This window comes from Triticum urartu, chromosome 2A (genome assembly GCF_056163025.1).
Source record: "Triticum urartu cultivar PI428250 chromosome 2A, HENAU_Tu73, whole genome shotgun sequence".
NCBI classification, from domain to species: Eukaryota; Viridiplantae; Streptophyta; class Magnoliopsida; order Poales; family Poaceae; genus Triticum; species Triticum urartu.
In genome coordinates, this window is record NC_141874.1 from 364,602,161 (window position 1) to 364,674,249 (window position 72,089).

Here is a 72,089-nt window from a genome sequence, read left to right on the forward strand (position 1 = left end):
TCAAACTGCGGTCACACCGGTAAGTATCCCGATTATTGTCACTTCGGGGTTAACGGATCATAACACATAATAGGTAACTATAGAATTGCAAGATAGGATCAAGAACTCACATATATTCATGAAAACATAATAGGTTCAGATCTGAAATCATGGCACTCGGGCCCTAGTGACAAGAATTAAGCATAACAAAGTCATAGCAACATCAATCTCAGAACATAGTGGATACTAGGGATCAAACCTTAACAAAACTAACTCAATTACATGATAAATCTCATCCAACCCATCACCGTCCAGCAAGCCTACGATGGAATCACTCACGCACGGCGGTGAGCATCATGAAATTGGTGATGGAGGAAGGTTGATGATGACGATGGCGACGGATTCCCCTCTCCGGAGCCCCGAACGGACTCCAGATCAGCCCTCCCGAGAGAGATTAGGGCTTGATGGCGGCTCTGTATCATAAAATGCGATGAGTCCTTCTCTTTTTTTCTCCCCGAACATGAATATATAGAGTTGGAGTTGAGGTCGGAGGAGCACCAGGGGGCCCACGAGGTAGGGGGCGCGCCCCCACCCTCGTGGACAGAGTGTGGTCCCCCTGGCCTTGATTCTTTCGCTAGTATTTTTTATATATTTCAAAAATATTCTCCATTGATTTTCAGGCCATTCCAAGAACTTTTATTTCTGCACAAAAATAACACCATGGCAATTCTGCTGAAAACAGCGTCAGTCCGGGTTAGTTCCATTCAAATCATGCAAGTTAGAGTCCAAAACAAGGGTAAAAGTGTTTGGAAAAGTGGATACGTTGGAGACGTATCACTGACATTAAGGAGGCAGATCGGTCTGAACTGTTGAATCTGTTCAGCCTCCTTAGTCTTTGGCAACAAAACTATCTTGCAAAAATTAAGCCTAGATAGGTATAGTTGGTCGGCATGAAAACAATTGAACAACTCCATTAGGTCAGTCTTGATGACATCCCAGAAGTTCTGATAGAACTCTGCAGGGAAACCATCAGGGCCTAGAGCTTTGTTATGTTCCATTTGGAACACTGCAGCTCGCACCTCCTCTTCAGAGAAAGGTGCTGTCAGGATATCATTCTGCTCTTCTATGACTTGTGAATGTCATCTGTTCGGGTCTCATCTAGAGTGAAGTTCCCTTCCTCTGGAGCTCCAAACAGACACTTGTAGTATTTGGTTGTATAACGCTTGAGCTCTACCTGACCCTCGATCCGTCCCTCATCCAGTTGGAGGCTAAAAATACACTTCTTCCTGTGCCACCCATTGGCGACCATTTGGAAATATCATGTATTGTTGTCTCCCTCCAAAATGAATTGGGCACCTGATCTTTGATACCACTTGATTTCCTCTTCTCGCAATAGACGTGCAATCTGCTCATTGGATTGGTTTTTCATATGAATCTCCCGTTGAGACAAAATGCGGGTCTCTGCTATTTTGTCGAGGTCATCTATAATAGTGGAAAGGCATTGCTTTTCTTTTTTATATATACCACTTGTGTGTTTGGGCCATCCAGTTAGGAACCACCTCATGGCTCGGATTTTTTAGTTCCATCTTTGAATCGGTGTGCGACCAACAGCAGTCCTCTCCCATAAATTCTTAACTATATCCGCAAAACCATCCCGATGTAACCATCCCAATTCAAATTTGAATGGACGGCGAACAATGGGAGAGCTAGTAGAGTTAGAATCAAGAATGATGGGTGCATGGTCCGAAAGTGACTCAATACGCTATAGGGCATGCACTGTTACCATAGGGAATTTTAATTCCCATTCGGTATCCATGAGTACCCGATCGAGTTTCTCGTATGTCGGCACTGGACGGTTGTTGGCCCAAGTGAACTGTCGTCCCGACATACTAGCTTCTCGAAGATTCAAACTATCAATTAGAGCGTTGAATAAGAAAGGCCAGTGTGTGTGTCAAAACGATCATTATTTTTCTCTTCCTGGTATCTAAGGATATTGAAGTCACATCCAATAAGCATTGGATGCGGGTTATCCTTAGCCAAGTTCACCAATTCCCGAAGGAAAGAGGATTTATTCTCATCTTGGGCTGCCCCATAGACTGCGACCAGGCTCCATGTATAATTGTCAACTCTATTTCGTAGGTGGAATTTGATGTGAAATTCACCAACCGAAAAAGCTAACAAGTCCATGGTTGTGGTATGTATCCCAAGTAAGATTCCTCCGGACCTTCCACGTGGTGGTAAGCAATGCCATGTGTAGTCCAAACCACCTGATAGGTGATCAAAGACATGTGCACGAAAGTCACATTTACCAGCCCCGGAAATTGCCACAAAATCTAACCCATGGTCACGCACACAGTCACCAACGTGTTTATGTTTAGCCAAGTCTGAAAGACCTCTGCTATTCCAAAACATGCCTCTCATGTGGAGACTCGGGACAGGGTGGATACCTTCGCCTTCTTGGGCGGTTTTTGTTTCTTTTTTGAGGAGTGGGATTTTGATTTATGCGAGGACGCGGTGAAGTCACAAAACATGGACCCAAGTCGTGCGTCACCTAATCCAACCTCAGTTACCACACCAACCAAGTGGGAGAGAAGAGGACAGCCATAAGCAACCGGCGGTTCCTTCTCCTCAGTTTCGGGGTATGGTAGGGGGCTCGAACACTTTGGAGAAACCTTTAATCGGTCTATCTCCATGTGTTTAAGCACCCCCACCGAAATGCACACATCATTATCATTTTTTCCAATTTTAATTCAAACGTTATTTAAACTAGAGGAAATATGAGAATCAGAAAAGGAAAGAAATGATTATTGCAAGGTGTACCTGTAGGAGGGTCGAGGTCACGCTCCGCCTAATGCCACATCGCATTGGAGAGAGAGCACTCATCCGTGGCCGAGGACCGGTCAGCAGAGGTGAAGTGATGACCACTGCGCCGTAACGGAGTATCCGTCAGCTTGGTTGGAGTAGAATGGAGTGCCGGCTGCAGCATTGGAGAAGATGGAGGCGATCCCAATGGTGCAGCAGCTCCTGGCTCCATTAGAACGGCGACAACGGGTGAGGAGGATAGCTCCATGCTGCGCCCCATGGCTGGACCAAGTCTCACCGCAGCAACTAGATCACGGCTTGGCGCGCTCTGTAGCGAGGGCAACGACGCAGGTGATTGTAGAACCTTTGCATGAGCAGTCATGGGTTGTACTGGGCGTCCATCGCTGGTAGTTGTCAATGAGCCCAGCTCAGCGACAACGCCCCCCTATAGCGTCGGTTGCACAGAGCCATGCAACCCCACGGGTGAGTTCTTGTTGGCTGATACAGTTGCACCCATGCAAGCATGCAAGTCCGTGAGTGGAGATTCCACGGCCGCTACTCGCGTTGTCCTGAGCAAAGGCAGATCATTCTGCAGAAGAGGTTGGTGCAGCGGTGTACCAAGGTTGACGGATAGCGGAGGCGGCGCCGGCAATGACGACGACGAAGTGTAACCTGCAACAATGTCCCCAAGCATGTTCGAAGGCCCTGTAGTGTGCTGTAGTTCAGACAACGGCGCGGCGAGAGATGCAGTCAGCATAGGAACTGGAGTGCTCGAGCTCGAGTTCGGAGGAGGATTCACACTCGCAGAGTTTCCTTTCTTTGCTTTTTTGCTAACATCACCATCGTTAATTTCATCATCACGGCCATGACCTCTATCTGGGCCATCATCATGTTGCTTCCAGATTAGAGGTATGAAATCTACATCCAGAATATAGTCATCCTTTTCAACCTGGTAGCAAAAGTTATACCCATCAAGCTTGACAAATGCCTCTGCGGTTGTGGAATCTCCTCCCAAGTCATTATTATAGGTGAATATATCCAAAGAGCGCACCGCAACCTGAATGCGTATAATACCATGATGACGTAGGGCATAAAGATCAACATCTTGAGTTGCTCTAATGACCAATCCAACAACCCAAAGCCCGAGGAAATGTCGTAGTGAATGAGGAACGCCGTAAATGTGCACCCAAATAGTCTCCAAAGAAACATAAGATGGGACATCTTCACCTTTCCATTCTTTAAAAGAAATTTCAACACCATGCGACTTGACTCGAACCTCTAGGTCAGCCATTCGGCGAAGATCGTCAAAGGAGGGGAATGACACCAAAAGGCATCCTTGCCATGCAGAATAGCCTCCCACTTCCACTGAGTCTGAGTCCGAACGATCCTAGCAATCTCAGGTACAAGCACCACTGCAGGTAGCTCCCCACCGGAAACTGTGACTAAGGCAATTGGCGATGCTGATGGAGAAGCGTCGATGTCCTTGCACACGTGCTTTGGGATCTGAATGAACATGGAAGCATTAGATCCTTGTCCACAAAAAGATGTCGAGGGCCATGGCTGCTTCAGAATGGGAGAATGAAACATAGCGTGCTTGAAGTTGTTGCAGACGTAGCAAAAGTGCACCACAATACAATCTCTGGACAAGTGATCATTAGACTGGCATTTGAAACAATGCATCTTTTCTTTCTTGGTTTTAGGCACGTTGGCAGAGGCTTCTTCCTATTGAGCGGCAACCGTGCCGTCGGACTTGACCAATGGTGGCATGGCGTGGGAGACGGCCGAGTTTGCGGCAACTAGGGGCGCCTGAGGTGTTGGTGTTGTATGTGCGCCTGGCCGACGCCCACTCTTCTTCTTCTTCTTCTTTCCTCCTTGCTTCAATGGTCCGCCAGTACCAAAAGCGAAGCCTTGCCCACTCATTTGTGAGGGGGCCGAACTAAGGCCAGCGGCCTGTTTACCAGCACCAGCACTGGTGGAGCCTGATCTCTACTACGCAACTTTATTCTTGTAGACACGTGTTGGGCCTCCAAGCGCAGAGTTTTGTAGGACAGTAGAAATTTTCCCTCAAGTGGATGGCCTAAGGTTTATCAATCCGTGAGAGGTGTAGGATGAAGGTGGTCTCTCTCAAACGACCATGCAACCAAATACAAGAAATCTCTTGTGTCCCCAACACACCCAATACAATGGCAAATTGTATATGTGCACTAGTTCGGCGAAGAGATGGTGATAAAAGTGTAATATGGATGGTAGGAATATATTTTTATAATCTGAATAAATAAAAACAGCAAGGTAGCAAATAGTAAACAGGCACAAAAACGGTGTTGCAATGCTTGAAAATGAGGCCTAGGGTCCGTACTTTCACTAGTGCAACATCTCAACAATGCTAACATAGTTGGATCATATGATTATCCCTCAAAGTGCAATAAAGAATCACTCCTGAGTTCCTATTAGCGGAGAACAAAAGATAGAAAATGTTTGTAGGGTATGAAAAACCACCTCAAAGCTATTCTTTCCATTCGATCTATTCAAGAGTTCGTACTAAAATAACACAAAGCTATTCTTTTCGTTCGATCTATCCTAGAGTTCGTACTAAAATAACACCAAAGCAAATTCATATTCATCATACTCGATCCACACAAAGAACTACAAGGAGACCCCAAAGTTTCTATTGGAGAAAAGATAATAAAAATGTGCATCAACCCCTATGCATAAATTATCCCAATGTCACCTCGGGAATCCGCGAGTTGAGTGCCATAACATACATCAAGTGAATCAATATGATATCCCATTGTCACCTCAAGTATTCATACCGCAAGACATACATCATGTGTTCTCATATCTGAACATTCAATCCGACAAGACATAACTTCAAAGGGTAAAGATTCAATTCATCACAACAAGAGTATAGAGGGGAGAAACATCATATGATCCGACTATATTAACAAAGCCCATGATATAGATCACGAGAGAGAGAGAGTAAACACATAGCTACTGGTACAAACCCTCAGCCCCGAGGGTGGACTACTCCCTCCTCATTGTGGTGGCCACCAGGATGATGAAGATGGCCACGGGAGATGATTCCCCCCTCCGGCAGGGTGCCGGAACGGGGTACAAATTAGTTTTTGGTGGCTACAGAGGCCTGCGGTGATGGAACTTCTGATCTAGGTTAACTTCTGATGGTTTCTCTATTTATAGGATTTTTTGGCGTTGGTTTCACACTAAGATGGGCCTTGAGGTGAGCACAACCCACCGGGGCAAGCCAGGCCCACCAGGCGCGCCTTGATGGGTTGCACCCTCCTCGTGGCTCTTCTGGTCCTCCCACGAAGCTTCGGGGGTCTCTTTTGTTCCAAAAAGAATCGTCAAAAAGTTCCAGCTCATTTGGAGAACTTTCATTTCTGCACAAAAAACAACACCACGGTAGTTCTGCTGAAAACAGCGTCAGTCTGGGTTAGTTCCATGCAAATCATACCAAAACCATATAAAATTGTTGTAAACATGGCATGAATACTTCATAAATTATAGATACGTTGGAGACGTATCAGCATCCCCAAGCTTAATTCCTACTCGTCCTCGAGTAGGTAAATGATAAAAGAAATAATTTATGAAGTGTGAATGCTAGCAAAGTGCATAAGTTTGATCAATGAAAATTTCAATCACTTTTCCTAGCATCATAGCATCAATTCTTTCTCATAAAATTTCTCATGTTAAAGTACAACCAATTCACATGTTAAGGTTCAAACAATGAATTCTCTTGAAACTCAACAACCTATGTTCTGAGTCACCAAGCAATTGTAATTCAACTTATTCAACAGAGTTTAAGTAAGAGCTCCACATACTCAACCATCATATAGTATTGTATGATTGCTAACACTCACCGCATACACATGAGCAAAACGTTTCAACCGGACACATAGAAAGATAGGGGCTTATAATCTCGCCTCCCAACGTATTCACCTCAAAGGTGATGTCAACAATAATAACTCATGTTGCCCATATCCAACTGGATATATGTTCCTAGATCTTTCCTCACCACATGATGCTTGTCAAAAGAGAAAAATAAAAAGGAATAGAGAGAAGAACTTTGACTCTTTGCATAAAAGTAAATACATAAAAGTAAAAGATAGGCCCTTCGCAGAGGGAAATAGAGGTTACCATGCGCTTATTTGTTTGTATGCTCAACCCCTTAGTGCAAAAGAACGTCACGTTATATTGCCCCTTATGATAGCAACCTTTATTATGCAGTCTGTCACTTTTATTCTTTGCCATCACAAGTTCGTACAACGCTCAATTTTCTCTTGCACTAAATGATCTAACACTTTTAGAAGCAATTTTTATTGCCTTATTGCACCGATGACAACGTACTTGAAGGATCTTGCTCAATCCTTAGGTAGGTATGATGGACTCTTGAAAATAATATTTGGGTTTAAGGGTTTTCGGATGCACAAGTAGTATCTCTACTTGGTGCGGAATTTTTGGCTAGCAAAGATGGGGGGCAAGCACCACATGTTGAAGGATCTATGACAATATAACTTCTATGTGAATATGAACAAACACAAACCATTATGTTGTCTTCCTTGTCCAACGTCAACAATTTTGGCATATAATATTTTGATGGGGGCTCACAATCGCAAAAGATTTCCATGATAGTGTATTTGCATGTGAAAGTTCTCTTCCTTATACTAATTATTCGTGAATTGCTTATATGACCAATATTGTGATTGTCAAGCCTCAAAAGATTCACTTTCTAAACCCAATGTGAAGCTACCACTAGGCATGATATGATTCCAACTTCATGACATTCAATTTATTCAACAATTTACTTATAGGATATAAGTGAAGCACTAGAGCAATTCCGTAGAAAAGAGCTTCGTTGACGGGATGTGAATGCCGCTTAGTTAGCCTCCCTGGCAACTATTTGAGGACTCTATTTTATTTAAAAACTTTAAGATCCAAGTATTCTATTCAAGGTTGGAAAAAGTGCTAGGCAGTAGGCGGACGATGACTCTCTGCCTAGCGCCTAGCCTGCCTAGGCGTAGCCTAGGCGGGCCAAGGCGTTTTGTATGGTAGCGGGTTAGGAGGACAATTTTGTGGCTAGGAATAGCCTTAGGCATTTTCTACTACAGTAGGTTATGACAATTGAATGACAATAAGATACTCCCTCCATCCCATGATATAAGATCTTATATTCTCATGATATTAAGATCTTATATTATTGGATGGAGGGAGTACATCACAACAACGGGAAGAACTAAAAATGATCTACTCAAGGGAAGTAGCAGTAACATAGAAACATCAAATATTCAAATATAGTTGAGGCAAAAATCACGCAAGACCCAATATGGCATATAGCATTATAAATTATGAGCACAAGTTCACAAGTACTTTATTCCTAGAATCTTATTTGAAAGACTTATCCCAAGTCCCAACAGGGATAGTTCCACACAGACGCACAATTTGAGTTAATTTAGGATCAATAGGACGTGTCCACTATCAATGGGACCTATCTTGTGTGGCTCAACGCTTCGAATACAAGTAACTTCGGCATCTCCAACACGAGAAATATTCACGCCTTCTCTGAGCTAGAGCTCTAGCTCACGGGAAGTATTTTCCTTCCTCTTCTTAGATGCCTCCTCAAGAGATTTCTTGCACTTATCTTTAGCTTCCTGCGAGCTTTTCTTGCATTTAGCCACAAAATTACCAACGTGAGCCACATGCTGCTTGTGACGATAAACACCTCCAATGATCACATGGTTACAAAACAAACACTTCACTTTGTCCTTGTTGGAAACATCGGCTAGACTCCCATACTCCCATCCCACATCATCCGACTTTCTCTTACGGGCATTCTCTTCCTGCAACACTAACGTTGTGTTTGTCTCCAACATCCTACAAATGCTCAAATACACAACAACAATTGTTCAGTAATTCACATCGATAATGATAAAAATATGGGCTAGGTCTATCAAAGTGGAGAGCACAAGTAGGCATAAATCTAGATAATAATGAAAGCAAAAATGTAATATAGTTGTTTGTACGGGTGTGCGTGTGTCCACATCCAAAAACATATAGTGGAAGATAAATCATTACCCACTCAATTAGGTATATGATTTTTACAGAAGGCAGAAGCAAAGCAATATAAGTTATAATATCATAAATTCATAGTGTATGTAGATCAAATATGAAATAGGTAGGAAGCTGTCGATCGAGAAATTCCAAGCAAAACAAACTAAATAGAAAATACAAAAACTGCAATGAGGGAAACCAAAGAACATCATTTTTTGTATTACAAGATAATAAATTTGTTGCATAATTGCATTAGAAACTTATTTAGTCCTGCAAGGTTGCAATGCTCGATACAGATCCAGAAGCTAATCCATTTTTATACCGACTAAACAACCCTCTGATTAATGAACCTCGAGTCTCCACACTCCATAGTAAAGATTACCAGCAACCACATACATGTGATCCTACTTTTACACTAGGACTAGTTCTGGATGGTGTTGCATCTTGGCATCAGGCAACAGAAGAGAAAATCATGTAGCACAAACTTCACTAACATCAAGATGCTACTTATAACGGAAGTTATTTAACAAGCACTGATGCGCACAACACAGTTATTCACTTGAAGAGACGAATGATCCCAATTTTATACGAGTTTTGATGATAAATCAGGGATGTGTATCTCCAGTACTGAAGAGCTGATCGACCTGCTGCTACCCAAGATGGTTATGCGTACAATATGCAAGTTTAGGGAAATGGTGGCAACTTCTCCAGGAAGCAGAATGATTACCTTCAGAACAGCCGCCTGTAGGTAGCAGTCCTCTTTAACTTCTTCAGGCACTAGATAAGACCAGCCCTCATTAACTTGTCGTATGAGCTGTCAAGTAAAACATCACACAATTATAATTTATATGTATTGTCTATTGATGATTCCAGTTGAGCTGACCGTTAATGACCATCAGCAAATCAGTGCAAGTGTATAACCTATCAGTATAATTACGAATAATTATCTACTGGGTGTAATCCAAGAATTTTTATTCAGGGTAGAATTCCAGGAAGATATTAGAGCTGAGAAGTGATTTTTAATATGAGGATAACCACAATCTTCATTATTTGCAGTCTTGTGTTATCCCAAGTATACTATAGTGTTCGTTTCAAAAAAATAACTCTACTATTCAGTACAGAAAAGTCCACTTACAATAGTCATCTTATCAATTTCCTCTTCATAGTTCTGGAGTTAACAAATAATAGAAAAATTGCAGACCAATGAAATTACAAGCGAGGGATGGATCAAGCAACATCCAACCAGCAATCGAGAGGCAAATAATATTGTATACTTTTCAAAGATCATCTATGAAGTAAATAGATCTACAAAAACTGCAGATCGAGTGTCCTAAAAAAACTGCAAATTGAGGGATTACAAGAGGGATGGAGTAGCAACCAATAGCAATCCGATGGGAGGGGCAGTAGGAAAATCTATAGGCTACAGTAGAGGACAAGACACGGGAAGCGGAGGGACAAATGAAATCGCATCTCACTTACAGGAAACAGCAGGGAGAAGAGACCGAACCTCAAATCGTTCACACGCGGAGAGATGGCGAGGAGGAAGAAGTACGGGCGACGTGGAGGAGTTGAATCTTTACCTTCCAGTGGCCGGAGGATGAAGCGACGATGGAATAGCTCAGGCCGCCGCCGCCATTTTGTGTTTATATATATCCAAATCCTAGACAAATACAGTATCTCCTTTCCTCTCGCCGGCAAACTCCCCGCAATCTTCTCGACATCTTCCCCAATATTCTCGCACCTTCCCGTCCGTGCTTTCAGCGGCGCGAGCTCCATACCGGGCCACGCCTTGCCCTGCCTTGCGCCGCCTCCTCGCCTCTTTCTATTGCATAATCACGTCTAGGCGTACGCGTTGCTCCGCCTAAGCGATGGGGGCCGCCTAGAGTGCCGTTTAGGCCCAAGGCTACGCGATGGGCTATCGCCGAGCGCTTCAGCGTGCCTAAGCGTACGCCTAATTTTGCTTTTTCCAACACTGATTTTATTAAAACAACAAGCAAAATGAAAATAAAATGACATTCTAAGAATAACACACATCACGTGAAGAATCAAAAACTTAGGCTCAACCGATACTAACTGATAATTATTGAAGAAGAAAGATGGGATGCCTACCGGGGCATCCCCTAGCTTAGATGCTTGATACTTCTTGAAATATTATCTTGGGATGCCTTGGTCATCCCCAAGCTTGATCTTTTGTGTCTCCTTAATTCTTCTCATATCACGGTTTCCCTAAATCTCAAAAGCTTCATCCACACAAAACTCCACAAGAACTTGTGAGATATGTTAGTATAAACCAATGCAAAAACCTTATCATTCTCTACTGTAGCAAATCACTAAAATTATTATTCAACATTTCATACTAAATTCCACTGCATATTTAATACTCCTATCCTCCAATAGAATCATTAAACAAGCAAACATATGCAAACAGTGCAAACATAACAGCAATCTGCCAAAACAGTACAATCTGTAAAGAATGCAAGAGTATCAATACTTCTTAAACTCCAAAAATTATGAAAATTTTACACACTGTAGAAAATTTATCAGAGATCATTCTTCAAAATGTTTCAACATTTTATCACATTCTGAATTTTCTAGGGAATTTTTGCAACAACGATAAACTTTTTGTTTTCAAACAGCAACATGTATACTTGCAAAATAAGCATGGTAAAGGCTACCATTGCCACTTTTATAAAATAAAAGATGCAAAACATTATTCTAAATAACAAGAAGCAAATCCCAACAAAATAAAATGACGCTCCAAGCAAAACACGTATCATGTGACGAATGAAAACATGATTCCAAGTGAGGTTACCGATAATGTTGGAGCTTAGTTGCTTGGATATTCCTTAAATATTTCCTTGGGGGTGCCTTGTGTTGGAGAACGCAGTAATTTCAAAAAAATTCCTACGCACACGCAAGATCATGGTGATGCATAGCAACGAGAGGGGAGAGTATCATCTATGTACCCTCGTAGACCGTAAGCGGAAGCGTTATGACAACGCGGTTGATGTAGTCGTACGTCTTCACGATCGACCGATCCCAGCACCGAAGGTACGACACCTCCGCGATCAGCACACATTCGGCTTGGTGACGTCCCGCGTGATCCAGTAGAGCTTCGAGGGACAGCTTCGTCAGCACGACGGCGTGATGACGGTGATGATGTTGCTACCGGAACAGGGCTTTGCCTAAGCACTGCTACGATATGACCGAGGTGGATTATGGTGGAGGGGGCACCGCACACGGCTTGGAACAATCAACTTGTGTGTCCTAGGGTGCCCCCCGCCCCCCGTATATAAAGGAGCAAGGGGGAGGACGGCCGGCCCTAGTGGCGCCCAAGGAGAGGAGGAATCCTCCTCCTAGTAGGAGTAGGATTCATCCATTCCTAGTCCTACTAGGAAGGACGATGGGGGAAGGAAAGAGCGGGAGAGGGAGAGGGAAAGAGGGGGGGCGCCACCTCCTGGGCTGGTGCCCTCTCTATCCCATAAGGCCCAATACTTCCCCGGGGGGTTCCGGTAACCCCTCCGGCACACCGGTTTTCTCTGAAATCACCCAGAATACTTCCGGTGTCCGAATTGTGACGCCCGGATAATTAAGCTACAGTAACCTCACCCTAATGTGCCTTGTCATCATGTTTTAAAGCCATTTTTCCACTTGATGAAAATGGTGTCAAATTCAAATGATATAATAACAAGTCAAATTATTATTTCTTCAAACTGTCAAATAAAAATGTTCGATGAGTTGCAAATATTAACTAAGTAATTAACATGTTGGAAGCAACCTCAATTGGTTTCGTAAATTGCCCCTGGAATTAATTTAGTGGAACAACAAGATTAAATAAACACATTTAATTCAACTATAAATTTGAACAGTTCCAATTGGCCTCAAACTTTTTATGCAACCTTATAGTGTTGACTAGGAATTATGTGCAAAGTTTCATGGTTAACAAAAATCATTTGGTAGCTAAAATAAATAGAAAACTGTAGCTAAAATAAATAAAACAGAGAAGAATAAAGGAAACTGAAAAGGAAAGGAATAAAAGGAAAACCGCCGATGCACTTAGCCCAACCCTTCTACTGTACCAGGCCCAACCCTCCACCAGGGCCTTTTCCTCAACCTCTGTACAGAGGGAGGCAGAGCCATGGCCTGGAGCTGGCGCGCCCGTCCACGTCGCCGATGGGCGCGTGTCAGCCATCCGCCGGCACCCATGACCTAGTTAAGCTGGAGCCCGACCCAGCGGACGAACCCTAGCCTCCCAAATCCCCCTCTCTCGTTCGTCTCTTCATCGCCTGAAGCTCATGGTTGCCGTCACCGCGTCGATCCCGCGGCCACTGGCCTCCCCGGTGTCCAGAAGGATGTCCACGAGCTCAAGCATCGACGACTCCCTCGCCTCCTCGCTTTAAATCGAGTAGGGGTGAACCGGAAGCTCGCCATCGCCGTCTTCTTCTACCTTCGGCCGCTGCAACGCCGTCGTCGATCCGCTCGCCTCCAGTTCTCTCCGGCTACAACGAGCACGCCAAGCACCTCATGGTGAGCTGCTCCTCCATTCCCCCCTACCATCCCCCTTGATTTGTCGTCGTATCGTCGTCCCCGTGCTTCGGCCGCCATGGCCTGGGGCTGAGCTTCCGCGTGCATACTCTGCTGCTCGTGCCGCTACCGTGCTATTCCTAAGCTGCTACTGTGTGCTACTCGCCGCCTCCGTCTGTCGCCGCCGCTTCCGTCGCCGTCGCTGCTTCCGTCGCCGCCGCTGCTCCCCCCCTGCTTCCGTCGCCGCCGCTGCACTTGCCCCGCTGCTCGCCGTCCCGCACCCCGCCTCCTGCAACCGCTCCTGCCCGCGCTTGCCTCCCCCCAGGCCGCGCCCCGACTTGCTGGCTGCGCACCCGCGCGCTAGCCTCGCCCGGCCACCGCCCCCACGCGCGCGTCACACGCCCATCGACGCCCGCCGCCGCTTGCGTCCTTCGCTCCATGGCCTGACCCAGCGCGCCCGCGCCTCTGTGGCCGTGCGCTGGCTCGCCCTGTCGCACGCCTGCCGGGGCCGCTGCAGCCTGGGGCCACGCCGTGCTCCCCTCTGCGCGTTGTGCGCCGGCCGCCGACGCCTGCGTGCGTTCGTGCGTGCCCAAGCACAGCCTTGGCCTCTGTCGGCCTGGGTCACTGCCCAGTGCGGCCGGCCCCTTAAAAAAGAGTAAATAAAATAAATATTAGTGAAATAATAAATTAGTTTAGTTAATTAATTATTTAGGCTAATTAGTCTAACTACCCTATGACAGTGGCCCCCTCACTTAAATACCATGTTAAAATAAATGATAAGTCATTGTGTCAATGACATGTAGGCCCCGCTGACCCTTTTGACCAGTCAATGTTGACTGGTCAACTGCTGAGTGTGCATGCTGACTGGACCCCCTGGCCCACTGTCATACACTCTGGCTATCTTAGCACCAGGTGACAAAACTTTATTCTGCTTAATATTCGAATTAAACAATTTCAGAAATTCTTTAAAACCTTGAAAACTCATATAAAATAAACCATAACTCAGATGGGAAAACTTTGTACATGAAAGTTGCTCAGAACGACGAGACGAATTCAGATACGCACCTCGTTCGTCTGCCACACATCTCTAGCATAGCGAACACACAACTTTCCCCTTTGATTCATCTGTCCAAAAACGCAAAACACCGAGGATACTTTCCCGGATGTTTCCCCCCTTCGTCGGTATCACCTCCTACCGTGTTAGGGCATACCTAGCACCGTGTATTGCCTCATTATGTTTTGTGATGCTTTGTTTGCATTATATTTATTGTTTCTTCCCCCTCTTCTCTCGCTAGACATCGAGACCAACGCCGCTGCTACCCAGTACGACTACGGTGTTGACGACCCCTCTCTCTTGGCCCACGTCGCCATTGGGTGGTATTAGGATCTCTTATTCCTCGACCTATACTCTGGGACTCTGATCTCTCTTCTATTCGGGTTAAATGATTTTGCTAAAATCTAACTCTAGGTTCTCATTACCACTTCCTGCCGGAGACCCCTTTCATTACGGATGATCGACTGCTTCAATAGAAGATTCTGACAATACTCTCCGATATTCTCTCGAGACCTTGTGCGTGTTGCTTTTGCAATTCCCTACCACCGAAATATCCCTATGGATAAATACATACACCTGTAGTTCTTACTTTTATTCCCAATCGATCTTGTTATTACAAGGTACCCCGAGAATACTTTGTGCCTACTGCCTTGCAGTTCTTTGCCACCTGAATACCCCTACGAATAATTTCTCGCACTTATCGAGTATCCGAACATCCCCAGTTGATTCAAGTAATTCACAAAAGTCTTCAAAATACTATTTGAACTTCCGAAAATCCTGAGCAGCCTATTGCTCTTGAAATTCTTGCTTGCTTGCATTATGGTTAATCCCATAAGTATAGTAATCCTATTGGCATCCCTTGTCACTATCATTCTTGAGTCCATTGATTCAATAAGTTGTGAATGTTCACAATCATCAGTCGAATCCTAGGATTATCCTTTCGGCTCAGACGTCATTTGGATATGAGCTGGTTCTTGACCAATCAATGCCTTGATTGGTTGTGCTTCTAAGTCTATTGGACTTATTTATTTTCAATCAGAACGATTGCTTCTGATCCCTTGATTTGGAAATCTTAATTCCTTTGCCTTTGAGTTTGATTTAGTCAGTTGTTTCTATAATTAAATGCCTTTGCATTGTTTCTTCCATTTGGTGGTGTGCAAATGCTCACATCAACTCTGTTATGGATCGTCAGTTCCTTTGTTGAATTTTCATCCGACAGTGTCCTTCGTATACAAAAACCTCGAGAAGTTCTTTCCCTGATACATAATGCCTTCGGTAAATTGTATCCCCTGCTTTCTCAACAATGCTCTACTTTTGAGCTTGTATAAATTTCTCCTGAAGTTGTGGTATATGTTTCTAAGATGCCCCGATGGGTTGAACATATACCTTCCTTAATTTGTGTGAACCCAAAAGTCTTCATGGGTCATAACCTTCTGGTATTCCGCCAGTTAAACTTTCAAACTCTAAACATTCTTAACTGAGAGCAGTAAATGAAGAGTTGTGTATTGGAGAAGTGGGAGTCGACCTTGAACTTTGTGTTCATGCCCATGGACCCGATGTGTAACTTATCATGGAAGCTTCTTGAATTAATAATGGTCCCCTTGTTATAAGTTCATCTTGTATCCATGTTGGTCCTTTGTAAATGTGGTTTCGAACATGATTGATCATCTTTGATCCTTTTCTCGGACAAGTTTAAGTACTTGCCTGTTGCGGATCAATACGCCTGCCCAACCTCTATTTTGATCTACCCTTGAGTAATACCCCCTGGTATCTCGAGGATATCAACCCATTACACTACATCTTATGAATTTCTGATGAAGTAGTACCTTTCCCCGTCATGGTCACTCCACAGGTTCTGGGTTGTCGTCAACCGAGAACACCGATTTGTGAATCAAATCAACACTGTGATTCAGTACTTCCAGTACTTCGTTGTTGAGAAGTTTATTAATCCTTGAAGTCATTCCTAGCCTGTTTGGCTATATCATTGTCGTGATGATTCTAACTGTGCTACCTGGTCCTTATTCTCGGAGCACCAATTTGCGATGATAGCTAAGCTTACGTCGATTTTCCTCGTCATACCCGTTCACCTTAAACAACAAGCTTGAGTTCGAGTTTGTGTCGTAACTGTGGTTCCAATAACCTCTTGCTTCATCATTCCTTTGACTTGATGTCATTGCCGATTGATTACATCTTCATGAAATCTCTCGACAAATGTGTCATGATCATCATTAACCTTATGAGCTCTTCCAGGATATCAACCGGATTCATGAAGAGAAATACCATCCTTGGCCTCGATGAGTTGTGTTATCATCGACCACTTTATTGCCTTCCCTCCAACACAAACTTGTTCGTGTTTTGTGTTATACCTTGAGTTCCTTGCTACCCAGCATTGTTCTTCTTTACCTTGGAGTATTACCACCTTTTATGTCAAGAATGCCCTGGGAATTTCACCACCTCTTAAGAATTCTTGGTATAGTGATACTTCTCACCATCACTATTCTTCCTTGGTCCCCGTGTTGGTTCTAACCGGGATACCAACAGGTGAACGGGCTGTTTGCATTCTGCCCTTCTAGCAACCCTATTGCTTTGAAGTTAATGGTCGAACGTTCATTCTTAGACTATTGATCACTGAATCACCATTCTAACATTTGATCATGCTACCTAAGGCCATACTTTGGGCACACTTTTCAACTAATGTTTAATTGCGTATGTTTTTCCTTGAGCATACATCATTATATCATTTGATCCGACAAATGTTATCTCCTTGTTCACATATCCCTGGAAATCCATCTTTTTGGATACCTCGTTGAATTATCGCTGAGTCCATCAGCCACCTCCTCATCCTCTCCTTGGCTTAATGATGAATCCCTTCGTGTATCCAGAGTCTGACCTTTGCTAGAAGACCATGCCAATGCTATCTCGAAGCATGTCTGTGGTACTCTGATCATCGATAAGAACATTTGAAGCGCCATGCTAAATTTCCTTTATCAATTATTCAAACACCGTTGTTTGGGTAATGCCATGAACTTCCTCTTGCCTAACCTAAATGGTTTTCTACGTTATATCCTGTCATGGATATCATGCTCTGCTTGTCCTTGGGAAGGATATACCCCTGAAATATGTGTTTAAACACATTTTTCTTTCCATTGTTCTGATTAAATCTGATAGACATTTCCCCCCTTTCCATTGGTTTGTTTAAACCCTTTCTATGATCTATATGATATAAGCAGTAATAATTCCCTGCTTGTGCAAACATCTCGGTGTACAACTCTGTCAGTAAGAGCCTGTTACTATTGTTGATGACATTCCGATAACCACCGATGGACGAGAACTTTGCCTATTGGTCCGCCTCGTTCAACAAGCAGGAAAATGGTTCTCTTCGTCCCTCACCCTTGGTACCGACGTTGTTGTCGACATAATCGACATGCTACCCTCTGACATGCCTTGCTATCATGACTATGCAAGATGTCACCGCTCCTCCTACTTTTAAACCACATGGTGGGCCCATAACCCACAGTTCCACAAGATTGAAACCTGACTCTCCTGTACACCCCCTGTTCCCAAAGTTATTCCTCGCATGTGGCCTCGTATGTAATTCACGGGCCACCGTCCTAGTGATCTATTCTGGTAACAGACGCAATACTCAATCTTGTTGCTCTGGATCCCTTTCGCATGTTGTTTCAGACATCAAACGATTGCCTATCCGTTTGAAACTACTCATGGTACCTTCTTACTTTGCTCTCGATAACTCCTTAAGTTTCAATTCGAGAGATACTTATGCTTCTTCCCCTGAGTTAACCGTCTGATGCTCAATTTTGTTAGAATCCATCCTTAGAGTTTTCTCCATCTTATCCTTTCGTAAGTCCGGTGAAGATCCTGAAAGAAGGACGACAACTTCATCATGATGCATTGATGCATAGGAATGAAGACATCAATGCTATGGATCGACCTCTTCGAGAAGAGCAACCAAGACCGAGAAGATTCGTTAGAATTCGTAACCAGACCTTTTCCTCGTTTTCCACCTCTTAAATCTCGGGACGAGATTTCTTATAGTGGAGGAGAATTGTGACGCCCGGATAATTAAGCTACAGTAACCTCACCCTAATGTGCCTTGTCATCATGTTTTAAAGCCATTTTTCCACTTGATGAAAATGGTGTCAAATTCAGATGATATAATAACAAGTCAAATTATTATTTCTTCAAACTGTCAAATAAAAATGTTCGATGAGTTGCAAATATTAACTAAGTAATTAACATGTTGGAAGCAACCTCAATTGGTTTCCTAAATTGCCCCTGGAATTAATTTAGTGGAACAACAAGATTAAATAAACACATTTTAATTCAACTATAAATTTGAACAGTTCCAATTGGCCTCAAACTTTTTGTGCAACCTTATAGTGTTGACTAGGAATTATGTGCAAAGTTTCATAGTTAACAAAAATCATTTGGTAGCTAAAATAAATAGAAAACTGTAGCTAAAATAAATAAAACAGAGAAGAATAAAGGAAACTGAAAAGGAAAGGAATAGAAGGAAAACCGCCGATGCACTTAGCCCAACCCTTCTACTGTACCAGGCCCAGCCCTCCACCAGGGCCTTTTCCTCAACCTCTGTACAGTGGGAGGCAGAGCCATAGCCTGGAGCTGGCGCGCCCGTCCACGTCGCCGATGGGCGCATGTCAGCCATCCGCCGGCACCCCCAACCTAGTTAAGCTGGAGCCCGACCCAGCGGACGAACCCTAGCCTCCCAAATCCCCCTCTCTCGTTCGTCTCATTCGTCTCTTCGTCGCCTGAAGCTCATGGTTGCCGTCACCGCGTCGATCCCGCGGCCACTGGCCTCCCCGGTGTCCAGAAGGATGTCCACGAGCTCAAGCATCGACGACTCCCTCGCCTCCTCGCTTTAAATCGAGTAGGGGTGAACCGGAAGCTCGCCATCGCCGTCTTCTTCTACCTTCGGCCGCTGCAACGCCGTCGTCGATCCGCTCGCCTCCAGTTCTCTCCGGCTACAACGAGCACGCCAAGCACCTCATGGTGAGCTGCTCCTCCATTCCCCCCTACCATCCCCCTTGATTTGTCGTCGTATCGTCGTCCCCGTGCTTCGGCCGCCATGGCCTGGGGCTGAGCTTCCGCGTGCATACTCTGCTGCTCGTGCCGCTACCGTGCTATTCCTAAGCTGCTACTGTGTGCTACTCGCCGCCTCCGTCTGTCGCCGCCGCTTCCGTCGCCGCCGCTGCTCTCCCCCTGCTTCCGTCGCCGCCGCTGCACTTGCCCCGCTGCTCGCCGTCCCGCACCCCGCCTCCTGCAACCGCTCCTGCCCGCGCTTGCCTCCCCCCAGGCCGCGCCCCGACTTGCTGGCTGCGCACCCGCGCGCTAGCCTCGCCCGGCCACCGCCCCCACGCGCGCGTCACACGCCCATCGACGCCCGCCGCCGCTTGCGTCCTTCGCTCCATGGCCTGACCCAGCGCGCCCGCGCCTCTGTGGCCGTGCGCTGGCTCGCCCTGTCGCACGCCCGCCGGGGACGCTGCAGCCTGGGGCCGCGCCGTGCTCCCCTCTGCGCGTTGTGCGCCGGCCGCCGACGCCTGCGTGCGTTCGTGCGTGCCCAAGCACAGCCTTGGCCTCTGTCGGCCTGGGTCACTGCCCAGCGGGGCCGGCCCCTTAAAAAAGAGTAAATAAAATAAATATTAGTGAAATAATAAATTAGTTTAGTTAATTAATTATTTAGGCTAATTAGTCTAACTACCCTATGACAGTGGCCCCCTCACTTAAATACCATGTTAAAATAAATGATAAGTCATTGTGTCAATGACATGTAGGCCCCGCTGACCCTTTTGACCAGTCAATGTTGACTGGTCAACTGCTGAGTGTGCATGCTGACTGGACCCCCTGGCCCACTGTCATACACTCTGGCTATCTTAGCACCAGGTGACAAAACTTTATTCTGCTTAGTATTCGAATTAAACAATTTCAGAAATTCTTTAAAACTTTGAAAACTCATATAAAATAAACCATAACTCGGATGGGAAAACTTTGTACACGAAAGTTGCTCAGAACGACGAGACGAATTTAGATACGCACCTCGTTCGTCCGCCACACATCTCTAGCATAGCGAACACACAACTTTCCCCTTTGATTCATCTGTCCAAAAACGCAAAACACCGAGGATACTTTCCCAGATGTTTTCCTCAACCTCTGTACAGAGGGAGGCAGAGCCATGGCCTGGAGCTGGCGCGCCCGTCCACGTCGCCGATGGGCGCGTGTCAGCCATCCGCCGGCACCCATGACCTAGTTAAGCTGGAGCCCGACCCAGCGGACGAACCCTAGCCTCCCAAATCCCCCTCTCTCGTTCGTCTCTTCATCGCCTGAAGCTCATGGTTGCCGTCACCGCGTCGATCCCGCGGCCACTGGCCTCCCCGGTGTCCAGAAGGATGTCCACGAGCTCAAGCATCGACGACTCCCTCGCCTCCTCGCTTTAAATCGAGTAGGGGCGAACCGGAAGCTCGCCATCGCTGTCTTCTTCTACCTTCGGCCACTGCAACGCCGTCGTCGATCCGCTTGCCTCCAGTTCTCTCCGGCTACAACGAGCACGCCAAGCACCTCATGGTGAGCTGCTCCTCCATTCCCCCCTACTACCCCCCTTGATTTGTCGTCGTATCGTCGTCCCCGTGCTTCGGCCGCCATGGCCGGGGGCTGAGCTTCCGCGTGCATACTCTGCTGCTCGTGCCGCTACCGTGCTGTTCCTAAGCTGCTGCTGTGTACTACTACTAACTGCTACTCTTTGCTGCTAATGCCGATGCTAGCTGCTGATTCCTTGCCACTACCCGCTCCCTACTCTCCCCCTGCTTCCGTCGCCGCCGCTGCACTTGCCCCACTGCTCGCCGTCCCGCACCCCGCCGCCTGCAACCGCTCCTGCACGCGCTTGCCTCCCCCCGGGCCGCGCCCCGATTTGCTGGCTGCGCACCCGCGCGCTGGCCTCGCCCGGCCACCGCCCCCCACGCGTCACACGCCCGTCGACGCCCGCCGCCACCTGCGTCCTCCACTCCATGGCCTGACCCAGCGCGCCCGCGCCTCTGTGGCCGTGCGCTGGCTCGCCTTGTCGCACGCCCGCCAGGGCCGCTGTAGCCTGGGGCCGCGCCGTGCTCCCCTCTGCGCGTTGTGCGCCGGCCGCCGACGCCTGCGTGTGTTCATGCGTGCCCAAGCACAGCCTTGGCCTCCGTCGGCCTGGGTCACTGCCCAATGGGGGCGGCCCCTTAAAAAAAGAGTAAATAAAATAAATATTAGTGAAATAATAAATTAGTTTAGTTAATTAATTATTTAGGCTAACTACCCTATGACAATGGCCCCCTCACTTAAATACCATGTTAAAATAAATGATAAGTCATTGTGTCAATGACATGTAGGCCCCGCTGATCCTTTTGACCAATCAATGTTGACTGGTCAACTGCTGAGTGTGCATGCTCACTGGACCCCCTGTCCCACTGTCATCACTGTTCAAGATATCTTCCAATATTCCGATAAATCGGCCGATTTATTGCTTACCGTTCTCTGATCGATAAGATAAATCGACCGATAAATCAACCGATATTGCGATAAATCGGCCGATATGCCGATAAACTGGCCGATTTACCCCTTATCATGGGTCGACCGATAAGTTCCCGATAAGCGATATCCCCAACATTGACTGTCATACACTCTGGCTATTTTAGCACCAGGTGACAAAACTTTATTCTCCTTATTATTCGAATTAAACAATTTCAGAAATTCTTTAAAACTTTGAAAATTCATATAAAATAAACCGTAACTCGGATGGAAAAACTTTGTACATGAAGTTGCTCAGAACGACGAGACGAATTCAGATACGCACCCCGTTCGTCCGCCACACATCTCTAGCATAGCGAACACACAACTTTCCCCTTCGATTCATCTGTCCAAAAACGCAAAACACCGAGGATACTTTCCCGGATGTTTCCCCCCTTCGTCGGTATCACCTCCTACCGCGTTAGGGCATACCTAGCACCGCATATTGCCTCATTATGTTTTGTGATGCTTTGTTTGCATTATATTTATTGTTTCTTCCCCCTCTTCTCTCGCTAGACACCGAGACCAATGCCGCTGCTACCCAGTACGACTACGGTGTTGACGGCCCCTCTCTCTTGCCGGAGCAACCAGGCAAGCCCCCCCTTTGATCACCAGATATCGCCTACTCTTCTCTATACTGCTTGCATTAGAGTAGTGTAGCATGTTACTGCTTTCCGTTAATCCTATCCTGATGCATAGCCTGTCATTGTTGCTACAACTGTTGATACCTTACCTGCAATCCTAAATGCTTAGTGTAGGATGCTAGATTATCATCAGTGGCCCTACACTCTTGTCCGTCTGCCATGATATACTATTGGGCCGTGATCACTTCGGGAGGTGATCACGGGCATATACTATATACTTTACACTGTTACATTATCGGTGATACTGTTCGGAGATGGGGGCTGAAGGGGCAGGTGGCTCCATCCCGGTAGAGGTGGGCCTGGGTTCCCGACGGCCCGCGAGTGTTGCTTTGTGGCGGAGCGACAGGGCAGGTTGAGGCCACCTAGGAGAGAGGTGGGACTAGCCCTGGTCGGCGTTCGCGGATACTTAACACGCTTAACGAGATCTTGGTATTTGATCTGAGTCTTGCTACTGGCCTATACGCACTAACCATCTACGCTGGGGCAGTTATGGGCACTCGACGTCGTGGTATCAGCCAAAGACTTCGTGACGTCAGCGACTGAGCGGCGCGCACCGGGTTGGACTGGAACGCCTGCTCTTGTATAAGGGAGGCTAGGTCTACTCACCGGGCGCGTGCGCAACATGTAGGTGTGCAATGGGCGATGGGCCCAGACCCCTGCGCCATAGGATTTAGACCGGCGTGCTGACCTCTCTGTTGTGCCTAGGTAGGGCTGCGACGTGTTGATCTTCCGAGGCCGGGCATGACCCAGAAAAGTGTGTCCGGACAAAGGGGATCGAGCGTTTGGGAAATGTGGTGCACCCCTGCAGGGAAGTTAAACTATTCGAATAGTCGTGATCTTCGGTAACAGGACGACTTGGAGTTGTACCTTGACCTTATGACAACTAGAACCGGATACTTAATAAAACACACCCTTTCAAGTGCCAGATACAACCGGTGATCGCTCTCTCACAGGGCAACGGGGGGAGGATCATCGGTTAGGATTATGCTATGCGATGCTACTTGGTGAACTTACCATCTACTCTCTTCTTCTGCTGCAAGATGGAGGTTACCAGAAGCATAGTCTTTGATAGGATACCCTCATTCTGCAGTTCAGTCCACATATGATACCCTCATTCCATTTGATACCAATTCATACATATGTAGTGTAGCTCCTTGATTGCGAGTACTTTGGATGAGTACTCACAGTTGCTTTGCTCCCCCTTTTCCCCTTTCCTATACCCGATTACTGCGACCAGACGTTGGAGTCCAGGAGCCAGACGCCACTGTCGATGATGACTGCTGCTACTCGGGAGGTGCCTACTACTACGTGCAGGCCGCTGACGACGACCAGGAGTAGTTTAGGAGGATCCCAGGCAGGAGGCATGCGCCTCTTTCGATATGTATCCCAACCTGTGCTAGCCTTCTTAAGGCAAACTTGTTTAACTTATGTCTGTACTCAGATATTGTTGCTTCCGCTGACTCGTCTATGATCGAGCTCTTATATTCGAACCCTCGAGGCCCCTGGCTTGTAATATGATGCTTGTATGACTTATTTTTATTTGTAGAGTTGTGTTGTGATATCTTCCCATGAGTCCCTGATCTTGATCGTACACGTTTGCGTGTATGATTAGTGTACGATTGAATCGGGGGCGTCACACGAATATAGCCGTCCAATATATCGATCTTTATGTCTCGACCATTTCGAGACTCCTCGTCATGTCCGTGATCATATCCGGGACTCCGAACTACCTTTGATACATCAAAAGACATAAACTCATAATACCGATCGTCACTGAATGTTAAGCGTGCGGACCCTACGGGTTCGAGAACTATGTAGACATGACCGAGACATGTCTCTGGTCAATAACCAATAGTGGAACCTGGATGCTCATATTGGTTCCTACATATTCTATGAAGATCTTTATCGGTCAAACCGCATAATGACATACGTTGTTCCCTTTGTCATCGGTATGTTACTTGCCCAGGATTCGATCGTCGGTATCTCAATACCTAGTTCAATCTCGTTACCGGCAAGTCTCTTTACTCATTCCGTAATGCTACATCCCGTAACTAACTCATTAGCTACATTTCTTGCAAGGCTTATAGTGATGTACATTACCGAGAGGGCCTAGAGATACCTCTCCGACAATCGGAGTGACAAATCCTAATCTTGATCTATGCCAACTCAACAAACACCATCGGAGACACCTGTAGAGCACCTTTATAATCACGCAGTTACGTTGTGACGTTTGGTAGCACACAAAGTGTTCCTCCGGTATTCGGGAGTTGCATGATCTCATAGTCATAGGAACATGTATAAGTTATGGAGAAAGCAATAGCAACAAACTAAACGATCATCGTGCTAAGCTAACGGATGGGTCAAGTCAATCACATCATTCTCTAATGATGTGATCCCGTTAATCAAATGACAACTCATGTCTATGGTTAGGAAACATAACCACCATTGATTCAACGAACTAGTCAAGTAGAGGCAAACTAGTGACACTCTGTTTGTCTATGTATTCACACATGTACTAATTTCCGGTTAATACAATTCTAACATGAATAATAAACATTTATCATGATATAAGGAACTATAAATAACAAATTTTATTATTGCCTCTAAGGCATATTTCCTTCACCTTGGGCATCCCCAAGCTTAGGTTCCTGTCACTCCTTATTCTCCTCATATCGATATCTCACCCAAAACTTGCAAACTTCAATCACACAAAACTTAACGGAACTTCGTGAGATAGGTTAGTATGATAAAGAGCAGACCATTTCACTTTGGTACTGTCAAAACTGTAGAATATCATCTCCACAATTTATATTGAGCAATATAAACCATAGAAACTAGAAAACAAGCAAACTATGCATTGAAAACAGAATCTGTCCAAAACAGAACAGTCTGTAGTAATCTGTACTCCAACCATATTTCTGTTACTCCAAAATTTCTGACGAATTAGGAAAACCTAGGTAATTTGTCTATTAATCTTCTGCAAAAAGAATCAGCATTTTATCATGCATCTGTTAAAAATGATAATTGTTTTCCTGAGCTCAAAAGTTTCTGTTTTTCAGCAAGATCAAATAAACTATCACCATAAGTCATCCCAAAGGTCTTACTTGGCACTTTATTGAAACGAAAGCAATAAAACATGATTACTATAGTAGCCTAATCATGTGAACACACAAAAACGGTAGGTAAAAGTGTTAGGTTGTCTCCCAACAAGCGCTTTTATTTAATGCCTTTTAGCTAGGCATGATGATTTCAATGATGCTCACATAAAAGTAAAGAATTGAAACATAAAGAGAGCATCATGAATCACATAGCAAACACCTTTAAGTCTTAGCCCACTTCCTATGCATAGGGATTTTTTGAACAAATAATTTATGTGAGCAAGAATCAACTAGCATAGGAAGGCAAAGCAAGCATAACTTCAAAACTTTCAACACATAGAGAGGAAACTTGATATTATTGAAATTCCTACAAGCATAAGTTCCTCCCTCATAATGATTTTCAGTAGATTCAAGAATGAATTCAACAATATAACTATCTCATAAAGCATTATTTTCATGATCCACAAGCATAGAAATTTTATTACTCTCCACATAAGCAAATTTATTCTCATCAATAGTAGTGGGGGCAAACTCAACAAAATAACTATCATGGGAGTGAAAATTAAAATCATGATGACAAGTTCCATGGTTATCATTATTCTTTATAGCATACATGTCATCACCATAACCATCATAAATAGCAACTTTGTTATCATAGTCAATTGAAACCTCTTCCTAAATAATGGATCCATCATTAAATAAAGTCATGGCCTCGCCAAATCAACTTTCATAATTATAATCATCACAAATAGGAGGCATGATTTCATCATCATAATTTTTCTCATCAAAACTTGGGGGACTAAAAATATCATCTTCATCAAACATAGCATCCCCAAGCTTATGGCTTTGCATATCGTTAGCATCATGGATATTTAAACAGTTCATACCAACAACATTGCAATCATGCTCATCATTCAAATATTTTGTGCCAAACATTTTATTGACTTCTTCTTCTAACAATAGAGCACAATTTCCCGAACCATCATTTCCAAGAAAGATATTATAAAGATGATCAACAATATGATGCAACCTCATTTCCATTTTTTTCTTTTACAGACCAAACTAGTGATAAAACAAGAAACTAAAAGATTCGATTGCAAGATATAAAGATATACCTTCAAGCACTCACCTCCCCGGCAACGGCACCAGAAAAGAGCTTGATGTCTACTATGCAACTTTATTCTTGTAGACACGTGTTGGGCGTCCAAGCGCAGAGTTTTGTAGGACAGTAGCAATTTCCCCTCAAGTGGATGACCTAAGGTTTATCAATCCGTGAGAGGTGTAGGATTAAGATGGTCTCTCTCAAACGACCCTGCAACCAAATACAAGAAATCTCTTGTGTCCCCAACACACCCAATACAATGGCAAATTGTATAGGTGCACTAGTTTGGCGAAGAGATGGTGATAAAAGTGTAATATGGATGGTAGAAATATATTTTTATAATCTGAATAAATAAAAACAGCAAGGTAGCAAATAGTAAACGGGCACAAAAATGGTGTTGCAATGCTTGAAAATGAGGCCTAGGGTCCGTACTTTCACTAGTGCAACCTCTCAACAATGCTTGGATCATATGATTATCCCTCAAAGTGCAATAAAGAATCACTCCCGAGTTCCTATTAGCGGAGAACAAAAGATAAAATTGTTTGTAGGGTACAAAACCACCTCAAAGCACTACTGCAGGATGCTGCTAACGCGACACTACGATCAGAGAACCTTAAATGAAACTGTGTGCGATGCAATAATCGGAAACGGTGGTGTAAAAAACCTGTCAAAAAGGTGCAAAACGATCATGGATGCATCAAACACGGTTCGGATTTTAGTTGCGTGTGCGATGCAGGGCATACGGTTCAGTTCAATTAACTGTTTGCGATGAGGAGGAAGAAAAGAAATGGGTAGCCAGATGAAGGTGTGTGCGGTACACAACATACGGTTCACTCGGATGAACTGTTTGTGATTAGGCAACACAAAAGAAACGGGCAGCCAGATGAAGGTGTGTGCGATGTACAACATTCGGTTCACTCGGATGAACTATTTGTGATTAGGCAACACAAAAGAAATGGGCAGCCAAATGAACGTGTGTGCGATGTACAACATACGGTTCACTCAGATGAACTATTTGTGATTAGGCAACACAAAAGAAACGGTCAGCCAGATGAAGGTGTGTGTGATGTACATCATATGGTTTACTCGGATGAACTATTTGTGATTAGGCAACACAAAAGAAATGGTCAGCCAGATCAAGGTGTGTGCGATATACGGCATGTGGTTTACTCGGCCTTATCGTTAGTGTGTGACCTCTGTGGCAACTGTTCGCTCCCCACTAGCCTCTTCTTGTACCATGGCAACCGTCCACCGCCTCTTTGCCTTTCCCTCTTGATTTGGAAATACTATCGCACGCTCTTCCTCCCTCCATTTGCCTTCTGTAACGCCCCGAACACACCCGCTGGTGGTCGTTACTCCTGGCGGGATCTAGACTGGCCACACAGATCAATACTAGTCTTTTCTATGCACTTTGTCCTCACTCGTGCACACCCAGGAGCAACTTCCCGGTCGGTCACCCATCCTGAAACTACTCCAAGCTGATCACGCTTAACTTTGGAGTTCTGTCCGAATGGGCTCCCGGAAAAGAAGGAATTCCTTATTGATATGAGTAGTCTATCATCCCTATTAAGCCAGGCTATCACATACACCCCCACTCAGAGGAACCGACGTCCTTGTCGGGCCACAGGAACGTTCCCTCTTGGCACATACGTCTGTGCATCCAGTCCGGTACATGTGCCATTCCGTGTGCCACATGGGTCACAAATGGCATGAACAACATGACCGTGCACCTATCCGCAAACATCCGTGTAACCGCGAGGTTCGGCTCTGATACCAACTTGTAACGACTACTATGCGGCTATGCCTCTAAGTCATGCCTCGACACGTGGGAGATATAGCTAGAACGTGGGCGTTACACCTTCACCCTTCCTTCTGCCATTGTTTAATCATCTTCTCCATGGAGGGAACAGGCCAGAAATGACCCCGTTATTCTTGCCCCGATCTGAAGATGACGTGGTGGAGGAACTCATTGATCGGTGTGACGTCATCACCTCGGCTAGCATGGCAGGTTCGTTCAAGACCATTCTTGACTCAACTAATAACATCATTACAAGGAACCCAAGGGTCCAGGAGCGGTTTGATCTCCCCTATCTTCTTCGCCGTGACCCTGCTGACTGGCGTAGGGACGAGGGAAGCCTCGGCTTGTGCAAGTTGATGCCACTTGATAATGATACGTATGATGTTATGATGCCATCGCTTGAGGGCAAGGCTTGGGCAGGCGCAAATGGAGATTGGGTTGTTTATATTGGGTACAACTGCGAGTGGGAACTTGTGAATGTGTACACTCGTCAGCGGGTTCCACTTCCAAAAATCTCAGACTGCCCAGAGGTTGAGTACACTGGTATTCTGCATGAGTTCAAATACGATCATGGTGACTGTCGTCTACGGAAGATAGCAATTTGTCGAGTTCCCAACCGCTCTTGGGATTACACAAACTATGAAGTTGTTCGTATCTTCGACAAGCTTGTTGACGTCCTTACTTCCACGCCTTGATGGATATTGCTCAAAATCAATTTCTGTACACGGATGAGTACTGTGATGTAATTCAATACGAGGGTCTTGTGTTTGCTGCCACCACTCGTGGCACTATTTTTACATGGAATCCTGATGCTTTCGGTACGTTGTTCTTCCACCATAATTATAATTGTTTCATCCACATGCATGCGGGTTAGCTAGTTTCCCTTTACTAATTAACCTTCTTGTGTTTCCAAGGTCCTGTGAACATTCCACCACCCATACTTGAAATTTTTTATAAGCAAGGGGGAGATGACGATGCTGATGATCACGAGCATGAGGACGAATAGGACCCATATACTCAGTGGCGCCTGGCAACTTATTCCGATGGATCACCTCTTCTTGTCTATATACACGGCACTTCTGATGTTACTAAGGAAGCATGTGTGTCTCACATGGTCGCACTCTCCGGACCTATTCCAACATCCGTTGCAGGGTATTCAGGATGGATGCTAGTGTACTAGCACCAACACCTTCTCCCTGGTTCAGTATTGAAAGTCTTGGAGGAAACTCGCTCTTCCTTGGACAAAACTATCCAATGATGGTGGAAGGCGATCCAGCTGCTGTTGACACAACATTACTACCATTTATGAGAAGCAACTGTATCTATACCTCGGACATTGCCATGCTTCCCTATCATCCCAATATGGGTCCTGACATAGGCCGCTTCAGCCTGGATGATCAGTCCTGCATTGGTCTCGAGATTGACAGTAGCTGGCCCTTTCCAGAGAATCACTTCTGGTTCAAAGTAAGCGTTTCCAACGCCGACGAGTGGTTGAGCTGAAATTCATTTCATCACTTTGTTATTTTTTGTGTGAGAAAAACTTTACTTTACTAGAATGTTTTATTGGAAATGATCTATAATCCAACGTGTATCCTCGTTGTCATTGTGGGTTGATGACTTGTTGTATGTAATCAATGGTGCATTTGCATATGCGTCCATCAACTCACGCCTGCTAGTGGTGTCCATATGAACAGTGCTAGTGATTTTAGTTGCAAAAATTAGATAGTGCTAGTGATTTTTAGCTGCATATTTTGACAAATCGCGGTGTTACAAGGTTGACAAATGGCAATGTTACTAGATAAAAAATGTCAATCTTTCCAGTTTGACAAATGGCAACATACCCAAAATGACAGATACAAATCTTACCCAATTGTTTCTACGTGGTTGCACACGGGTCATGCAAAACAACCGTTTGCGTTGAAGGGATGCACAAATCCTGCATTGCGAGGGAAGACCATAGCTCTCACTTTGCATATAGGTGTTCTATCTAAAACGTTTGCGATCAAGATATGCAGAAATCCTGCTCGGCACATTTTCCCTTTGCTTCCTGGGGAAGCTGTCAGTTTGCATACGGGTGTTCTAACTAAAACGTCTGCTATGAGTGTTTTATATTTAAATACCATTCACGTTTTTTCAAAAGAAAATCGTTTGATAAGTCTGTACATTAAGAGAGAAATACGCAAGTTTGTTCAAACCATATATTTCATTCAGTCACACTGTGAATTTATATTCATATGATCGAGAATTTGAGATATAGTATTAAAAGCCCAAAAAACTATTTTCGACAGCGGTGGAGGTGGCGTGCCGCACCGTCGTTGTCGTTGCCGTCCTCCGGGACGCCCTTGTTGAAGTCTTCAAGGCAACACAAAATGTTCTTCACTTGTAAATCAAACATCATGTCATCGCGCGATCGATGGGCGGGGTGCGGGAGGACGGCAACTGGCGCCGCTGAGAGGTAGCGGTCGACGGCAACGTCCCATGCCGCTGAGGGGCGCGCGCGCATGGGCATGGGCATGGGCACGGGTGCGGCGGGTGCAGCCTAATGCACGGGGACCGGCGCCGCGGTGGGTGGAGGGGCGCTCATGGGTAGGGGCGCGGCGGGTGCAGCCAAACGCACGGGGGCCGGCGCCACGGTGGGTGGAGGGACGCGCACGGGCATGGGCGTTGGCATGTACACGACCTCGCGCAGGTCCGCGGAGACCTCGCTGACGCCCGCGGCTTCCAGCTCTGCGATAGTGCTCGGCGACTAGCCCGTCAATGCTACGGGGATGGTCGCTGGGACGGGTGCAGGGATGGGAGCTGGGACGGGAGCGGAGGCAGCAACCGCCGCGGCCAGCTCGTTCTGGGCCATGTCCATGAGGCCCCATTCCTCCTTATTTTCCATATCCTCCAGCTCAGAGCCGACTTCACCAAACTAGAAGACTAGTGGCAGGTGATCATTCTGCGCCATGGCATTGGTGGACGTCTGTGTGGGGAGGGGAATGAGAGGCGAACAGTAAGGCCGCCAGTATTAAACAGCGGCTCGGGTGCCATTAATGGAGAGGAAGGCGGGCGGCCATGGAAGTCCAAGGGCTCACTTCCCAGTGAGCCTGCACAGCGTACAACTCACATGCTTCCCGATGAGCCTGCACATTGGAGGACAGCTTGCACGCCCCTTGGTCATTGACGGTGTCCTGGACTAGGGGGTACTCACCACATCGTCTCCCGATCAGTTGGATTGGGCCGAGGACCCCCATGGTCGTTTACTCATGGGCCAGTTCGGATGGCTGAAGACATATACGAGGAAGATTCCACAAGACTTGGTGATCAAGACAAGGACTCCTTCCACCGACGTATTCGACTAGGACTCTTGTTATCCTAGGCCTTTGGTATGTTATATAAGTCGTAGCCAGGCTAGTCAATAGATGATTTTGATATTATTCATCATACCCTTAGGTTTTAGACGACAACATATGATCTCGAGGTATATCAACTCCGTACTTGATACTCCATCAATATAAACAAGAGCAGGACATAGGGTTTACCTCCACCAAGAGGGCCCAAACCTGGGTAAACATCGTGTCCCCTGTCTCCTGTTACCCATCGATCCATGATACACAGCTTGGGACCCAGTACCCGAGATCTGCCGGTTTTGACACCGACAATGGTGCTTTCATTGAGAGTTCCGTTGTGTGATCGACAAAGGATCAATGGCTCACCCGCAGATCAACTGTGATGCTGGCATCTTTGTCGCCGGCTCGACTGGTCACCTTGGCTCGAGCGAGGACCACGCTCCATCATCGATCATCATGTTCAGACGGGGGGCCTTCATCAACATCAACTCTGATCTCTATCAAGATCATGGAGGAATCATCCATGGAGCTCGAGGGCTCAACGTCAACATTGCCCTCGGGCGACCGTGCTGTTTTTCTGGACATCGACCTTGTATCCGCCGCCACCGCCTCCTCACGTGTCGTTTTAACGATTGCTTCTGTGGAATTGTGCGGAATTGTGTCTACAACAACCGTTCAAAATTTCATCGAGTTCCGATGGAGGAATCTCTGGCAATCTACGATATACCGGAGCCCTATCAAATCTGGACGAGAATCTGAACGAGTTTAGGGCGTGGTCTCCAGCAGCTAGCTCGGACGTCCTTTGGAAGATCCAACTATTGATCGGCTGCGGAATTCCTATGTCTAACACCCCTCAAACTTTCAGCTCGATCCGACCGTCCAAACTCTGGAAACCTTCCGATTAGTGTGTCACTTTTCGGACATGTTTTCAGCGCAAATACGGATCCGACCAGAATTCATGTTTCTTTATGAACGTGATATTGGATAACCTATTTAAAGGAATTTTCCTTTATGGTATTGTGCGTTGTTTTTAACACGTGCCCATGAAAGTTTAAGCCTTCTTTGAGGCACTCTTCACCATCGCGCTGGTGTCACACCAGTCCGGTAACATTGCTCCACGTCCGCCGACCTGCGCTAGACAGATCATCACTTCATCAAGTCGAGCCTAACCTTATCGGATCATCAGCTCGGCAAGCCGAACAAGAGTTCGGCATCGCGAAGGATAAACCATTACCTACACCATCGCCCCATGGATTGCACGGGTCAGGCGCACCGACATCGCCGCTCGGTCACTTCATCAATCCAGCATTGACCGCATCACAAGTTATGACCAGCGTCGGCATGGCCGCACTGTTGCTTTTTCAAGCCGATGTCCATCACGCCGAACTGCTTCAACACCTCGACTGACATGGCAGCTGCAACATCTCCTTACTGACCCACTCTGTCATCTCGACTAGTCTGGGAACTTTGCTATTTCTTCATCAACATACTCCGGTGACTTTGGTGTCACCAGCCGACCAGCTTCGTCACGTTAGCTGGACTGGGGGCTTTGCCTCGGCGAGCCCACCTTTGCCAGCATCGCCATGCCGTCGCTTTATCGCCCATCAGGCAAAGGGTGTGCGGATCGACTCCCAATTTTGGAAGTAAACTTTCTTCACATTGCTACAACAGATAAACCAGGTGCTATTAATCCTAGTATTTTTTCTTGCTTGGGTTTATTTCCCCAAAGAATTATTACTCTGGTTTGTTTCATCATCTGTACACAGGTCTATCAAATGGTGGCCGCATTAACAACGGTCGCGTGGTGGTTCGGTCAGTTTCCATATATAGTTCGGCGAATGCCGCATCCAGAACTTAGACCGGCCTGCAAATTCAGGCTTGGCCACGCCTTCACCGCGTCACGCCGACGCCCTGCATCGACTAGGTGATCGACTTCGACTACGTCACGCAGTCACTTTGGCAAGCCGACGTCGTTGTCCCAATCGGCTCGTGTGATCACCTTGTTGGCCGAATCGCCATACCGGCTTGTTCGGTTGCCTCGGGGACTTTGGCATCGCTGAGAGAGCTCTACCTCATCGAGTGTTCGGCACATGGGCCATATTTCTTTTATTACTCACTTTGCGTAAATTATTAATTATGCAACAATTTTTATTATTATTCCTATTATCTCCGGCTTGCACTATTTTCTGTGCACAGGTAAAGGATCCGGGTCGGGCAGCGCTATCACCTCGGCGTACCAACGTACCACGTCACCTCGGCTGGACCGAGGGCTTCGTCATTACTTCATTAAGCCACACCGGGGACTTCGGCGTCACACTGCCGGCCTGGATTGGCCGTGCTATGTCGCCACTTTGGAGTGTCGAGCTCTTCGCTCCGCCACCTAGGGACCGGCTTGGGGGCTGGGACCTTGTCCCGCCGTAAGCTCGGGCCGTGCATCGACACTAAGCACATTAACCAGCTAAGTCGCTTCCATACTTAAAAACCTTTAGTTTTAAATTTCATTCGGTTCGACCAAGCATTATGCTTTTTTGACAAAAAGTCATTTGCGAAAAACTTTCTTTGTCAAAACCTTGTTTTTTGCAAGCAAATTCAAATACCCCGTTTACTTGGAGGCTTCCTTTATGAAGCCTTTCCTCTTGCATATGATTATACTTGTACGGCTTCGTTCCTTGTTCATGTATTACGCCACAATATGCACCATGTTGACTTAAGTGTTTCGCAAGCTGGGTTGCCTGGCTCCTGTGCTTACCCCTACGTTCCCGATTGTTCGGCTAGGCGGTAAAGGGAGCACCTCTGCGATTGTTACTACCGGGTCATCCGAGTTAGTACCTAAGACTGGGTGAAGCCGAAAGCTAGCGCTCTTATTGTTTTCAATAATGGTCGGCACACAACGGAACTGATGAGTACAAAAAATCTATTGCACAAGTCTCATAGTAACAATGAGCAACCGAAGAAAGGTATCGATGGATGTTCTATTTTCTTCGAAGATGCTTCTTACACTTCATCAGTAATATAGCATAAGTTCCCTGAGCGTGCTTTGTCTGTTACAACCTTATGGCCTGATTGCCTGGTTATCGGAAACACAATTGATGCTTTCGACAGGTGGAGTACATGACACTTTTCGGTCCTTGAACGAAGAGGGAGAAGCCGACGGTCGCTTAAGACGCGTTTAAAGTTCGGATGAACACAGATATGATATAAGTACATTGGTACATACAATCATTATACATAAAATTCTTTTACCCAAGTCACTTGGGGAATCTTAAAATTTATATGAGCTATTTTATAGTAAATGTGTTTTCTTTTTGGTCATTGCAAAGTCTTTTTCTACTGCTCCTTTTTCGACTCGAGTGTATGGTCAATAGCCGGATAGCCTGTCTTCTCTCTAAAAGGCCGCTTGAGTTTATTTCGCTAAACTAGCCTCGAAGAAGTACTCCGCCTCTGGGATAGGGAGCTAGAAGCCGTAGGCTGGCCCGCTTGAAGTGTTGAGATCGGGTGTGTCATGTTAAAGCACGGCAGAAGCACAATTTTTTTTCTTTTTTCCAATTTTCGGATTGGCACCGAACACTTGATCTTGTTCGTACGTCAAGTTTTTATTGACGTTTTTTGGGTTTTCCAAGCTTATGGCACTTTTAAACTATTTGTGTGTTTTCAGCACAAGTCTCGCAGTGCAACGTCGGACACCTTTAGAGATTCGGCAAAAACATTCTCGGATATTGCTAAATATGCATCGGTTTCGAATTGTGTCTTCGGTCAATAGTTCGGTTGCCCGGCTCCTGCGCTTTCCTCCTACGTTCCGCTTTGTTTGGCTAGGTGTGCAAAGGGAGAACCACTGCGATTGTGCTTCCAGCTCGCATGGTTAAGCACCTCAGTGGAGAAAGTAGAAAACTGACTGTCACAATAAGCGTAAACTGGTCAGCGATCCGATGACTATGTTAAATGACGGGCCGTTCATAACATTGGCCGAAGTGTTTATGGCTTGACCTCAAATGTCGCCGAACACTAACCGGGGGCTCATAGCTAGCTTCCCCCGTTTAAAGCTCCTATGACTAAGTGAAAGCTATAAAGTCTGCATATCTGATTGCCTCGTTTCCTCTAACACAACCGCCTTCAGGCACCGAGACGTCGGCTAAGGGTTGTCTTGTTATTGTGGAGACACCCTGCGTAGTATCTACAAATGGGTAGAAGCCGACGATGGGCCACTTTCAACTGATAAACGGTCGCAACAAAGTCAAAATAAACATATCATCATCATTTGTATTTAATATACAAGGGCTGCCTTCTGTAATCATCGTTATAAAGCCATACATATGCATCAATTTGACTTAAATTTTTTGCCAAGCTGGGTTGCCTGGCTCCTGTGCATACCCCTATGTTCCCGATTGTTTGGCTAGGCGGTAAAGGGAGCACCTCTATGATTGTTACTACCGGGTCATCCGAGTTAGTACCTCGGACTGGGTGAAGCCGAAAGCTAGCAATCTTAAAGGATCACATTGGTCGGCAGCGATGGAAGTAAATTTTTTGGTTCATTAATACCACAAAGTTCGGGAACTTTCCGCGAACTAAATCCTCAATACTTTCCTCCCACATTGATCGGAGGTGAGGTTTCATGATCATGATAAACATGACGACCCAAAGAAAGGAACCGATAGCGGGACTATTTTCCTTGGAAGATGTTTCTTACATTAAGTAATATAACATATCTCTCCGCGTACCTTTGTTTATAAAACCGTATGGCCGGATTGCCTTGTTTTCCATAAATCTTTGCCCTTATAAGGGCTTTATAAAGTAGGAAAAACACTCCCCGGCTTCTGGCCGAGGAGGTTGAAGCCGATGGTCGGTCAACAAAGTTTTGTACAATGCGGATCCGAGCATTAATGATGTAAAGTACTTGGATACATAGAATCATTACACATAATTTGTGATTTTACTCTGGATATTGATCCTTAATTCGGCCACCCATGCCTGCATTAAGGCTCGGGGGCTACTGGGCTTCGGGCTTATCATTTACTAATATTAAAGGGGCACATCGATCCCCTGATCTGGTGTTGCCACCCGACCAGTGTCTCGGGGGCTACTGCATTGGCAATCCAATGCAGAAAATTTAAGTGCAATATAGTTTTCGAGGAGATTATGATCCTCAGGTTGGTCGGCCGCACCCAACCTGAGTCTCGAGGACTTTGCACACCGCTTTTTGTGTCCCGAAGTATTCTGTCGAGCTAGGAGTTGATCCTCAGGCCGATTTTGCAAATCAACCTGAGTCTCAGCGGCTACTGGGATCAGCAGTCTTATGTCATCCTTCAAGTGCATCTCGGGTTTTAGACCGATACACACCTTGAAGGCTACTAGCTATATATCTCGGCAGAGAATAAATTGCACCAATCAAAAATATTAACAAAAAATAGGCCCACAGTCAGGGTGGTGCACCACCTCGGAAGCAGTCCGGCATAAAGCACGGGCGCCAGTGGCTGGCTCCATAGAGGGCATTTCTGGCATTAAGCTCGGCTAAACTCCTTCAACTTTTTTGAACCAAGGTGATCTATGAAACCTTGGATATAGTCTGGCATTGGCGCTTGGACATAGTCCGGCGTTGGAGCTCGGATACATTTCGGCATTGGAGCTCGAAAGGGGTCCGGCGTTGGTGCTCGTCTGCAAAAGATACCTCGAATATAGTTGAGCGTTGGAGCTCGGACGCAAGAGGACACTGCCGCCTGGGAACAACTTCAAACCCGAGGTGTGGCATAAAATAAACGAGGCATTGATAAAGGTCGAAGACTTAAAGGGCTCCTTGGATACCTGACGTGTGAGATCTTTAGATTTAGCTCGACAATCCTCAAGATAGAAGATGGGAAGATTTGTTGAACCACTTTTCAAGACCGACGACCGAAGACGAAGAACAGCTCGAAAGAACTGAGGAGCGTCTCCAACTTGAAGACCGGTTCAGGGGGCTACTGACGGTGTCCTGGACTAGGGGGTACTCACCACATCGTCTCCCGATCAGTTGGATTGGGCCGAGGACCCCCATGGCCGTTTACTCATGGGCCAATTCGGACGGCCGAAGACATATACGAGGAAGATTCCACAAGACTTGGTGATCAAGACAAGGACTTCTCTCCACCGACGTATTCGACTAGGACTCTTGTTATCCTAGGCCTCTGGTATGTTATATAAGCCGAGGCCAGGCTAGTCAATAGATGATTATGATATTATTCATCATACCCTTAGGTTTTAGACTACAACATATGATCTCGAGGTAGATCAACTCCATACTTGATACTCCATCAATATAAACAAGAGCAGGACGTAGGGTTTTACCTCCATCAAGAGGGCCCGAACATGCATAAACATCGTGTCCCCTGTCTCCTGTTACCCATCGATCCATGATACACAGCTTGGGACCCCCTACCCGAGATCTACCGGTTTTGGCACCAACAGTCATCCTGCGCACCGGACTTCGCTCGCACGCCTCCTGTCCAGTCAAGGTCAAGCAGCTGTCCGCACGACACCTCCTATAGCCATTAAAACAAAGCTATGTGGTGTCACGTGAATGGTTAATAGAAAGCACATGATTTGAATTATACAACCATTTGAGATATTAAAGTGGCAGCTATTTTTCAAAATGCCTTTGTTGGCTGTTATTCGAGTGCGCCTTCTCTCAAAATGGACATGAAAAATACCACAACATGTCGGGTGCCATTCCATGAAAGTGTTGGGAAACGTAGTAATTTCAAAATTTTCCTACGCACACGCAAGATCATGGTGATGCATAGCAAGGAGAGGGGAGACTATCGTCCATGTACCCTCATAGACCGTAAGCGGACGTGTTATGAGAACGCGGTTTATGTAGTCGTACGTCTTCACGATCCGACCGATCCAAGTACCGAACGCACGGCGGCTCCGAGTTGAGCACATGTTCAGCTCGATGACATCCCACGAACTCCGATCTAGCAGAGCTTCACGGGAGAGTTTCGTCAGCACGACGGTGTGATGACGGTGATGATGTTGCTACCGACCCAGGGCTTCACCTAAGCACCGCTATGATATGATCGAGGTGGATTATGGTGGAGGGGGGCACCGCACACGGCTTGGAATAATCAACTTGTGTGTTCTAGGGTGCCCCCTCCCCACGTATATAAAGGAGGGAGGGGAGGCCAGCCGGCCTCTCTAGGCACGCCAAGGGGGGAGGAATCCTCCTCCTAGTAGGAGTAGGATTTGTTCTTTCCTAGTTCTACTAGGAGGGGAAAGGAAGGAGAAGGGGAGGAGAAGGAAAGAGGGGGCGCAGCCCCTCCCCTAGTCCAATTCGGACTAGGCCCATGGGGGGCGCGCGGCCAGCCCTCGTGGCTTCTCCTCTTTTTCTCTTAAAGCCCACTAAGGCCCATATGTACTCCCGTATTCCAGTAACTCTCGGTACTCTGAAAAATACCCGGATTACTCAGAACCTTTCCGATGTCCGAATATAGCCTTCCAATATATCGATCTTTACGGTTCGATCATTTCGAGATTCCTCGTCATGTCCCTGATCTCACCCGGGACTCCGAACAACCTTCGGTACATCAAAACACATAACTCATAATACAAATCGTCATCGAACATTAAGCGTGCGGACCCTACGGGTTCGAGAACTATGTAGACATGACCGGGACTCATCTCCGGTCAGTAACCAATAGCAGAACCTGGATGCTCATATTGGCTCCTACATATTCTACGAAGATCTTTATCGGTCAAACCGCATAACGGTATACGTTGTTCCCTTTATCATCGGTATGTTACTTGCCCGAGATTCGATCGTCGGTATCTCAATACCTAGTTCAATCTTGTTACTGGGAAGTATCTTTATTCATTTCATAATGCATCATCCCGCAACAAACTCATTAGTCACATTGCTTGCAAGGCTTATAGTGATGTGCATTACTGAGAGGGCCCAGAGATACCTCTCCGACAATCGGAGTGACAAATCCTAATCTCGATCTATGCCAACTCAACAAGTACCATCGGAGACACCTGTAGAGCACCTTTATAATCACCCAGTTACGTTGTGACGTTTGGTAGCACACAAAGTGTTCCTCCGGTATTCGGGAGTTGCATAATCTCATAGTCAGAGGAACATGTATAAGTCATGAAGAAAGCAGTAGCAACAAACTAAACGATCAGCGTGCTAAGCTAACGGAATTGGTCAAGTCAATCACATCATTCTCTAACGATGTGATCCCGTTAATCAAATGACAACTCATGTCTATGGCTAGGAAACTTAACCATCTTTGATTCAACGAGCTAGTCAAGTAGAGGCATACTAGTGACACTCTGTTTGTCTATGTATTCACACATGTACTAAGTTTCCGGTTAATACAATTCTAGCATGAATAATAAACATTTATCATGATATAAGGAAATAGATAATAACTTTATTATTGCCTTTAGGGCATATTTCCTTCAGTCTCCCACTTGCACTAGAGTCAATAATCTAGTTCACATCTTTATGTGATTAGTTCACATCTCCATGTGACTAATACCCAAAGGGTTTACTAGAGTCAATAATCTAGTTCACATCGCTATGTGATTAACACCCAAAGAGTGATCATGTTTTGCTTGTGAAAGAAGTTTAGCCTACGGGTCCGCAACATTTAGATCCATATGTATTTCGCAAATTTCTGTGTCTACAATGCTCTGCGTGGAGGTACTCTAGCTAATTGCTCCCACTTTCAATATGTATCCAGATCAAGACTTAGAGTCATCTAGATCAATTTAAAAAGCTTGCATCGACGTAACTCTTTACGACGAACTCTTTTATCACCTCCATAACCGAGAAATATCTCCTTAGTCCTCTAAGGATAATTTTGACCGTTGTCCAGTGATCTACTCCTAGATCACTATTATACTCCCTTACCAAAAAGATGCTAAGGTATACAATAGGACTGGTAAATAGCATAGCATACTTTATAGATCCTATGACTAAGGCATAGGGAATGACTTCTCATTCTCTTTCTATTTTCTGCTGTGGTCTGGTTTTGAGTCTTTACTCAACTTCACACCTTGCAACACAAGCAAGAACTCCTTTGACTGTTCCATTTTGAACTACTTCAAAATCTTATCAAGGTATGTACTCATTGAAAAGACTTATCAAGCGTCTTAATCTATCTCTATAGATCTTGATGCTCAATGTGTAAGCAACTTCATCGAGGTGTTTCTTTGAAAAACTCTTTTCAAACACTCCTTTATGCTTTCCAGGAAATTCTACATTATTTCCGATCAACAATATGTCATTCACATATACTTATCAGAAATGTTGTAGTGCTCCCACTCACTTTCTTGTAAATACAGGCTTCACCGCAAGTCTGTATAAAACCATATGCTTTGATCACTTTATCAAAGCATATATTCCAACTCTGAGATGCTTGCACCAGTCCATAGATGGACCGCTGGAGCTTGCTCACTTTGTTAGCACCTTTAGGATCGACAAAACCTTTTGGTTGCATCATATACAACTCTTCTTTATCAAAGGATGTTTCCTCATCTGAAGAAGAATTTGACTGCAGTTCCAAGGATCCTGAAGACATTGGAAAGGAGCTTGCCATGCTCGTAAAGAAGTACCAAAGGTTCACTAGGAAAAAAGGCTCCAGACAGTCTTCAAGATCCAGCTCAAGAAATGATGAAGCCTCCTCCCGTGACTACAAGAAGAGAACGTGTCACAAGTGCAAGAAACCTGGTCACTACATCTGTGAATGTCCTCAATGGGACAATGAGAACACCAACAAGAAGAAGAGCAAGTAATATGATTCCGATGACAAGAAGAAGAAGAAGAAATCCTCAAAGTCTTCTTCTAAGTCTTCGTCAAAGTCTTCATCACACAAGAAGAGCTCATCTAGCAAGGGTTGTGCATTTGTTGGCAAGGAAATGGATTCAAAGGAGGAGTCTGCATCTGAGGAGGCGGAGATGGAGTCTGAAGAGGAATCTGATTCAGGCGTGGCAAGCCTGGCTTTAGCTTCAGCATATGTCGCCAAGTCCATCTTCAACACTGAAGACGATGGCCTCTTCACCAACGCTGATGCTAACGAAGATGACTCTGCACCCACCTACTGCTTCATGGCACGTGGTGCCAAGGTAAACTCACGCGATGCTCACTATCAAACATCCAGTGAAGATGACTCTGAATGTAAATCAAAACCTAGCTACAAAACACTTGCTAAAATTGCAACATAGCAACAGACTGCTATGGAACATATTCAAAAATTATTAGAAAAAAGCGATGACCTGTTGGACGCGGAAATGACTCGAACTCAGTCCTTAATTGAAGACATTAAAAATCTTCATGTTAAGTACGAAGAACTTGAAATTCGTCATGAAACGCTCTCAACTACTCATGAAAAGCTCTCCTACGATTATCTTCAAAGGAAGCAAGAACTTGAGAACTTGAGAGCGGCTCATGAAGATCTTCAAAAAGAGAATGAGTCACTTCATGCTCAACAGATCAGTCCCGCTCAGGAAGGATTGGAACCACCATGTCTAAAATGCCTTGAGCATGATAATGCTACTTCTGTTGTTGGATGTTCTACCGCTACTAAAATTGCAATATCTTCAACTGCCGATGTGGTAACTAATCCCTCTACTGAGGATACCACTACTATTCCTGATGAGAATGCCAGTTTGAAGACATTGCTTGAGACAGGAATGTACAAGAGTCTCAAAGGGCATCAGACACTATGTGATGTCCTCAAGAAACAGATTTTGAACCAAAACCCTAGGAAAGAGGGTGTTGGGTTCAAGAGGAAAATGAATGTTGATGGTTCTTACTGGAAGCCTGAGCAGTACCCCAAAACCACATGGGTTGCTGCAAAGGGACCTTCAATGGATCCATCTACCTTATCTGGCTTCACTTGTGCTAACCCGATTATTATTGATGAATCCTTTGATGCAAACTATAAACTGTTTAAGAATCAGAATGGTGAAGTGTTTGCGAGGTATATTGGTACTAACTTTAGGAATGGACCACCTTTGAAGAAGATCTGGGTGCCCAAGAGTTGTCTTGAAAATCTTCAGGTGAATGTCATCATGACACCACCTGGGAAGAAGACAAACCCCAGACCAAAGGCTTCACATGGTCCAAAGGCTTCATACAGACAGAGGACTCATCAGAGTCATCCTAACACAAATGTTTTGCAGGGAAACCATACTCAGGCCTATGAATATGAGCGTTTTTCATCAAACTGCCATGTTCATAAGACCAAGAACTACTCTGCTTATTCTTATGAATATTATTCACCTCCTGCAAGACTATTTGCTAGGGCTCCAAAGCCAAAGTTCTCAGATGCTGCACTTAGACTCATTGCTTCGAAGCCAGCCCTGAAGATGTGGGTGGTTAAGAAAAATTAACTCTCTTTTGCAGGGAAAGGTCTCCAGCCGGAAATCAAAGGCGTCAGATACTATTGTTGGGGACCTAAAACATCTTGTGGGGCGCAAGATAAAATGCCCAAATGGTCTTATTATGTATTTTGTTCCTGAGTCGCTTTCCATTTATCCTATCAGTCCTAACCTGGATCTGAGCTTTCATAATCCACTTGCTCGTCAAATGTTTATGCTTCATAATACTCTTCGTGAAGCCTATCCCCTTAACTGCACTGTAGGGTATGACACCAGCTGCTTCAGAATGGATTATTGATAGTGGATGCACTAACCACATGACTGGCGATCGAAGTCTTCTCATGGACTCAACCTTACGTCCATCTGATAAGAGTCATATCACATTTGCTGACACTGGTAAAAGCAAGGTATTGGGTCTAGGTAGAGTTGCAATCTCAAAGGAGGAGCACATGGATAAAGTGATGCTTGTTGAATCCCTTGGTTTCAACTTAATGTCTGTCTCAATGCTTTGTGACTTGAACATGATTGTGATATTTGGAAAATATCATTGCCTTGTTCTAATGGAATCTGACAAATCTCTAGTCTTTGAAGGGTACCGAAAAGGTGATCTGTACATGGTAGATTTCTCGGCAGGACCACAGTTGGCAGTATGTCTTCTAGCAAAAGCTTTAGAGTGCTGGCTCTGGCATCGGAGGCTAGGGCTTGCTGGCATGAGGAACTTGTACACTCTCGCAAAGAAGAAGGATGTCGTAGGCATCGAGGGCGTCAAGTTCAAAAAGGATCATCTGTGCGGTGCCTGCGAGCTGGGAAGATGACTAGGGCCAAGCATCCTTCGAAGACAATCATGACTACATCACGTCCCTTCGAGCTGCTTCACATGGACCTATTCGGCCCTACTCATTACACCACTCTTACTACTACTGCTTGTCTCTATGGCTTCGTTATTGTTGATGACTACTCTAGATATACCTGGGTGCATATAATTCTCTACAAGACTGAAGTGCAGGATGTCTTCAGAAGATTCGCAAATCATGCCATGACGAACTATAGCATCAAGATCAAGCACATAAGAAGTGACAACGGCACGGAGTTCAATAACACCGGCCTCGACACTTATCTTGATACATTGGGCATCACTCATGAATTCTCAGCTCCATACACACCTCAGCAGAATGGCATCGTGAAGCGCAAGAACAGAACACTCATTGAGATGGCTCGAACGATGCTTGATGAGTACAAGACTCCAAGGAAGTTCTGGCCTGAAGCTACTGATACTGCATGCCATGTCATCAACCGCGTTTATCTTCACAAGCTTCTAAAGAAGACATCATATGAGCTACTGACTGGTAAGAAGCCAAACGTGAGCTACTTCAGTGTATTTGGTGCCAGGTGCTGGATCAAGGTTCCACATCACACTTCAAAATTTGCACCGAAAGCACATGAATGTTTTATGCTTGGTTACGGAAAGGATTCACACTCCTACAGAGTCTTCAACCTCTTTCACTATAAAGTGGTTGAAACTGTGGATGTGCGGTTCGATGAGACTAACGGCTCGCAAAGAGAGCATCTGCCAAATGTGCTAGATGAAGTTCCACCTAGTGAATCCATCAAGCTTATGGGTACTGGAGAAATCATACCTTCAGAGGCACAAGCTGAAGAGGAACTTATCATTTCTGCACCAAATCAACCTGAAGACTCTGCTCAGCTTGAAGCCAATGCTGAAGATGAAAACAATGATCAGCAAGAGCAAAATCTTCGTCCAGTTCATCCTCATGTTGCAAATGAAGTATAGATTGAGAAGATAATTGATAGCATCAATGCACCTGGTCCCCTTACTTGTTCAAGAGCAACGCAACTGGAAAATTTCTGTGGGCACTTTGCATTCGTCTCTATATCTGAACCCAAGAAAGTTGCTGAAGCCTTCATGGAACCTGAGTGGATTCAAGCTATGCAAGAAGAGCTTCAACAGTTTGAACTGAACAATGTGTGGGAATTGGTCAAGCGTCCTGATCCTCGCAAGCACAATATCATAGGCACAAAATGGATCTATCGCAACAAACAAGATGAGCATGGTCAAGTTGTCAGAAACAAGGCTCGTTTTGTTGCTCAAGGATATACTCAAGTTGAAGGAATTGACTTCGATGAAACATTCGCTCCAGTGGCTAGGCTTGAAGCCATTCGCATTCTGCTAGCCTATGCCAACCACCACAACATCCTCCTGTATCAAATGGATGTGAAGAGTGCCTTTCTCAATGGCAGGATTGAAGAAGAAGTGTATGTTGCAAAACCGCCTAGCTTTGAAGATCCAAAACATCCTGACATGGTTTACAAGCTGAACAAGGCACTATATGGCCACAAACAAGCCCCTCGTGCTTGGTATGACACACTCAAAGACTTCCTGAAGAGCAAAAGCTTCAAACCTGGTTCCACGGATCCCACTCTCTTCACGAAGACATACGATGGTGAACTACTTGTGTGCCAGATCTATGTGGATGACATTATCTTCGGCTACACTAACGAAAGATAAAGTGATGAGTTTGGAAACATGATGCAAGAGCAATATCAGATGTCCATGATGGGTGAGCTGAAGTTCTTTCTTGGTCTTCAAATCCGTCAGCAAAGCAACAACATCTTCATATCTCAAGAGAAATACCTCAAAGACTGCCTGAAGAAGTTTGGAATGCAAGACTGCAAGGGATACACGATGCCAATGCCAACCAAAAGTCACCTGGGTCCCGACGACAATGGTAAAGAGTTCAATCGAAAGGTATGCCGCTCCATGATTGGTTCTTCACTCTATTTGTGTGCATCTAGTCCAGATATCATGCTTAGCGTTTGCATGTGTGCCCGATTCCAAGCGGCACCAAAGGAATCGCATCACTTAGCTGTGAAGCGAATTCTTCGATATTTGGCTCACACCCCAATACTAGGATTATGGTATCCAAAGGGCTCAGAGTTTGATCTAATTGAATTCTCAGATGCTGATTATGCTGGTGACAAGGTTGATCGCAAGTCTACATCAGGAACATGTCACTTTCTTGGACGATCTCTGGTCTGTTGGCCTTCAAAGAAGCAGAACTATGTATCTCTCTCCACTGCTAAATCTGACTACATTGCTGCTGGATCTTGCTATGCTCAGCTTCTGTGGATGAAGCAAACTCTCAAGGACTACGGCATCCATCTGAAGCATGTGCCACTCTACTGCGACAATGAAAGCGCCATCAAGATTGCCAACAACCCAGTTCAGCATTCGAAGGCAAAGCACATTCAGACCTGTCATCACTTTCTCAGAGATCATGTCATGAAGGAAGATATTGGTATCATTCACGTCAACACTAAAGAGCAATTGGCAGATACCTTCACAAAGCCCTTGGATGAGAAAAGGTTATGCAAGTTGCGGTGTGAGCTAAATATCTTAGAATCCTCGAATGTCCTGTAATTGGACACACATCCTAACGCTTATGCATGTGATGACTTAGATGTGCAACACAAAAAGTAACGTATATCTTCAAACAATGAAGACATACACTCTAAATGTGAATACATTAATGCGGAAATTGACTTTGGAGCGCCATGATAATTGTGTGTCGTGTCTGGGTCTAATACTTCCTATACGGTGGGTAACGCCACCACCGAACTCTTATTTGAAGTGTTTTCATTTGACGTCTCATTTGCATAGTCTTCGCATTTGGTTTGTCTTCAACATTGATTCGTCTTCGTGTTTATCTTCACAATGTTGATTTGGTATCATATTGGTCTATACTTATATTAGTGTTATGTCCTCTACATCATTCACTTATAGCTATGTCTTCATGTTTGACTCTTTTGACCTAAGTGGATGTGATCGGACCCTAACCCCCTATATGCTTCTACTTCAGATTCTATCTATCCAAATCATATGCATTCTATTGAATCTGTCGATTGTCTTCTCTGAGTCCTTGTCAGCAGAAGACACGAAGACAAAATTGAATCTGTTTTAATGCTATATCTCTTTTGCCTGAAAACCGGAGAAGCGGGAACGACCACCCGACAATCCAGGCATGTGTGGGAACATGGAACAACTTCCAATGTGTTGCATGTTCGCCACGTGTCCCTCAGATGTGAACCGCCAGGGGCACCTGCGTAATATCGTTGTGCCGTCCCTGTCCCTATAAATATACACTACACCGCATTCATTATCTTTTCTTCCAGCTCTCCACAAACCCTAGCACCACTGCTAGCTCTCGACGACGCCGGCGACGAAGCGCTTAGCTGCCCCAACCTCACCGATGCCGTCCTCACGCCGGCCGTGGACCTCGTCTCCTCCGCCGTCGCCGTAGGTGTCCTCCGTCGCCAAGTTAGGGCACGGAAGATCGAACTGCTCGGCTTCCTCTCTCCTCCGTCTAGCAGTTCTTCAAGTGGTAAATAAAACCTCCTTTTTACTGTCTTTTTGGTCTGATAGATCCATCCTTTTCAACCACAAGTGGTTTCTGTCCCTACAAATTTGGATCTATCATGTTCCGCATCTCATAACATGCCTAGTATATTCACTTATGCTTCACACACAGTTAGATTCCTCACTTGTACTTATTCTTGGATTCGTACAAATCTGGAACTAACTCTCATCATATAAGTGAATGTCTTCGCGCTATGAGGTCAATGTCTTCAAACTGATTTATCTTCAAAATCTTCTGAGAATGCATATGACCTCTTCCCCTTCCCTCGCATCTCTAATGCTGTCACAGGTACATGTCCATGGGAGAATCCCTTGGTTCTCATAGTCTGCATTCATTTGCAGAGTTCTTACAGCGTCACATCAATTCTCCTGAAGACAGTTCCTGTCTGACCAACAGATAGAAGCCTTCGCAAGTTCTGAAGCCATTCAGTCTGAACTTCATGGCGACAGAGAAATCAGTCAGGAAGGGCGGCAGATAGCACCGTGGGAATACATCCAAAGATTTGCCACCTGATCTGTATGAAATGTACAAGACTAACCCAGAAGAAATCTATGGTGAAGGCAAGACTCGAATCCAGTGGATTCGGAGATATTGGGCAGAGGAATGGTACAGATACAGATTCGTCACTGCTGAGTATGCTGAGAAGAATGCCATCAAACGACCTTGGGGAGATATCTTATACAAAATCTTCAACCCAAGTCCAAGTCCGAAGCCATTGCTCAAGGCTTCTACCCTTGCATGGTCCGTGGACCTCAGCCTGCTAATGCCGACCCATCGTCTCTGTTATGGTGTCGTGAAGACAATCTATTCAAGCGCAACTTTTAGTTTGCAAAGGATTCTGCCAAGAAAAACAAGAAGGACCTTGGACTCGACTTCAACCCTGGTCCATCTGCTCCTCGGGCTAATGGCACTCGTGATGCCGAACCCAATATCATCGGGACTTTCTACAACCTCGATGGTCTCCTCACTCACATTGTTGTTCAGGGGGCCGCCGTGGAGCACTCTGAGAATGACGCTGACACTAATGAAGCGCCAGCTCCACCAAGGCCATAGAAGGAGAAGAAGTCGAAGGCTTCAAAGCCCTCCACTATACCAAAAGCTTCACGTGCGTAGCCTCTGGCCACAGCACCTCCTGAAGCCAGTGTGCAGTCTGAAGATCTCTCTCGCATCTTGAGCTGTTGATAAAGAGCAAGGAAGAGGTGGAGATCTTCAATGATCTACCTCTATTTGATGTGGATATCTTGAACAACTTCATTGATGAATGGTTTGAAAACCCCAGCATCAACCTCGATGACCTTGAGCTTCCAATTGGCATCAGTGTCTCTTTCCATAGTACCATTGCTACTAAGCTGGCTCTGGCTCATAAGATTGTTGAACTGAAGAACAAGATTGATTATGAGAAAGATCAGTTCAAGAGGAACATGGCAAACCTCAGCGTGGCTGATGTTCAAAGCTTCAAGCAGACGCTGCATGAGCTCAAGGAGCAGTTTCACCAGAAACGCCAGGAAGCAAAAGGTTCAAGAGAGAGAATGAAGTATTTTGCTGAGAAAAGTGTGCAATCACACAATGAGGCTGAGAAGTGTAAGGCACTGGGGCACCCTGGCATCGACCCCAGAATGGCTGCCAAGAAGAAGAAGAAGCCTGTTGTGGCCCAAGCTGAAGCATCAAGGCAGGAAGAACCTCGCATTGACTTCCCTGCCAGTATGACAGGATCGAAGCCTAAGGTCCCCACAACTGCTTCAGAACTCAAGAAAATAAGGGCAGCTGAAGTCGAAGCCCGAAAGCACAAGACCAAGAACACCACTGACGATGCTCCACCGACCAAGAAGAGGAAGACAAAGAAGAAAGATCGGGCTACTCCCACGGAGCCCCTTGTCGTCGAGCCAATCTCAGTTGCTCATCCTGCGTCCGAACACCGAGAGCGTCAGTTAATAGTTCATGAGCCTGCTTCCACAGAGGCTCCTGAAGCTGAAGATATTCCAGCTCCTGAAGCTGAAGACATTGGTCATCACGACAATGTAGAAGATGATGAAGTCCTTCCTCAGATTGAGCACCAAATGGTATCATCGCCTGTTCTCAGGAACATCGAACTCATCAGCATTGGTCGTCCTCTGATGCCAATTCATGGGATGATCGCCCTCAAGACTCTCCAAGTACTCCCCCACCTCAAGCCACCACTCTGGTGCTTGAAGATGATGACTTTGTGGTCCAGCCGACTCCCTCTCCAAAGGTGTCGCCCGCACTCCGCAGGCTTCGCAAAGGACCAAGGCCACAAGTCACTCTGTCGAGCATTCCAGAAGGAGAAGAGCAACATAACTCAGTGGCACGACAAGTGTTCCCTGACGCCACTCCAACTGTGAATGTCTCTGAGTCCGAAGCAAAAGCTGCTGAAGACATTCCGACTGCATCAGCCGATGATCAACAAGAACCACCAGAACCCTGTCAAGCAGAAGAGCAAGTTGCCACACCCCCTACCAATGAAGAAATTGTTCTCGAGGAGAAGAGTCTGTGCCAGACCCTCTAGCTACTCAAGTGGAGGTTGAAAATGATGAAGCGGCCACAGACAACAACACTGAAGCCAATGACGTTGTCATGACTGAAGCAAATGTGGCGCCTGAAGTTAATGTGGCGCCTGAAGTGAATGTGACTCCTGAAGCCAATATTGCACCTGAAGCCATTGTGCAGCTCGAAGCCCATGTCAATGCCTCTGCTCCTGTACCACCTCCAAGACCTCACACCATTGAGCAAGCATTCTATCAAGGTCAACTTGCCACCGTCCGCTGGCCCATTCTGGTTCCTCCGCCTGCTCCCGGACCACAGTTTGACTATCATGTGGAGCACCGGCCTCAGGTCCAGAAGCCAAATCCAAGGCTGCCAAGGTTTCCAGGTACTGCAACTTCACCAGGATCGTTTATGTGAATGGCTTCATAGCACACAACACCTTCTTTGGTAGCACCAAGAACCCATATTCCAAGCCAAGAATATCATCTGATAGGTTCTGGAGTTATCAGCAGCGCAGTTACTATTCCTGCATACTATACAATTAGGGGGCGCATTTTTCCTCATATGCGTCTAGACTGCGAAGCCATGGCTGGCATGCCCTGCCTAGAAGAATCCCTTGACTGCTTCAGAGATGCTGGCCTTCTACAGTTTGTGACCGATAAAGAGCATTGGAATGAAGAGCTTCTGCTGCAATTCTATGCAACTCTCCCCATTCGCTGCTACTACAGGGATCCAAAGACTTGGGTCCTTGAGTGGATGACAGGCGAGGTACACCATGAAGCCAAAGCCCAAGATATCATTGAGCTTACTGCCCTGCCCACTCCTAGTGAACACTATTAACCAGGTTGTCAGCTGCACCAAAATGCTTTGGAGAGCATCTTCCAGAAGCCAGAGCCAAACATGAGCCAAATACTGAGCATGATGAAGCCACTGCCACAAGACGCTGAATATCCAAAGGAGTTCTTTGTTGAAGACCTAGAGTATCTGCCCCGCACTATTTATCATATTATCAGGCGAACTCTCTGGCCTGTCAAAGGACATTCTCCTGCAGCGAAGCTTGAAGGAGCAATGAAGACATTGGTTTTCTATATCTTCAATGGCATCAGCTTCAATGCTCAAGACTTCTTCATCAGGCAATTGGCTGCATCTGGCTCTAACATATTTGGTCTGAAGTTTTATGCTCCATGGGTAATGCGCCTGATCAAGCTTCACTCCTTGGTCAACTATCAACCCTCTGCGCGCAATCATCTCGTCTTCCTGCCAGAGGTTGATCTGTCTGTCGAAGCCATATACCCAGAACCTGCCAAGGAGCCAATTTATCTTCACAACGTCGATCGTCAAAGTTTCACTCAACCCATTGAAGGAGTTCTTGCTGCAACTCGTGTTTATCCTTTGGCTGGAAATACACGTGCCCTCGTGCCCATACTGAAGCCACCGAAAGCACAATTGCCCAAAGGCCTCGGAAGCGATCTCGTGTTCTTAATGACCGAGAGCTTCTCGTCGCCCTGCATCAAAAACAGGATAAGAATCATGACTGGCTCAAGCGTCAGATGCATAGTCTCTTGGTGGATGTCAATCGCATTCGCAACCTTGCCACCAAGAATGCATTTTTCACTCATGAAACCTGTCGGTGGTCGTGGAAGAGTCTGACATTGCTGAGCTCTGAAGATGATCTCCAACAAGATGGCTTTGCTGAGAGATTCAAGCTTGATTCCACTCCTCCCAGGAATGCTCACATGCGTCGGAATCCCTCACTTGAAGACTCTGACTACTCATCCTCAACGGCAACTGTCAATGCCAGAGTTATTGATGACGAAGATGGTGCTACTTGCCCAACCTCAACTTCGCCTCAAATCGACACCGCACCAAGTTCTTCTGCACCACCAGACCTCAACAATGACCCTGCTGCTTTGCCTACTCCTCATGGGAACGAGTAGAAAGCTCTATGTCTTCAAACCTTTTTGGTCCTCACTGACAAAAGGGGGAGAAGCATATGGGTTGATAGTCTTCAAGCGGGTCCATAAGGGTGGTTGCTATACTTTTGCCAAGTGCTTACAACTCTCGCTTTCGATACATTTGGTTCTTTTGATTTGTAACACTTAAACTTGATGGCCGTCTACTACCTTTTCTGTCAACTATGTGATGCGATGATAAATTCCGCATGTGCGATGATAAGTTCCGCACGAAGTCATTTTGTAGACGTCCATTTATCATTATGCATGTCATTATCTTTGTTATATTTTTTCATGCATGATGAATTGCCTTCATAAGTTGAAGAGGATCTCCACAAGTACAACCTGCCATGTGCATTTGCATTCAAACATAAAATACTTATATATGCACATCTTCAGGGGGAGCCTTTTGCTACTTATGAAGACAATACCTTAATCCTTTACAATTTCACATACTTTTATCCCCGTTGAAAACTTCAACCAGTTTGTCATCAATCACCAAAAAGGGGGAGATTGTAAGTGCATCTAGTGCCACCCCTAGTTGGTTTTGGAGTATTGACGACAAATCTGGTTGAGGGACTAACGTGTTTGTGAGAATTGCAGGATAACACAGGTAGTAGTCCCTCATTGATTCGCTTTACCTACCGGAGATGACCCCTAAAAATGTGTGAAGACATTGAAGACAATGGTGGTCTATGAAGAGTTTCACATTGAAGACTATGACATGAGAAGACATCGTATGAAGACTATGGATTGCGAAAACATAGTTGTTTCGTAGTTTCCTTTTCTTCTTTGTTGAGTCATAGGAACCACCGTACTGTTAAGTGGGGTCTAAGTGAAAAAAGTCAGAGTGACTGAAGTGATGCTCAAACAAATCCTATGTCTTCGAGCGAAGACAATGAGAGCAAATCTTATCCAGAGCTGGATAAGTCAGCTTGACTTGTAGCCCAAGTCAAGCTGTCGCGTGTGTTTGAAATCTGACCGTTAGACACGTGTCAGTTCCCTAGTGACCCAGGGTCATTTCAGACATATTAGGTCGGGTTGCCTAGTGGCTATAAATAGCCCACCCCCTATACCATAAATTGGTGGCTGCTCAGAGTTAGTGCACGGCTTTTGTCGTTTGAGAGCAACCCACCTCGAAGCCTTTGAGAGAGAAATCCTTGCGAGGACAAAGCCCTAAACACTGAAGTCTTTCTGCCTGCGTGATCTAAAGACTTATTACACTTGAGGACTGTGAATCCTCCAGCCGGTTAGGCGTCGCGTTCTGAGAATCCAAGAGTCATTGTGGATCGCCGGTGAACGAAGTCTGTGAAGGTTTGGAAGTTTACCTTGAAGGCTTACCAGAGTGATTGGGCGAGGACTGTGTGTCCTTAGCTCAAGGGGAATAAGGTGAAGACGCGGTCTTCTGAGTTGAATCTCAGCCTCCCTAACCAGACGTACAGTTGTCACAGCAACTGGAACTGGTCCAACAAGTACCTGCCCTCACCAAGCAACTGGTTCTATCCTTACCTCTCTCCTTACTTACAGTTTGTCTTCGTGAAGTCATTGCCTGATTGCATGATATGATTGACTTCACTATGTGAATACTATTGTTGATTGGTTTCATACTTTCTTCCATCTTGATCCATACTACCTAGCTGTTGATAGACTTCGTGCTTTCACTTCATTGCTTACTTGACTATGGCTTGTCTAGTGTAGTCTACCTTCCGCTGCATATCAATAGGTTCATTTCTACAGTTTGTCTTCAAAGCCCCCGTGTTTTGAAGACTTCCATAAAAATCGCCTATTCACCCCCCTCTAGTCGATAACTAGCACTTTCACTACTACTAATACTGCTACTGCTAGTGCAATCTTACATCATTTTTCAATCCTTGTGAAAATAAAAGGCAAGGAAATTGCCACTTTTGTGCTCCTCTTATCACCTGCACTTTAGAAAATAAGATTGCGTCGCATCATCTGTTATTGCTTTTTCTGACCCTGATTTATCCCCCTGGAAAAACAAAAAAGAAGACAAAGTTATAGTCTGCTATGTTGATTGTTGCATGCAACTATGAAAATATACATTTTTTGTAGTTTGGTTTTGTTGGCTGATATTACTAGATTCTTGTTATATATTTGTTTAGTAGTTGCTTTCCTCTTGTTCTATGAATTATTGTTTGGTTGACAGTGCAACATTTCAACTTTGTCAAAAACTTGTAACTTGTGTGTTTTTTCAATTTTTGACCAATTATGAAGCAGGAGATGATCGACCTTAATGAATTGCAAGATGACCTTAATGATGAGTTGCCACCCAATGTTGGAGTGGAAATGTTGATCCCATGTATTGCACACAACCTACCACCCATGGGGGTGAGGCAGAGAACAATGAGTTTGTGGCAGAATCTCCAAACCCTTTTGTCACGCGAAATGTTGCTAACCCTAGTGTGCAAGCAATGCAGACAGAAGAGCACACCCTTGATGAGACAGATACGTTGGGTTCAACAGGGGTACTATTGGGCATGAGGGTGCGGCGAGAGGTGCTGATAACGATGATGAAGCACAGTCTGAACCAAAAGAGCCTTCGTTGGGTCTGAGGTTTGACACTTTGCAAGGCGCTAGAGAACAGTATAATGCCTATGCATTGCATATGGGTTTTTCAGTTAAAATGAATACTTCAAGAAGGTCTTTAGTTACTGGCCAAATGGAGAAGTACCAATTTGTTTGCACCTAGCATTGAATTGCTTGAAGACTGCACCTAGCATTGAATTGCTTGAAGATCCATTTGAAGGTGTAGATGATGATGGAGAAGACAATGTCACTATATTTGGTAATGATGCTAATGAACAAAATAAGAAGAATAAGAAGAAGAATAAGAAGAAGAAGAAGAAGAAGAGGAGGAGGAAGAAGCGAAAAAGAGAGAAGATAATACAGATAGGGTGCAAAGCCAAGATGATAGTAAAATTCATTGATGGACGGTGGGAGGTCACTTATTTCATTGGTGAGCACAACCATCCGTTAGTTGACAAACCGTCTTTGACTAAATATTTGCGATCACAACAACCCCTAGAAGAGAAGTTGTTCCTAATGAACATTCATAACTATAACTTGACAACAAGTATGTGTTGTTAAGAAAAGTAGTTTGGTTGCCCTGCACAAAAAATTGCCTTGGCATTTGGTGTTTTGTTGCTTGTAGTGTGTTTAAGTTTCTTGGGTTACCAAATGTAAGCGTTCATCAGACAAAAAATCTCATGGACAGTCTTGTTTTTGCCTGGTGTTCTCCAGTGACTATCAATGTTTTGTATGTGCTTCCCCCTTGGTTGTCGCTAGAAGATAGCAAAACAATTCCTGAAGATTGGGGTGCTAGTTGCTTCCTTTGGTGTGTGTAGTTGGTTGGGGTTAATACATCTAAAAGCAGTGAGCATAAATTTAGGATAGCATATTTGATTGCCTGCTGGTAGTTCTGTAACAAAAAAATTGTTCTTATTTGGTGTTTTGTTGCTTGCATCTGGTGTGTTTAGTTGCCTGGGTTGCTAAATGTAAGTTTTGTCTATGAGATTTTTGTCTCCTCACTGCTTTGCATGTGCTTCCCTTGGTTGTTGCTAAAAAGATAGCAAATAATTGCATGAAGATTGGGTGTTAGTTGCTTCCATCTGGGGTGTGTAGTTGCCTGGGGTTAATACGTCTAGAAGCAGTGCTTCTGCTACAAAATAGGTTAATTATTTAATTAATTAGTCCCACCTCGATTCTTTGCACAAGAATACATCAATTTATATACATTTGTAAATTGCTTGGAAATCGGCAAGCCACATCAAGAACCAAGGAACAGAGGGAACAGAGGTATTAAATGGAATTGGGCTAGCATGGCTAATTGGCTATAATTAAAAAAATGTTGGATTTGCATGGATGATCGTTTCAATATAAATTAAGAGGGACTATGAGTAATACAGTACTAGATTTTGGGATTATTACTACCAGCGAGAGACCCTATAATTAATGTATTAATCCTTGCGGAGTCCACCAATCTTACGTTAGTAATCCAGTTTTTAAGACTTCTGTGATATAACCTAACAAAGGGAGGGAGTAGATTTCAACCTCGATGTGCATCTCCCTGCTGACAGGTCTATGACGCATGGATAATTAAGCTACAGTAACCCTCTGCTAATGATGCCACATCACCACGATTACTATTGTTAAACTCGCGTCGATTCAAACTCCGTTCAAATTCAAAATTTAAAATCAAGTCCAACTTTAAAAGTTTTCAAATGTCAAAAATAAAATGTTCAAATTATTCTATATTTCCCCCTGATCATTGTAATGTTGTGGCTAACATCATTCGCCTCACCAAACGATCTTAGGAAATTAATAAATGCTCCAACAACAAATAAAATGGTCTTTTCAAAATAAACTAAAATGTATACTTTCCAAATTGATCTCAAACTTTGTAACCTCTCCATTATATTGCCTATTATTTATGTGCCACTTTACACATTTAACCAAAAGTCATTTAGTTGCTAAGTTTAATAAAAGACCAAGTGTGTTAAATAAATAAAAGGGAAAAAGAAAAGAGTTAGAATATGCACTGTACACTTGGGCCCAAATGCAAAGTACAGGGAGGCCCAGGCCACTCCCCCTCCCACTTGTCTCCCTCCTTGCTACACAAGCAGAGGGGGGGTAATGGCAGTCATTTGCATGCCATGGCCGCGCCCTGGGCTGCGTGGCGGCCATCCCGCCCTCCTCGACGCCCTATAAGACGCCAGGATTCCTCCCCCTGAAACCCTAGGTCGAACCCCCTTCACTCCCTCACCCTCTCCCTTCTCTGATTAGAGATAGCCATGGCACATCGAAGCACGTCGCCGTGAAGCGTCGCGACCACGGTTGTCTCCGGCGTGCGGGAGCACGTCCAGGAGGTCCACGACGGGCGTCTACGTCCGTCCTAGGGACCATCCCAAGCCGGGACGCCTTCGAACCATCGCCATCGGCGACCTTCTCCGCCGCGGACGTCGTCGCCTCTCCACTCGATCCGCTACCTACGACCCTTCCCCGAGCCCGTTGCCCTCCTCTACAGATTCGCCGTCAGCTTCTTCCCTGTTTCCCCCTCGGCCCGGTCTCGATCCATCGCGCCAGTACATCCCCCGCTCGTAGCCATAGCCGTCGTCCGTCACGGCCAGTGTCCGTGCAACTCGCGTCTGCCCCAACCCCCGCGTCGTGGCCACCCCGTGTCCGCGCCTCGCCCGATGAGGACATGACTACCTTGGATACGACCAAAAATATTGCATACATGCATATTTGTCAGGTGATTTCTAATGCAAACTATTCAATAATCTATTTATGTTATCCAGAAAAAAATACTTCACACACTTTTGTGTTTTGTCTAATTGCAGGTGTATGGGACAATCCACATATGAAGATAAGGGAAAAGGAGAAGTTTATGTTGTGTTCAAAAGTCCTCTCACGTCACTTTTGGGCCAAGAGAAGATAGAGTCCAAGTCTCTCACGTTCTGGATTCAGATTCGGACTGCACAGACATACCTGACTCAAAACGGCAACAACTTTTTCATACGGACTCCGAATTGGGTGATTCGTTTTTTGTTGGAAACTAGATTTCGTGCTCTTTCCAACCCAATTGGATTCACCTTCAAATTCGTCCGGAGCGTTGAGTTACGGACGAAACAATCTGACGTTGCAGCAGAATCCGAGTCAAACTACAAGCCCAAAGGTGTTGCATCACCTCCACTTGGGCCCATGAGCCTTGTACGACCTAGGGTTAGTTTTAGGCTGCCTTGGGACGTCCTCCCACCTCCTTGGCCGCCATCCCTTGCTCCTATATAAGTAGATCCATCTAGTAGCTTTTTCCTTGGGATTTGTTTAGTTAAAAGTTAGCCATTGCAACTTCGTGTACTTCGTTTGTGTCCAACGACCAGACCAAGACCGCTTCCGGATCCCCACCATTATCAATGCTTCATATATATTTGTGATATTCAGATTGCTTTATCATATTCTTGCTCGTTCTTCGATTGCTTGCAGGAATAGACCTTCGTGGTCAGGCTGACCGTGCTTCCAACATCGTCAGTAACCTCAGGAGATTGGTTTAGCGGTTGCTAAGGCGCAACGTCGTGCACGTTTGTAGTCGGATCGTCAAAGTCGTCTCCACCAAATAGATAGTTATCATCTCATCGAAAGATCGGGACCCTCGCCTCTATCAAGTGGTATCAGTTTTCAGGTTGCTTGGTGAGAATTTCCAGTTTTCCTAGATTAGATTTATTTTCTTACCTATTGTCCAAGAAAAAGCCACAAAAAAGAGTTAGATCTATTCATCCTTGGTCCAAGCCAGTCTAAGCCTTTGCAATTTTCTTTTCATTGCTTGCATAGTTGAATTATCGGTTGCATCGTCGTGTCGAGTTGCTGGTCTTAGTGTCTAGTTCGTTTAGAGTTTCGAGTTCTGTTCACATTAGTCACGCCACCGCTGCATCATTATCTCTTCCGCTGTTGTAACGCCCCAGATACGACTTTCCCAATTTGTACTCCAACTCTTGCCGTTTCCGGCGTTAAGTTATATTTATTTCTCGGGTTCGGGTCTTTGTCTCCGTGTGTTGTTTTTGTTTTCTTGCATCTCATATCATGTCATCATGTGCATTGCATTTGCATACGTGTTCGTCTCATGCATCCGAGCATTTTCTCCGTTGCCCGTTTTGCATTCCGGCGCTTCGTTCTCCTCCGGTGGTCATTTCTAGCTTTCTTTCGTGTGTGGGGATTAAACATTTCAGGATTGGACCGAGACTTGTCATGCGGCCTTGGTTTACTACCGGTAGACCGCCTGTCAAGTTTCGTATCATTTGGACTTCGTTTGATACTCCAACGGTTAACCGAGGTACCGAAAAGGCCTCGTGTGTGTTGCAGCCCAACACCCCTCCAATTTGACCCAAAACCCACCAAACTCTGCTCCATGTCCTAGAGCGTTCGATCACGATCGCGTGGCCAAAAACCGCACCTCATTTGGAGTCTCCTAGCTCCCTCTATGCCTATATATACCCCCTCCATTTTTCGGATCTCGTCTCGCTCGTCCAAACCCTAAAAAAAAAGATTCAGATCTGCCGCCGACGGACGTGTCCGGTGCGTACCGGACAACGTCTGCCCCGTCGTGCCCAGCCACTCCCGTCCTGCCATCTGTCCCCGGGCGGTGCCCACATCGCCGCCGGCCCGCAGGCCCGTGCGGGGCCCTCCCGGCCCGGAGCCGCCGCCGCCCAGCACCCGCGCCCCGCCGCCTTCGTCTTCGAGCCCGACCGCCCCGCCGCCGTGCCAACTCCGGTGACCGGCCGCCGCCTCGCCCCCTCGCCGCACCATCGCCGCCCGCGCCGCTCCGGCGGGCCACCGCCGCCGTCCGCGCCCGCCGGCGCCGCCGCACCACGCCCCAGCCTCCCCCTCGCCGCACCACGCCGCCCCGGCCTCTCCCCGTGGGCTCCAACTCCGGCCAGCTCGAGCTCAACTCCGGCGAACTCCTCGGGAAACGCGCCAGATCTAGATCCAAACTTCTCCTCGGTTGACTTTTTCCCTCTCATTCCAGATTTTTATGCCTACTTTGACCGCCCGTAACTTTGCATCCGTAGCTCCGTTTTGGACATATGATATATCAAAATCTTCGCCTCGACGAGTATATCATTTCATTCCATTGCATCATTTTCATTTGAGTTCATCTTGATGCCCTAAATGCTGTTAGAAGGAGGCTACGTGAGTTAATTGTCAGATCTGCTAGTTCATCTTAGACTTTTGTCATTTTTTCCATGATTATTGTGTGCATGCTATGCCTGTGAGTACTTCATATGTTTTGTTAAGCATTTTGTCTTCTTTCCAGTGGTGCAACCCATGCATTTTTAGGATGTGTGTGGTGACTTGTGCAAGCTTGCAAAGTGAGGCACCCGGTAAATCTGTTTTCAGGGACTTAGTTGTTTTCACTAAGTCTGGGATATTTTAGTTCATGATGCCATATGTTCAGCTTGTTTCCTAGTGATCCGTGCCTCTTTTGAGGATGATCAGTAAGGGACTTTTGTTATTCATGTTATGCTCTATCCATCCATGTCTTTGTTTGGAATTATGGAGCACCATATCTTGAGTCAATCGAGCTCTACTTTTGCTTCGTGGTGAATCTGGGCAGATCGTCAACTCGTTTGCGCTTTTGCCGGCGTTGTTGTAGTTGATCCGTGCATGCTATGCCATTGTTCTTGCCATGTATAGCTTGTACTTTGTGCCTTCTTAATAGATGTATGCTTGCCTTTCTGTGACTTGCACCTTGGTGAGTGCATCGAGCTCGTTTACATGCCTTCGTGAGTTATATTTCAGCATGTCTCAGTTTTCACTAAGTCTGAAAACTGATTGTGTTTTAGCTATGTTCGTGTGCCCGTTAATATATTTTGTGAACCCTTTTGGCCCCAGGACACTTTGGGTCTTTTGTTAAGCTTGTTGAGTAGCTCCATGCCATGTTCTTACTTTTCATGTTCAGGTCATGTATCATATTGTTTTGCTGCTCCGAAGAGGGCTTCGTGATCTGAAATTTCAGACTAGTGTTAATTTCACTAAGTCTGGAATCTGTTTTGCATTTGCGTTTTTGCCATGCTTGTTTGAACCTCATAATGGATGAATTGGCCGTGGCTCAGTGCTAGTCTTTTGATAAGCATCTTGTGTGCATCCCTGCCATGTATTTTGTTGTCTTGTTTGGTGGCTGTAGCATGTTCATTTCGTTGCATTTAGATGCCTACTTGCTGTAAATCGCAGACCGGTGTCATATCTTAAAACGCTTGCCATTTCCAAACCGTAACTCCGATTCCAATGATCTTTATATCGTTTTCAAGCGAGTTCATCCCCTCTATCCAGTGGCACCCTTGGAATTCCAAGTTGAGGCCAGGTTCATGCATTTCCTGTCATATCTTGCATTTTGCATTCCGCATCGCATTCCATATAGCATATCATCATTTCATCATATTGCTTGGTCTTGCACGTGGTTGATTGTATCCTTGTTGCTTGTTTGTCTTGTTTGGGTAGATCCGGGAGACGAGTTCGCTACTGAGGAGCCCGTTGAGTTTGCTTGTGAGGATCCAGTCAACTCTGACAACTGTGCAGGCAAGATGATCATACCCTCGAAATCACTACTATCTTTGCTATGCTAGTTTGCTCGCTCTTACTTTGCCAATGCTACGATGCCTACCATTTGCTTGTCAGCCTCCCAATTGCCATGTTGAACCTCTAACCCACCATGTCATAGCAAACCGTTGATTGGCTATGTTACCGCTTTGCTCAGCCCCTCTTATAGCGTTGCTAGTTGCAGGTGAAGATTGGAGGCGTTCCTTGTTGGAACATTTGTTTACTTGTTGGGATATCATTATATTGCTATGTTATCTTAATTCATCTATATACTTGGTGAAGGGTGGAAGGCTCGGCCTCTCGCCTAGTGTTTTGTTCCACTCTTACCGCCCTAGTTTCCGTCATATCGGTGTTATGTTCCCGGATTTTTGCGTTCCTTACGCGGTTGGGTTATAATGGGAACCCCTTGATAGTTCGCCTTGATTAAAGCTTTTCCAGCAATGCCCAACCTTGGTTTTACCATTTGCCGCCTAGCCTTTTTCCTTCCCTTGGGTTCTACAGACTCAAGGGTCATCTTATTTTACCCCCCCCCCCCGGCCAGTGCTCCTCTGAGTGTTGGTCCAAACTAGAGCCCCTTGCAGCGCCACCTCGGGGAAACTCGAGGGCTGGTTTTAGTTGTACGGATTGCTTATCTGAGTGTGCCCTGAGAAAGAGATATGTGCAGCTCCTATCGGGATTTGTCGGCACATTCGGGCGGTGTTGCTGGTCTTGTTTTAACCTGTCGAATTGTCTTGTTGTACCGGGTTGCCGAGTCTGATCGGTGTGTCTCGGGTGGAGGTCTATTCCTTCGTTGACCGTGAGAGCTTGTCATGGGCTAAGTTGGGACTCCCCTGCAGGGATTGAACTTTCGAAAGCCGTGCCCGCGGTTATGAGCAGATGGGAATTTGTTAATGTTCAGTTGTAGATAACTCAAACCTTAATTAATTAAAATGAATCAACTGTGTGTGTTACCGTGATGGCCTCTTCTCGGCGGAGTCCGGGAAGTGGACACGGTGTTGGAGTTATGTTTGCGCAGGTTGTTCTTCTAGATTCTTGCTCGTGCTTTGCCTCCTCTTCTCGCTCTCTTTTGCATATAAGTTAGCCACACATATGCTAGTCGCTTGCTGCAGCTCCACATATATTTGCCCTATCCATTCCTATAAGCTTAAATAGTCTTGATCGCGAGGGTGCGAGATTGCTGAGTCCCTGTGGCTCACAGATACTATAACTCCAGATGTAGGTCCAGGTGATTTCGCTCCAGGTGACGAATACGAGCTCAAGTGGGAGTTCGACGAGGACTCTCAGCGTTATTATGTTTCCTTTCCCGATGATTAGTAGTGGTGCCTAGTTGGGGTTTGATTCAGGGCCTTGTCGCATGTTGGGTTCTCTTCTATTTTGGCGCCGTAGTCGGGCCATGAGTGCTTGTATGATGGATGTTATTTATGTACTTTGATGTGACGTGGCGAGTGTAAGCCAACTATGTTCTTCCCCCTTTTATTATATATTACATGGGATGTTGTAATGATTGCCTGACTTGCGACATTGCTTTCAATGCGGTTATGTCTCTAAGTCGTGCCTCGACACGTGGGAGCTATAGCCGCATCGAGGGCGTTACAGCTGTCCACCACCCATCCATCAATTTCCACCACGTGCTACCCACCATTCATTGTCATAATAATAGTTGAGATCGTTCACATCTTCGCTTGATCCAATCTGCATCTTATCTAGTTTGTTTTGGAAAGAGGGAGAAAAAAAGAAGAAAAAAGAGAAAAAAAGTCAGAGAAAAAAAGGAGAGAAAGAAAAAAAGTGTGAGGAAAAAAAAGAGAGAAGAAAAAAAAACTAAATTCGGATCTTTTTAGACTCAATCTCGTAGTTGAATTCGGATTGGAATCTGTTTTGTGCACTGTTCAGTAAAATAGGCATAACTTCCTCATACGAAGTACGTTTTGCCTCCGCGAGTACTCAAACAAAAGCTAGCGACGAGCCGCATCTAAATAGTTGAAGAAGCTAGTTCAATATTTGGCACCTCAAAATCGGCTTCTAAAATAGGTCTTTTTCCCCTCCGAAGTTCATGAACACAGCTTATTCCAGTTTTTCAGGCCAGTTTTCGAATTTTTTGACTCCTCATATCAACTCAGAATTGAGTGATTCCTTTTGTGTTTGAAAGCGTGAGTCAATACCATTCTTGAAAAAAAATCAAAAAAATCGGCACAAACTTTTTTTCAGAGGAAAGTTGGAGACAAAGTTGTTGATATATCCTGCTTGGTTGTTGTTTCACATCATTATCTTTACTGCCGTTGTGATCTTCACTTATATCTTGTTGTCCAGAGCTACTTAGTATCCTTCATTGATGCTAGTTGTGCTACGACGTGACCTCATTAGTGTTCTAGGCTCGCGTCTCTAGTTCGGTCTAGCCTAGGACCAGCACAGTACCGTCGTTGAGCGTTTATTCAACATTGCATCTCTGAATTGATTATTGCTAATCTTTTGCTACCATATATAGCCAACCCAGCTCCACATATTTCTACACCGTGTGTACATACATTCCCCTGGCAATCGCTTTACACAATCTTCAGAGTTATTTGACACCGTTGGTTGCCTGTCACCACCTGCTGCTTGGTAAGAACTTGTAAGATATTGATATTTGCTTTAGTGTGAGCGCTTTACCACCACACCCTAGTAGTTCATACGAACATTATTCTTGAATTTTGTTTCTTGTTTCTACTAATCATGACAGGTTCCGAAGATAGAAGTTCTTGGATGACGAACACATCTTCACCATCACGAGAGTTGGGACAACACACACAAGCACATGGTCAGGTTATCTTTTTACCGTCATTTGAGGGTAGATTTAATCCTACTACATATCTAGATTGGGAGCTTGAAGTAGAACAAGTTTTTAGTCACCATGACTTTTCTGAACTTGAGCGAGTGCGAGCAGCCACTAGAGCATTTACTGATTTTGCTTCTGTTTGGTGGAGTGTACATTGTAAGAAAAACATTGATAACCAACCCACAACTTGGAAAGTTTTGAAAGCTGTAATGAGACAACAATTTTTCTCTCCTTATTATCGTCGTGAATTGCTTCACAAATTTGAACAATTTAAACAAGGCAACAACACTGTTCATGCTTACTACCAAGAGTTCAAATCTTATATGCATCATTGTGACATAGAAGAATCTGAGAATGATACAATGAATAGATTTTTTGGTGGTTTGAACCATGATATTCAGGCAAGATTTCAGTATATTCCTCGTTGCATTACTGGTATGTATGTCCGTGCTTGTACCTTTGAGAGACAGATACGGGAGGATGCATTAGGTGACTACAACAACTACTATTCCAGTTCATGCTCACCACCGCCGGTGGGTTCCTCCATCATTGCACCTCAGATTATGAGCGCGGCATCATCTCAAGGGTATGGTACATTGTCAACGTTCGTACCTACATCAACTACATCTTTGCCACAAGGTAACAGTAAAGGTATTGATGATATAACTTCACATGAGAATGATGCATGCCTAGTTAACTTGAATGCGTCATGTATTGAGTTACCTGTTGATTTCAGCACACCACCTATTTTAGAGAATCTTATTACTGTCATGAATGCGTCATGTGATCAAACAACTGAAATATCAACAATTTTGAGTGCACCCATAGAATTAACTGTTGATGCAAAAGAACTAATGTTTAATTATTTTGATATGGCCTCCAATCTTGGTGATGATTCTGTGTCCAATGACTTATTGCATGTTTGCTTACTTAAGCATGTTGTAGCATGTAAATTTGATGCAAGTAAGGTTTATTCCCCAAAGTTGGGATGGTTTAATGATGAACATTGCGAATCTTTTGAAATGAATAAGAGCTTCACTTATATGTGCAAACTGAGTTCTAATATTTTCATGCCTTCTACTTCTTGTGATAATTTTTTGGCTTCAGTTTTTATGAACTATGAAAGTTACTCATGTATACATGTGTCATACGTGCAAAAATCAAGGGAAGTTAAACTGGATGACATATACATATACAACATGTACACCTTGTCTCTTTTGTTAGCCACATTTCAGATTAAGCAACGCCAAGGACGGCTTTGTTTTCAAAAAGGGGAGGATGATGAGGACATGACTACCTTGGATACGACCAAAAATATTGCATACATGCATATTTGTCAGGTGATTTCTAATGCAAACTATTCAATAATCTATTTATGTTATCCAGAAAAAAATATTTCACACACTTTTGTGTTTTGTCTAATTGCAGGTGTATGGGACAATCCACATATGAAAATAAGGGAAAAGGAGAAGTTTATGTTGTGTTCAAAAAGTCCTCTCACGTCACTTTTGGGCCAAGAGAAGATAGAGTCCAAGTCTCTCACGTTCTGGATTCAGATTCGGACTGCACAGACATACCTGACTCAAAACGGCAACAACTTTTTCATACGGACTCCGAATTGGGTGATTCATTTTTTGTTGGAAACTAGATTTCGTGCTCTTTCCAACCCAATTGGATTCACCTTCAAATTCGTCCGGAGCGTTGAGTTACGGACGAAACAATCTGACGTTGCAGCAGAATCCGAGTCAAACTACAAGCCCAAAGGTGTTGCATCACCTCCACTTGGGCCCATGAGCCTTGTACGACCTAGGGTTAGTTTTAGGCTGCCTTGGGACGTCCTCCCACCTCCTTGGCCGCCACCCCTTGCTCCTATATAAGTAGATCCATCTAGTAGCTTTTTCCTTGGGATTTGTTTAGTTAAAAGTTAGCCATTGCAACTTCGTGTACTTCGTTTGTGTCCAACGACCAGACCAAGACCGCTTTCGGATCCCCACCATTATCAATGCTTCATATATATTTGTGATATTCAGATTGCTTTATCATATTCTTGCTCGTTCTTCGATTGCTTGCAGGAATAGACCTTCGTGGTCAGGCTGACCGTGCTTCCAACATCGTCAGTAACCTCAGGAGATTGGTTTAGCGGTTGCTAAGGCGCAACGTCGTGCACGTTTGTAGTCGGATCGTCAAAGTCGTCTCCACCAAATCGATAGTTATCATCTCATCGAAAGATCAGGACCCTCGCCTCTATCATCGCCTCCCTGCCGCGCTAGGCCATGCTCGGGCTTCGTCCCTCCCCGCGCCCGGCCGCGCCCACAACTGTCCCGCGCTGGCCGCGCCTCTGCTTGTCCCTGTGAGCCGCTGCTGCTTCTGCCTTGCTCTGCTTCTTATTGCTGCTACTCCCGCCTGCTGCGCCGCTGCCGCTAGTGTCCGCGCACCGCTCGCCGCCGTCCGCCGCTCCCTGCGCTAGCTGTTGGCTGTTGCTCCTAGGCCCCTGCCTCCCAACGTCGGGCGGCTTTTGCCGTCGTGCCTGTGTGCGTGTGTGAGGCTGTGAGCACAGCCGGTGACTGTGACTCCCGCACGTACGACCAGCCCTTGTTTACTAGTAGTAGGTTTAGTTTAGTATAGGTTTAATGCTAACTTGGCCTTTTAGCAAATGATAAGTGGGGCCCCTATTTAGATTAGATAAATCTACTTAGGAATTTAATAAATCTAATTAACTTTTAGTTATTTTCGCTCACATGTGGCCCCTGCTGTAAATTAAAATGATAGATTATTTTAAAAGTGCCTAAGTCTATGACAGCCGGGACCCACCTTTACTATTCACCTTTTGACCGGTCAAATGTTGATTGAGTCAACTCTGCTAACTGGACCCTCCCTGGCCCACTATCAGCCGTTGTGTACAATCTGTGTACACAGGGCTGGGTACCCATAGCGTTTTAACCTTTATTTTTGAATTAATAATAATTTCAGGAAATTACTAAAACTTAAGAAATTCATAGAAAATTAACTGTAATTTAGATGAAAAAGTTTTATATATGAAAGTTGCTCAGAACGACGAGATGAATCCAATACGCAGTCCGTTCGTGTGCCCCACGTCCCTAGCATAGCGAACATGCAACCTTTTCCCTCCAGTTCGTATGTCCGAAAATGTCAAACTTCGAGAAAGCATTCCCAGATGTTATCCCCTTCCCCGGTAACGTGTAGCATCGCGTTAGAACACGTCTAGCTCTGCATGTTGTCCTGTTATGCACTTTCTTGCTTTGTATTTACTCTTTCTTCCCCCTCTTCTCTCCGGTAGACTCCGAGACTGATGCTGCCACCGTGATCGACTACGTCGACGACGACCCCTCCTTCTCGTCTGAGCAACCAGGCAAGCCCCCCTTTGATCATCCCGATATCGCCCATTCCATTCTCTCATGCTTGCATTAGAACTGCTACTGCTTTCTGTATGATCCTACTCTGATGCATAGCCTGTTTTGTTACCTGCTTATTGTTACCTTACCTGCTTATCCTAAACTGCTTAGTATAGGTTGGTTAGTGATCCATCAGTGACCCCCACCTTGCCCTTGTTGCCCCGCTTTATGTTCGATGACTCGATCAACATGATCGACGTCCAGGCCCCGACACCGCACATCACCCCCCTAGTTGTACGACTCTGGAGAGTTACTATCGAGTGCCGAGGGTGACACCTCATACATCGCTCCTGATGAGATCTCTGTAGTGTAGCTGTTCGGTCATGGTCATCGAGGGTGATTTCCTCCTTAACCACTTCCGATAAGACTTTGTCATGCAACCCCTCAAGAGTGAACCTCAAGGGTGGTTCCTCTTAAGTTCACCTTGATGATTATATCAAGTGGAATCCATCGAGGGTGGTTCCTCAGAGTTTCCCTTGGTGTTAGACACACAGTTACTATGGTTATTATGACTTTACACTGAACCATGTTACTAAGGACGGGTCGACCCTGAGGGGTACCCGCGCGAGCTTAATTGCGAGTGATGTGGAGTCGGGTTGACCTGGAGAGTGCCCGCAAGATAGCTTCGAGGCGTGGCCGGGCATTCTTAGCCCTTGCCGCAAGTCCTCAAGACGGGGCGATGGGGTCACATCTTTCGTGAGTCCCTGCTTGTTACGCATGATCCTAATCCACTACGATTTGGATATTTGATCCGAGGGGCCTCTGGCCTGATAGCACTAACCATCACGTGGGCATAGTATGGGCGTTCTGCGTCTTATGCATCAGCCGAAGCTTAATAGACGTCAGCGACCGAGCGCCGTGCCGGGTTGGATTGCGTAAGCACCTGCCTTTTTAAAGAGGTAGCTAGGTCTACTCATCGGTCGCGTTCGCAACGTGCAGGAGTTCCCGGGGCGATGGACCATGACCCCTGGGGGCGTAGGTTTAATCCGGCGTGCTGACCTCTCTGTTAAGCCTAGGTCGGGTTGCGGCCTATTGTTTGGCCGAGGCCGGGCATGACCCAGGAAAGTGTGTCCGGCCAAAGTTAATCAAGCATGGTGGGTAAGTTGGTGCACCCCTATAGGGAAGAAAACATCTATCGATAGCCTGTCCTATGGTAACAGACACTTGGAGTTGTATCCCGATCGATACAACTAGAACTGGATACTTGTGATGAAAAATGGATAGTATGGCTCTGGGATTTGTTTCTCGCAGGGAGTCGAGAAAGGATCTCTGGCCAAGGTTGATAACACTACTACTACTTTACATTATGTTGATTTGTACTCTTTTAGATGCTGCAAGATGCTTGAAGATGCTAGTCTTCGATAGGCTAGGCTTTCCCCTTCTCTTCTGGCATTCTGCAGTTCAGTCCACAAATACAGCCTTTCCATTTGATACCAATGCATAATTAGTATAGATTAGATGCTTGCGAGTACTTTCGATGAGTACTCACGGTTGCTTTGCTACCCCTTTTCCCCCTTCTTTCTTCTTTCCGGTTGTTGCAACCAGATGGTGGATCCCTGGAGCTAGATTCCACCGCTGACGGATACTACTACATGGAGGCCGCCGAAGACCAGGAGTAGTTAGGAGGTCCCAGGCAGGAGGCCTTGCCTCTTCGATCGTGTTGCTTTTGTGCTAGACTTCTTAAGGCATCCTTGTTTAACGTATGTCTGTACTCAGATATTGTTTCTTCCGTTGACGCTTGTGCATCGAGCTATGTATTCGATCCCTCGAGGCCCCTGGCTTGTAATATAAAGCTTGTATAATTTTAATTTGTGTCTAGAGTTGTGTTGTGATATCTTCCCGTGAGTCCCTGATCTTGGTCGTACACATTTGCGTGTATGATTAGTGTACGGACGAATCGGGGGCGTCACAAGTTGGTATTAGAGCCGACTGCCTATAGGAATCCCCTTTCCAACTCCTTGGACGAAGTTGAGTCTAGTCAATGAAAAACTGATTGACTAACATGGTTGTGTGGCTTACGGGCCCACGTCGCCATTGGGTGGTATTAGGATCTTTTATTCCTCGTCTATACTCTGGGAATCTGATCTTTCCTCTATTCAGATTAAATGATTTTGCTATAACTCTAGGTTCTCGTAGTTACTTCCTCCCGAAGAGCCCCTTCGTTCCAGATGATGGCCTGCTTCACTAGAAGATTCTAAAGATACTCTCCGATGTTTTCCTGACACCCATGTGCCCTTCGCCGTTGTGATCCCTACCACCGATAAATCCTTATGGGTAACTACCTACATTGTCATTCATACCTTCATCACCAGTTGCTCTTGTTATTACAACATGTCCTGAAATACTCTCCGATGTTCCGAGAATCCTTTATGCTTACTTCCCTACAGGTCCTTGCCGCATGAATACCCCTACGGATAATTACTCGCGCTTGCTGAGTATCCGTTCATCCACAATTGTTCATGTGTTTCACAATTTTCTTTGGAATGCTATTCGATCTTCCGAAAATCCTCAGTAGCCTATTACTCTTATTCATCCTTACCTGCTTACATTATGGTTACTTCCATATGTCTACCAAAGTTCATTAGCATCCTTTCTCATTGTAATTTCGAGCATTTGATTCGTTTTGTTTGTGAATGCTCGCTCATCAGTCCGAATTAGAATTCTTCCTTTCGGCTCAGACGTCACCCGGATATGAGCTGGAGTTTGACAATTCAAACCTTGATTGATTGTCGATCTATGTCTATTCAACTTACTTGTCTTTGTTCAGAGCCTCCGCTTTTGATACACTATTTTGGAAATTATAATTCCTTTGCATTTGAGCTTTGAATTAGTCAGTTATTTCTATAATATGATATCCTTGCATTCTTTCTTCTTCTGGCTGAGTACCGATGCTCACATCAGATCCCTTGTGAACCATCAGATCCTTTGTTGGGTTTTATCCAGCAGCGTCCTTCATATTCAGTAACCTTGTGAGCCTTTCCTCGAATACATAATGCCTTTGGTAAATTGTATCCTCCGCTCTCGTCTACCATACTCTGCTTCCAAGCTTGAGTTTTTACTCCTGAAGTTTGTAGAATGGGTTATTAAGATTCCCCTAAGGGTTGAACCTATGCCTTAACTAATCCATTTGAACCCGAGAGTTTTCACGTGTCTTACCCTTCTAGTGTTTGCCAGATAACATATCAACACTTCTACTTCATCGAAAGCGAGAAGTGAATGAAAGGTTATGCATTGAAGAAGTGGGAGTAAACCTTGAACTTTGTGTTCATGCCCATGGACACGATGTAGATCCTATCAAGGAAGCTTCTTGTAATAATAACTATTTCCTTGATATAATATCATCTGGTATCTTTGAATTACTCCTTTGCAACCATGGTTTCGACCATATTGTTCTTCTTTGATCCCATTTCACGGGCAAGTTAAAGTGCTTTTCTTCTATAGATCTTTTCACCTGTCCAACCTCTACTTTGATCTACCTTCAAGTATTACCCTCTGGTATCTCGAGAATATCACAAAACTACATAACTTCTTATGAGTTCTTCATCAACTATTATTCTCGCCGATTCAAATTTTCCACGTGTTCTGAGTTGTTAGACACTCGAGAACGCCGATAACTGATTCAATGTCTACACTTTCCTTTCCATTGTTTTGTTTACCATTTCTTGTAGCATAACATATCCGAGCAGTGATAATTTCCTGCTTATGTAAACACCTCTGTGTACAAACTCTGTCAATAAGAACTTGTTACTAATGTTGATGACATTCCGGTAGCCACCGATGGACGAGAACTTTGCCTATTGGTCCGCCTCGTCTTAACGAGCAGGAAAATGGTTCTCTTCGTCCCTCGCCCTTGGTACCAACGTTGTTTCCAACATAACTGGCAGGCTATCCTCTGACCTGCCTTGCTATCATGTCCATGCAAACATCACTGCCATTTCTACTTTTGGCCTGCATGGTGGGCCCATAGCCCACAGTTCCACAAGATCGAAACCTGACTCTCCTGTACATCCCTATTTTCTAAAATTGTCCCACATGCTTGGCTTCGTAAGTAAATCACGAGCCACCTTCCTAGTGATCTATTCTGATATCAGACGCAATACTTATCCCCATTGCTCTAAACTCCTTTCACCCTCTATTTCAGGTAACGAATGATTGCCTACCTGGTTGAAGCTTCTTATTGCACCTTCTTACCTTGCTCTTGATGACTTTTTTGAATTTCAACTCGAGATATGCCTCTATGCCATGTTCACTGAGATAGTCCCCATGTACCTATCTTGTGTTGAGCTCCGTCCTTACCAAGTCTTTCCCCCTTACTCCACCCCTTAAATCTCGGAACGAGATTTCTTGTAGTGGAGGAGAATTGTGACGCCCGGATAATTAAGCTACAATAACCCTCCGCTAATGATGCCATGTCACCACGATTACTATTGGTAAACTCGTGTCGATTCAAACTCCGTTCAAATTCAAAATTTAAAATCAAGTCCAACTTTAAAAGTTTTCAAATGTCAAAAATAAAATGTTCAAATTATTCTATATTCCC

At 45.3% G+C, this 72,089-nt stretch overlaps 2 long non-coding RNA genes across 2 annotated transcripts; one reads left to right on the forward strand and one right to left on the reverse strand.

Annotated features, from left to right (window-relative positions):
* Positions 1-8,128: 8,128 nt before the first annotated feature.
* LOC147985119 (uncharacterized) lies at positions 8,129-10,460 on the reverse strand. Its single transcript, XR_015615096.1, has 3 exons — positions 10,352-10,460; positions 9,572-9,658; positions 8,129-8,667 (listed from the first exon to the last, which is right to left on the reverse strand). It is a non-coding gene; the product is annotated as an uncharacterized LOC147985119 (long non-coding RNA).
* Positions 10,461-19,477: 9,017 nt separating this feature from the next.
* On the forward strand, positions 19,478-24,347 carry LOC147985120 (uncharacterized). Its single transcript, XR_015616475.1, has 3 exons — positions 19,478-21,019; positions 22,511-22,585; positions 23,876-24,347. It is a non-coding gene; the product is annotated as an uncharacterized LOC147985120 (long non-coding RNA).
* The last annotated feature ends 47,742 nt before the right edge of the window (positions 24,348-72,089 follow it).